Source organism: Pyrus communis, chromosome 10, assembly GCF_963583255.1.
Source record: "Pyrus communis chromosome 10, drPyrComm1.1, whole genome shotgun sequence".
NCBI lineage: Eukaryota > Viridiplantae > Streptophyta > Magnoliopsida > Rosales > Rosaceae > Pyrus > Pyrus communis.
The window spans coordinates 25,426,085-25,487,432 of NC_084812.1; the positions used below are offsets into that span (position 1 = coordinate 25,426,085).

The 61,348-nt window shown below is 40.4% G+C and overlaps 5 protein-coding genes across 8 annotated transcripts; 4 read left to right on the forward strand and 1 right to left on the reverse strand.

Moving 5' to 3' along the window:
• The first annotated feature begins 31,510 nt into the window (after nucleotides 1–31,510).
• On the forward strand, nucleotides 31,511–34,567 carry LOC137746512 (cytokinin dehydrogenase 6-like). Its single transcript, XM_068486536.1, has 5 exons — nucleotides 31,511–32,588; nucleotides 32,825–32,952; nucleotides 33,053–33,313; nucleotides 33,438–33,700; nucleotides 33,788–34,567. Exons 1-5 carry the CDS (start codon nucleotides 31,973–31,975, stop codon nucleotides 34,107–34,109), a joined length of 1,590 nt encoding a protein of 529 aa, XP_068342637.1. The 5' UTR covers nucleotides 31,511–31,972; the 3' UTR covers nucleotides 34,110–34,567.
• Nucleotides 34,568–41,682: 7,115 nt separating this feature from the next.
• Nucleotides 41,683–42,801, forward strand: LOC137748078 (agamous-like MADS-box protein AGL3). Its single transcript, XM_068488172.1, has one exon. The coding sequence runs from the start codon at nucleotides 41,683–41,685 to the stop codon at nucleotides 42,799–42,801; it is 1,119 nt and encodes a 372-aa protein (XP_068344273.1).
• A 1,203-nt stretch (nucleotides 42,802–44,004) lies between these two features.
• Nucleotides 44,005–49,448, forward strand: LOC137747305 (probable glycerol-3-phosphate dehydrogenase [NAD(+)] 1, cytosolic). The gene is made up of 5 exons (XM_068487396.1): nucleotides 44,005–45,764; nucleotides 46,177–46,398; nucleotides 47,491–47,738; nucleotides 48,860–48,999; nucleotides 49,123–49,448. The coding sequence occupies exons 1-5, from the start codon at nucleotides 45,104–45,106 to the stop codon at nucleotides 49,247–49,249; spliced, it is 1,398 nt and encodes a 465-aa protein (XP_068343497.1). The 5' UTR covers nucleotides 44,005–45,103; the 3' UTR covers nucleotides 49,250–49,448.
• Nucleotides 49,449–50,153: 705 nt separating this feature from the next.
• LOC137748170 (uncharacterized) lies at nucleotides 50,154–52,770 on the forward strand. Of its 2 annotated transcripts, none has more exons than XM_068488275.1 (3): nucleotides 50,154–50,357; nucleotides 51,033–51,349; nucleotides 52,464–52,770. In XM_068488275.1, coding segments are annotated over exons 1-3 (438 nt in total). In that variant the 5' UTR covers nucleotides 50,154–50,238; the 3' UTR covers nucleotides 52,466–52,770. The 2 variants fall into 2 exon arrangements, with proteins under 2 accessions (XP_068344376.1, XP_068344375.1); XM_068488274.1 differs by having other exon boundaries at nucleotides 51,033–51,335.
• An 890-nt stretch (nucleotides 52,771–53,660) lies between these two features.
• Nucleotides 53,661–59,225, reverse strand: LOC137748168 (calcium-transporting ATPase 4, plasma membrane-type-like). 3 transcript variants are annotated; one of them, XM_068488273.1, is made up of 8 exons: nucleotides 59,052–59,225; nucleotides 57,544–57,598; nucleotides 55,778–57,451; nucleotides 55,512–55,573; nucleotides 55,237–55,395; nucleotides 54,965–55,136; nucleotides 54,572–54,870; nucleotides 53,661–54,198 (listed from the first exon to the last, which is right to left on the reverse strand). In XM_068488273.1, the coding sequence occupies exons 1-8, from the start codon at nucleotides 59,223–59,225 to the stop codon at nucleotides 53,884–53,886; spliced, it is 2,910 nt and encodes a 969-aa protein (XP_068344374.1). In that variant the 3' UTR covers nucleotides 53,661–53,883. The 3 variants fall into 3 exon arrangements, with proteins under 3 accessions (XP_068344374.1, XP_068344373.1, XP_068344372.1); XM_068488272.1 differs by having other exon boundaries at nucleotides 55,512–57,451; XM_068488271.1 differs by having other exon boundaries at nucleotides 55,512–57,448; nucleotides 57,538–57,598.
• Between the last annotated feature and the right edge of the window lie 2,123 nt (nucleotides 59,226–61,348).

Here is a 61,348-nt window from a genome sequence, read left to right on the forward strand (position 1 = left end):
AGGATCAAAACAAGTTTTTCTTCTCATGTTGGGCAATGACAAGGTAAGCACACTTCAATCCATTACGGATCAAAGAAAGTTTTTCTCATTTGGGCAATGACAAAGCATACACATTTCAAGTTTAAAATGGTATTAAGTGGGAAATTAGGCCATAAGTTACACCACTTCAATTTCAATATTGCATTAAGTGGGAAATTAGGCCATAAGTTACACCACTTCAATTTCAATATTGCATTAAGTGGGAAATTAGGCCATAAGTTAGACCACTTCAATTTCAATATTGCATTAAGTGGGAAAATTAGGCAATGGTGCTTGGAAAGGAAAAAAATATTTTGTGGTGGTGATTCATTCTCAAAGCCTATAAATAGGCTTCTCCATCAAGGTATCAAACATCAACCAATTCACAAATACATTTCTCTACTCCCAAATTGGAAGAGAATTCCCCAAATCCTTGAAGCTTTGAAACTCCAAAGCTTCCAACCATCCAAATTCCCAAGAAAAGCCAACACACACCAAAACCAATTCACAAATACATTTCTCTACACACCAAAACCTTGAAGCCTTAAAGTTCTAAAGCTCTCAAGAAAATCCCGAAGGATCAAGAAAGCACTCTTCGTTTCTTCGTTAAATCCTCTTTCAAGATCAAGCCCCGACGGCCCTTGAAGAAAGTGTTCATCCGTTCATCCTAAGCATAAGCCCCCAACGGCCCTTTGGATCAACAACCTCAACAAATCCACACATCCAATCGTTCTTCAAGATTAAGCCCAAAAGCCCTTGAAGATCCGCTCATCCATCAACCTTCAAGATCAAGCCCAAAAGCCCTTGAAGAAATCCACACAACCATTATTCAAGATCAAGCCCCGACGGCCCTTGAAGAAAGTGTTCATCGTTCATCCTAAGATCAAGCCCCAACGGCCCCTTGGATCAACAGCACAAACAAATCCACACATCCAATCGTTCTTCAAGACTAAGCCCAAAAGCCCTTGAAGATCTGCTCATCCATCAACCTTCAAGATCAAGCCCAAAAGCCCCTTGAAGAAATCCATACACCCATTCTTCAAGATCAAGCCCAACGCCCCTTGAAGATCCGTTCATCAACTGTTCATCCTTAGATCAAGCCCCGACGGCCCTTTGGATCAACAACTCATCCACAAACCTACACCCTACGAAGATAGAATCAGAGGACCAAATTTGAGAGAGATCGTAACCCCAAAATCATAAACACAAAAATATTATTTTGTACACGTTATTTTGGTTTCTTGTTTCAAAGGAATCTTTCGTGTTCACAAATTTGGCACGCCCAGTGGGACCATCTCTACCTCTCATCTCTATCTCCGTTCAAGATATTTAAGCACAGTCCATGGCTTCAAACAAAGAACAAGTCATGACTATCGGCACTACCTCCATTGAAAAACAGTTGGTTCAGATGAAGGAAACAATTGCAAGGCTGCTAAAGACTGCAGAGGAGAAAAACTTGCAAACCGCCGGACTCATCAACCGTCTGGAGGCGCAACATGGCGTCAAAGTGAAACCAAGCTCTCTTCCAACTAAGAAGACCGAAGAAGGCTTTAACCCAAATGCCTACGAACTCATGTCAAAGGCTAGGCATGACTTTGCTTCCTCTTCAAATCTTGGAAAGAAGGTTTCAAACACCGTCAACGACAAAGATCGTGACCTCACCAAAACTCAAAAGAAGTTGAAGGAGCATGGTTACGGAGTTGACAACAACCAAAGCACACCTCCAAAATCAATGGCATCAAGCAAGGGACAAGCCGTTCTTGCAACCACCAAGGGAAGAAGCATAAGCACTTCCGCCGCAAATGGAGCATCCATTGGTGCCACAACCACTTCTCAACATGCCGCTGCAAAGTTGGTACTGCTAAGCAAGCAAGAGCAGCATCAAAGGCGCGAGTCGGTCATCCACCTGACCTTGATGGGGGCACCAAAGCATGCTATTGAGGCACACAAGATGACACCCCAAAATGGCCAATGGGGTTCTTCATCAGCACTATGGATGTCTGAAGGAAAGTCATGTCTATTGGTTGCACAAGTCATGACCATCGGCGTCACCTCTGTTGAAGAACAACTGGCTCAAATGAGCGAAGCAATTGCAAAGCTTACACAGACTGTGGAAGAGAAGGACTTGCAGATTGCCGCACTTGTCAACCAACTAGATGCGCTACCCGACGTGAAAGTCGACCCAAATGTTGGCCTATTAAAGAAAGAAGTCGACGAAGAAGAGGAGCCTCCAGTGGAGAAAGTCGAAGAGAAGCTGAAGCTAGACCAAGCAACGGCGTTCATGGAATCTCTCTCTATCCAGCAGCTACAGGAGATGATCGCAAGTACTGTCAAGACACAGTACGAAGGAAGCTCGCATGACTCCGTACTGTACTCAAAGCCTTACTCCAAGAAGATTGATGCTTTGAAGATGCCAAGGGGTTATCAGCCCCCAAAATTCATGCAGTTCGATGGAAAAGGCAACCCGAAGCAACATGTCGCCCATTTCATTGAAACTTGCAACAATGCTGGGACAGAGGGAGACTACCTTGTCAAACAGTTCGTACGTTCGCTGAAAAGTAACGCTTTTGACTGGTACACCGACCTCGAACCCGAGTCTATCAACAGTTGGGACCAGCTAGAAAGGGAATTCCTCAACCGTTTCTACAGCACTCGTCGTACTGTAAGCATGCTAGAGCTGACCAATACGAAACAGTGGAGAGATGAACCTGTCATCAACTACATAAATAGATGGCGCTCCTTAAGTCTGGATTGTAAAGATCGGCTTTCTGAAATCTCTGCCATTGAGATGTGCGTTCAAGGTATGCAGTGGGGACTACACTACATCCTTCAAGGCATTAAACCACGAACATTTGAGGAGTTAGCCACCCGCGCCCATGATATGGAGTTAAGCATCACCCGTCATGAGAAGAAAGAACAGATCGCCGACTATAAGAATGACAAAGTTTTGGGGCCCAAGGTGGATAAGGCTGCGTGGAAACCCACCAAGGAAGCAATGACGGTCAACACAACTCCAGTCAAAACCCATACACGAGGCAAGGCGATTCAAACCGAAGCTTTTCGTGATCAAGAGATACGTAGACGCACTTTGAAGGAGCTTGAGGAGAAGACATATCCATTCCCCGACTCTGACGTGGTTGCCATGTTGAAAGACTTGCTTGACAAAAAGGTGATCGACCTACCTGAGTGCAAACGGCCAGAAGAGATGAACCGTACTGACAGTCCAAGGTACTGTAAATTCCACCGCTTCATTGGTCATCCGACGGAAAAGTGCTTTGTGCTAAAAGATTTCATCATGAAGTTAGCTCAGAAAGGGATCATCGAGCTAGATCTTAATGATGTGGTGAAGTCAAACTATACCACCGTCACTTCTGGCTCTTTGAACTCAAAATCTTCACCTCAACCGCTGGGGGCATGCTCCAAAACCATGTCAGTCACGTCAAGTGAAGTTGAAGGATGGACTTATGTCACTCCAAAGAAAATGCACAAGAAACATAGGTCTCCTCCACAAGTTCACCAATCGGAAAGGGGGCAAAGCAGCTACCGTCAACCTTCAAAGCTACATGAAAGTGTTGAGGATGAGGAAGTTATGACACAAAGATCGTCCGTTGCCATCACAATGCGCGATTTCTTCCCCAAAGACTTCTTCAATCACTCAGTCAAGACTCCTTGCTATGAAGATTGCAAGGAATGCCTCTCTAAGATCGTTTGACAAATTCAAAAACGCTCCTCGTTCGCACGAGCCTAAAAGGCGACAACCGACGCTCCTCGTTCGCACGAGCCTAAAAGGCGACAACCAAAGCTCCTTGTCCGCACGAGCATAAAAGGCGACAACAAATGCTCCTTGCCTGCATGAGCTGAAACTGCAAACGGCACCAAAAGCTCCTTGTCTGCACGAGTTGAAACTGCAAACAACAACCAAAGCTCCTCGTTCGCACGAGCCTAAAAGGTGACAACAAACGCTCCTGGCCCGCAAGAGCATAAACTGTGTACGGCAAAATCATCAAAAAAAAAAAAAAAACCATCACTCATTTGAACTACGTCATGACTTGATCCCTCCTCAACCAAGGGTACGTAGGCAACTTGAAACTTCAAAACTTCAAGTACAGTCACATCATCAAAAAAAAAAAAAAAAAAAAAAAGGGAAATAACACTTCTTGGTGATGTATATGTTTTATCTGTATTTAGCATAATACACTGAATAAAATAAAACATGTTCATTGATCTCCGAGAAATTACAAGTGCGTACAAAAAAAAAAAAAAAAAAAAAAAAAAAAAAAAAAAAAAAAGAGATGGAGCTTTCATAAAGGTTGTTCACGTGAAGCCCCACTACTTGGGAAAACTACAGAAGCGGGAGGCATCAAAGAAGAGGCCTCAATACTTGGTGGAACGCTAGATGAGCCAGGAAAAAGGTGCCTCTGGAAGAAAGCAGCAAGCCTTTGACGGTCACTTTGACGGTCACTTTGAATTCGACCACTGGATTCTTGCAGCTCATCAAGCTTCCTCTTCATGCCCGTCGAATAGTTATTTGCAAGCACATGCAAACTTCTATTCTCGTGCTTAAGCTGTTTGATCTCTTGCTTAAGAGTTTCCACCTCCGCCATCAATGATTCCACTTGGCGGGATCGAGCAAGTAGGCGTTGGCCCATGTTGGACACAGAGCCTGCGCACTGAACACTGAGAGTTAGGGACTCTTGAACGGCCAACTCATCGGACCGTTCTGAAAGCAGCCTGCTATCTTTTGGAGTGAGGAAGTTCCTAGCTACTATCGTAGCTGTTGTTGCGTCCTTCATCACAGAATCTTCACCTGTCAAAGGGCCATTAGAAGATAAGAAAGAAGGGCACCATACATTTACCTGACGCGGCGCACTCGGATCACTGCTGAGACTCAAATCTAAGCAAATGTTAGACGGGTTAGCCATTGTCAAAAGGTTAAAAGAGAAAGGTAGATGGAGTAAAATCAGAAAGGGCCGAAGACGATTTTCACAAACGGGCGATCTTCAAAGTGTGCATGTTGGAGGTGATCGATACCTCTATAAAAAGCCAAGGCGACGCGACCACCGATTCAAAAAATCGGATTTTCCTGCGTGAAGTTCGGCGACGCTTTCGCGGCTTTTCAGATAACGCGTTCAACTTTGTCAAAAGATCTCTGACAAAGTTGAAAACACGTGAAGGTTATCATCCCAACTACGCGCCTTTGCCAACAAGCGTGGTGACAGAGCCGCACCCGTGACTACTTTTTCGAAGAGGCGCTCGCTCAGAAATCGAAGAGACGCTTGTTAAAAAATCGAAGAGACGTTTGTCGACAAGGGTAAAAGAACATAACCACCACTTGCTATTGGGAAATCCCTATATATGTCGACCTTCATCTTTTATGGCAAGGCAGACCTAAAAAAAAATGCCCAACTCTTCCTTACCTCTGAGGGCGCACTCCCAGCAAAGCCTCTCGAAATACTCAATTTTTTCTTCTTCCCCAAAGAAGATACCAGATGCCTGGAGTACAGATGACCCAGGAGGAAACGGTAGATTGAAGTATGTGGAGACAAGCACAACAAATACATGTGCTGATCCATTCGCCGCTTCTTCAAAAGCAAAGGTATCTCATATCATCAAGGTCGAAAGCAAAGGTATCTCATATCATGCTTTTTCCTTGTCTTTTCCTTTGTCCTTGTTCTTACTCGCATGGCAAAGTGAAAGAAGCAATCAGCCGGCACTTGGAGTCAGTCTTCCGATCTGGAACCGACTGCCTGGAATCTATTCCCTGGTTGCTTACCTAGCGTTGCTCTCGAGTAGTCATCTTCAACGGTTGATACACTTCCAGAGAAGGGACCACTTCTGCAAAGGGGAGCAAGTAAGGCAAGTGAAAATGATACATTAAAGCATGTGGAGACAAGCAACAACTGCATATGCTGAGCTATCCTCTAACCCTCTTTAATACGAATTGGAGAGATTGAACAAAGAAACAGAAAAAAAGAGTAAAGCTCAGACCTTCGGGGGAGACCAAAAGAATCCTGCTGCCCAGTTCAAGAGTAGCACAAAGGAAAATCAACTATTGGAGGAAACCAGAAAATCTTCCAGTCGAACTCAAGATCAAGCCTCGATGGCCCTTGAAGAAATTTCCAGCCCAGTTCAAGACTAAGCCTGTGGAAAATCAACGATTGGAGGAAACCAGAAAATCTTCCAGTCGAACTCAAGATCAAGCCTCAATGGCCCTTGAAGAAATTTCCAGCCTAATTCAAGATCAAGCCTCGACGGCCCTTGGGTTGACATCTACATTAAGGGACTTCAAAACGCATCTTCTACACGTGACAAGCACATGTCTACGACGCGCCTTGAAGTGGGGGCATTTGTAGACATCGAAATTTCAGTAAAACAAATGTTCACCAATGCATTAAAGTTTTGACGTGTCAAGGCATACATGGCATACGCCACGTGTTGTACAAATTGTACACATGGCGTGTGACTCAACAAAATAGGAAGAAATACCCTTGAAGGATTAAACAAGTTTTTCTTCTCATTTTGGGCAATGACAAGGCAAGTACATTTCAATCCATTGAGGATCAAAACAAGTTTTTCTTCTCATGTTGGGCAATGACAAGGTAAGCACACTTCAATCCATTACGGATCAAAGAAAGTTTTTCTCATTTGGGCAATGACAAAGCATACACATTTCAAGTTTAAAATGGTATTAAGTGGGAAATTAGGCCATAAGTTACACCACTTCAATTTCAATATTGCATTAAGTGGGAAATTAGGCCATAAGTTACACCACTTCAATTTCAATATTGCATGAAGTTCAATTTCAATATTGCATTAAGTGGGAAATTAGGCCATAAGTTAGACCACTTCAATTTCAATATTGCATTAAGTGGGAAAATTAGGCAATGGTGCTTGGAAAGGAAAAAAATATTTTGTGGTGGTGATTCATTCTCAAAGCCTATAAATAGGCTTCTCCATCAAGGTATCAAGCATCAAGGAATTCACAAATACATTTCTCTACTCCAAAATTAGAAGAGAATTCCCCAAATCCTTGAAGCTTTGAAACTCCAAAGCTTCCAACCATCCAAATTCCCAAGAATTCCGAAGGATCAAGAAAGCTCTCTTCGTTCTTCGTTAAACCATTATTCAAGATCAAGCCCCGACGGCCCTTGAAGAAAGTGTTCATCCGTTCATCCTAAGCATAAGCCCCCAACGGCCCTTTGGATCAACAACCTCAACAAATCCACACATCCAATCGTTCTTCAAGATTAAGCCCAAAAGCCCTTGAAGATCCGCTCATCCATCAACCTTCAAGATCAAGCCCAAAAGCCCTTGAAGAAATCCACACAACCATTATTCAAGATCAAGCCCCGACGGCCCTTGAAGAAAGTGTTCATCGTTCATCCTAAGATCAAGCCCCAACGGCCCCTTGGATCAACAGCACAAACAAATCCACACATCCAATCGTTCTTTAAGACTAAGCCCAAAAGCCCTTGAAGATCTGCTCATCCATCATTCTTCAAGATCAAGCCCAAAAGCCCTTGAAGAAATCCACACAACCATTATTCAAGATCAAGCCCCGACGGCCCTTGAAGAAAGTGTTCATCGTTCATCCTAAGATCAAGCCCCAACGGCCCCTTGGATCAACAGCACAAACAAATCCACACATCCAATCGTTCTTTAAGACTAAGCCCAAAAGCCCTTGAAGATCTGCTCATCCATCATTCTTCAAGATCAAGCCCAAAAGCCCTTGAAGAAATCCACACAACCATTATTCAAGATCAAGCCCCGACGGCCCTTGAAGAAAGTGTTCATCGTTCATCCTAAGATCAAGCCCCAACGGCCCCTTGGATCAACAGCACAAACAAATCCACACATCCAATCGTTCTTCAAGACTAAGCCCAAAAGCCCTTGAAGATCTGCTCATCCATCAACCTTCAAGATCAAACCCAAAAGCCCCTTGAAGAAATCCATACACCCATTCTTCAAGATCAAGCCCAACGCCCCTTGACGATCCGTTCATCAACTGTTCATCCTTAGATCAAGCCCCGACGGCCCTTTGGATTAACAACTCATCCACAAACCTACACCCTACGAAGATAGAATCAGAGGACCAAATTTGAGAGAGATCGTAACCCCAAAATCATAAACACAAAAATATTATTTTGTACACGTTTTTCTTGTTTCTTGTTTCAAGGAATCTTCCGTGTTCACAAATTTGGCACGCTCGGTGGGACAATCTCTACCTCTCATCTCTGTCTCCGTTCAAGATATTCAAGCACAGTCCATGGCTTCAAACAAAGAACAAGTCATGACTATCGGCACTACCTCCATTGAAAGACAGCTGGTTCAGATGAAGGAAACAATTGCAAGGCTGATAAAGACTGCAGAGGAGAAAAACTTGCAAACCGCCGGACTCATCAACCGTTTGGAGGCACAGCATGGCGTCAAAGTGAAACCAAGCTCTCTTCCAACTAAGAAGACCGAAGAAGGCTTTAACCCAAATGCCTACGAACTCATGTCAAAGGCTAGGCATGACTTTGCTTCCTCTTCAAATCTTGGAAAGAAGGTTTCAAACACCGTCAACGACAAAGATCGTGACCTCACCAAAACTCAAAAGAAGTTGAAGGAGCAGGGTTACGGAGTTGACAACAACCAAAGCACACCTCCAAAATCAATGGCATCAAGTAAGGGACAAGCCGTTCTTGCAACCACCAAGGGAAGAAGCATAAGCACTTCCGCCATAAATGGAGCATCCATTGGTGCCACAACCACTCCTCAACATGCTGCTGCAAAGTTGATACCGCCAAGCAAGCAAGAGCAGCACCAAAGGCGCGAGTCGGTCATCAACCTAACCATGCTGGCGGCACCAAAACATGCTATTGAGGCGCACAAGATGACACCCGAAAACGGCCAATGGGGTTCTTCATCAGCACTATGGATGTCTGAAGGAAAGTCGTGTCTATTGGTTGCACAAGTCATGACCATCGGCGTCACCTCTGTTGAAGAACAACTGGCTCAAATGAGCGAAGCAATTGCAAAGCTTACACAGACTGTGGAAGAGAAGGATTTGCAGATCGCCGCACTCATCAACCAACTAGATGCGCAGCTCGACATGAAAGTCGACCCAAATGTTGGTCCATTAAAGAAAGAAGTCGACGAAGAAGAGGAGCCTCCAGTGGAGAAAGTCGAAGAGAAGCTGAAGCTAGACCAAGCAACGGCGTTCATGGAATCTCTCTCTATCCAGCAGCTACAGGAGATGATCGCAAGCACTGTCAAGACACAGTACGAAGGAAGCTCGCATGACTCCGTACTGTACTCAAAGCCTTACTCCAAGAAGATTGATGCTTTGAAGATGCCAAGGGGTTATCAGCCCCCAAAATTCATGCAGTTCGATGGAAAAGGCAACCCGAAGCAACATGTCGCCCATTTCATTGAAACTTGCAACAATGCTGGGACAGAGGGAGACTACCTTGTCAAACAGTTTGTACGTTCGCTGAAAAGTAACGCTTTTGACTGGTACACCGACCTCGAACCCGAGTCTATCAACAGTTGGGACCAGCTAGAAAGGGAATTCCTCAACCGTTTCTACAGCACTCGTCGTACTGTAAGCATGCTAGAGCTGACCAGTACGAAACAATGGAGAGATGAACCTGTCATCAACTACATAAATAGATGGCGCTCCTTAAGTCTGGATTGTAAAGATCGGCTTTCTGAAACCTCTGCCATTGAGATGTGCGTTCAAGGCATGCAGTGGGGACTACACTACATCCTTCAAGGCATTAAACCACGAACATTTGAGGAGTTAGCCACCCGCGCCCATGATATGGAGTTAAGCATCACCCGTCATGGGAAGAAAGAACAGATCGCCGACTACAAGAATGACAAAGTTTTGGGGCCAAAGGTGGATAAGGCTGCGTGGAAACCCACCAAGGAAGCAATGACGGTCAACACAACTCCAGTCAAAACCCATACACGAGGCAAGGCGATTCAAACCGAAGCTTTTCGTGATCAAGAGATACGTAGACGCACTTTGAAGGAGCTTGAGGAGAAGACTTATCCATTCCCCGACTCTGACGTGGTTGCCATGTTGAAAGACTTGCTTGACAAAAAGGTGATCGACCTACCTGAGTGCAAACGGCCGGAAGAGATGAACCGTACTGACAGTCTAAGGTACTGTAAATTCCACCGCTTCATTGGTCATCCGACAGAAAAGTGCTTTGTGCTAAAAGATGTCATCATGAAGTTGGCTCAGAAAGGGATCATCGAGCTAGATCTTAATGATGTGGTGAAGTCAAACTATACCACCGTCACTTCTGGCTCTTTGAACTCAAAATCTTCACCTCAACCGCTGGGGGCATGCTCCAAAACCATGTCAGTCACGTCAAGTGAAGTTGAAGGATGGACTTATGTCACTCCAAAGAAAATGCACAAGAAACATAGGTCTCCTCCACAAGTTCACCAATCGGAAAGGGGGCAAAGCAGCTACCGCCAACCTTCAAAGCTACATGAAAATGTTGAGGATGATGAAATTATGACACAAAGATCGTCCGTTGCCATCACGATGCGCGATTTCTTCCCAAAAGACTTCTTCAATCAATCAGTCAAGACTCCTTGCTATGAAGATTGCAAGGAATGCCTCTCTAAGATCGTTTGACAAATTCAAAAAAACGCTCCTCGTTCGCACGAGCCTAAAAGGCGACAACCAACGCTCCTCGTTCGCACGAGCCTAAAAGGCGACAACCAAAGCTCCTCGTTCGCACGAGCCTAAAAGGTGACAACAAACGCTCCTTGCCTGCACGAGCTGAAACTGCAAACGGCACCAAAACGCTCCTGGCCCGCAAGAGCATAAACTGCGTACGGCAAAATCATCATCAAAACCATCACTCATTTGAACTACGTTATGACTTGATCTCTTCTTTGGAAGAGTACGTAGGCAACTTGAAACTTCAAAACTTCAAGTACAGTCACATCAAAATAAATAAATAAATGTTTCATTAAAAGAAAGTCAATTTTATTACAAAAGGAGAAAAAAAAAAAAAAAAAAAAAAAAAAAAAAAAAAAAGATGGAGCTTTCACAAAGGATGTTCACGTGAAGCCCCATTACTTGGCAAAACTCTAGAAACGGAAGGCATCGGAGCAGAAGGCATCGGAGCGGGAGGCATTGAAGCTAGAGCATTCCAGGCCTCAATACTGGGTAGAACGCTGGATGACCCAGGAAAAATGTGCCTCTGGAGGAAAGCCGCAAACCTTTGACGGTCACTTTGGATTCGACCTTCAGATTCTTGCAGCTCATCAAGTTTCCTCTTCATGCCCGTCGAATAGTTGTTTGCAAGCACGTGCAAACTTCTATTCTCATACTTAAGCAGTTTGATCTCCTGCTTAAGATTTTCAACCTCTGCCATCAACGATTCAACCTGACGGGAGCAAGCAAGCAGGCGTTGGCCCATGTTGGACACAGAGCCTGCACACTGAACACTAAGAGCGAGGGACTCTTGAACGGCCAACAAATCGGACCGTCCTGAAAGCAGCCTACTATCTTTAAGAGTGAGGAGATTCCTAGCTACTATCGTAGCTGTTGTCGCATCCGTCATCATGGAGTCTTCACATGTAAGAGGGCCATTAGAAGATAAAAAAGAAGGGTGCCATACGTTACCTTGACGCGGCGCGCCCGTATCACTGCTGAGACTCAAGTCTAAGCTAAGGTTCGATGGGTTTGCCATTTTTTTTCAAAAGTGTTCAAAGAGAAGGGGTGGATGGAGTTAAATTTCAAAAGGCCGGAGACGATTTTCACAAACGGGCGATCTTCAAAGTGTGCATGTTGGAGGTGATCGATACCTCTATTAAAAGGAAAGGCGACACGACCACCGATTCAAAAAAAAAAAAAAAAACCGGAATTTCCTGCGTAAATTTCGGCGACACTCTCTCGGTTTTTCAGAAAACGCGTTCAACTTTGTCAAAAAGATATCTGACAAAGTTGAAAACACGTGGAGGCCATCATCGCAACTACACATCTTTTGCCGACAAGCGCAAAGTTCGGCCACGCTTTCTCTGCTTTTCAGAAAACGCGTGCAATTTTGCCAAAAGTGGCGCTCGTTCAGAAATCGAAGAGGCGTCGTTCAGAAATCGAAGAGGTGTCGTTCAGAAATCAAAGAGGCGTCGTTCAGATATCGAAGAGACGTTTGTCGACAAGGGTAAAAGAACAGTACCACCACTTGCTATTGAGAAATCCCTATATGTCGACCTTCATCTTTTATGGCAAGGCAGACCTGCAAAAAATGCCCAATTCTTCCTCACCTCTGAGGGCGCACTCCCAGCAAAGCCTCTCGAAATACTCAATTTTTTTCTTCTTCCCCAAAGATGATACCAGATGCCTGGAGTACAGATGACCCATGAGGAAACGATAAATCGAAGCATGTGGAGACAAGCACAACAAATATATGTGCTGATTCATTCGCTGCTTCTTCAAAAGCAAAAGTATCTCATATCATCAAGGGCGAAAGCAAAGGTATCTCATATCATGCTTTTTCCCTGTCTTTTCCTTTGCCCTTGTTCTCACCTGCCAAGACAAGGACAGAGAAAGCAATATGTCGGAACCTCCACTCAAACTTGCGCTGCCACCAAGAAGTGAGGGTCCATTCAAATGCAAGGTTTGCATTCAACTCCTGCATCAGAGGACAAATACTACAAGAGAAGATGCTAAACCTGCATAAGTAAATACCACTTCTGCAAATGGAGCAAGTAAGGCAAGTGAAAATGATACATCGAAGCATGTGGAGACAAGCAACAACTGCATATGCTGAGCTATCCTCTAACCCTCTTCAATACGAATTGGAGAGATTGAACAAAGAAACAGAAAAAAAGGAGTAAAGCTCAGACCTTCGGGGGAGACCAAAAGAATCCTGCTGCCCAATTCAAGAGTAGCACAAAGGAAAATCAACGATTGGAGGAAACCAGAAAATCTTCTAGTCGAACTCAAGATCAAGCCTCGATGGCCCTTGAAGAAATTTCCGACTACCTGGAATCTATTCCCTGGTTGCTTACCTAGCGTTGCTCTCGAGTAGTCATCTTCAACGGTTGATACACTTCCAGAGAAGGGACCACATCTGCTTGGAGAACAACTAAGATGAGTGACAATGAAACATCAATCTTGTGGATAGTCAGCAAACGCAACAACTGCACATGCTGAGTTATCCTCTAACCCTCTTCAATACGAATTGGAAAGATTGAACAAAGAAACAGGTCATCACCTCCACCTCGTGCTTGTCTGCCATGTGTCTGAATCCTGAAACCGCTCATGGTCCTATTTTCACTCAAGATCAAGCCTCGATGGCCCTTGAAGAAATCACAATCCCGATTCAAAATCAAGTGTTCTCCACCCTTGAATCAAATTCAACTCCAGATAAAAGGAGTAAGCTCAGACCTTCGGGGGAGACCAAAAGAATTTGCTGCCCAGTTCAAGAGTAGCACAAAGGAAAATCAACGATTGGAGGAAACCAGAAAATCTTCCAGTCGAACTCAAGATCAAGCCTCGATGGCCCTTGAAGAAATATCCTGCTGCCCAGTTCAAGAGTAGCACAAAGGAAAATCAACGATTGGAGGAAACCAGAAAATCTTCCAGTCGAACTCAAGATCAAGCCTCGATGGCCCTTGAAGAAATATCATGCTGCCCAGTTCAAGAGTAGCACAAAGGAAAATCAACGATTAGAGGAAACCAGAAAATCTTCCAGTCGAACTCAAGATCAAGCCTCGATGGCCCTTGAAGAAATCCTGCTGCCCAGTTCAAGAGTAGCACAAAGGAAAATCAACGATTGGAGGAAACCAGAAAATCTTCCAGTCGAACTCAAGATCAAGCCCCGACGGCCCTTGAAGAAATCCTGCTGCCCAGTTCAAGAGTAGCACAAAGGAAAATCAACGATTGGAGGAAACCAGAAAATCTTCCAGTCGAACTCAAGATCAAGCCTCGACGGCCCTTGAAGAAATCCTGCTGCCCAGTTCAAGAGTAGCAGAAAGGAAAATCAACGATTGGAGGAAACCAGAAAATCTTCCAGTCGAACTCAAGATCAAGCCTCGATGGCCCTTGAAGAAATTTCCTGCCCAGTTCAAGAGTAGCACAAAGGAAAATCAACGATTGGAGGAAACCAGAAAATCTTCCAGTCGAACTCAAGATCAAGCCTCGATGGCCCTTGAAGAAATTTCCAGCCCAGTTCAAGACTAAGCCTGTGGAAAATCAACGATTTGAGGAAACCAGAAAATCTTCCAGTCAAACTCAAGATCAAGCCTCAATGGCCCTTGAAGAAATTTCCAGCCTAATTCAAGATCAAGCCTCGACGGCCCTTGGGTTGACATCTACATTAAGGGACTTCAAAACGCATCTTCTACACGTGACAAGCACATGTCTACGACGCGCCTTGAAGTGGGGGCATTTGTAGACATCGAAATTTCAGTAAAACAAATGTTCACCAATGCATTAAAGTTTTGACGTGTCAAGGCATACATGGCATACGCCACGTGTTGTACAAATTGTACACATGGCGTGTGACTCAACAAAATAGGAAGAAATACCCTTGAAGGATTAAACAAGTTTTTCTTCTCATTTTGGGCAATGACAAGGCAAGTACATTTCAATCCATTGAGGATCAAAACAAGTTTTTCTTCTCATGTTGGGCAATGACAAGGCAAGCACACTTCAATCCATTACGGATCAAAGCAAGTTTTTCTCATTTGGGCAATGACAAAGCATACACATTTCAAGTTTAAAATGGTATTAAGTGGGAAATTAGGCCATAAGTTACACCACTTCAATTTCAATATTGCATTAAGTGGGAAATTAGGCCATAAGTTACACCACTTCAATTTCAATATTGCATTAACTTCAATTTCAATATTGCATTAAGTGGGAAATTAGGCCATAAGTTAGACCACTTCAATTTCAATATTGCATTAAGTGGGAAAATTAGGCAATGGTGCTTGGAAAGGAAAAAAATATTTTGTGGTGGTGATTCATTCTCAAAGCCTATAAATAGGCTTCTCCATCAAGGTATCAAGCATCAAGGAATTCACAAATACATTTCTCTACTCCAAAATTAGAAGAGAATTCCCCAAATCCTTGAAGCTTTGAAACTCCAAAGCTTCCAACCATCCAAATTCCCAAGAATTCCGAAGGATCAAGAAAGCTCTCTTCGTTCTTCGTTAAACCATTATTCAAGATCAAGCCCCGACGGCCCTTGAAGAAAGTGTTCATCCGTTCATCCTAAGCATAAGCCCCCAACGGCCCTTTGGATCAACAACCTCAACAAATCCACACATCCAATCGTTCTTCAAGATTAAGCCCAAAAGCCCTTGAAGATCCGCTCATCCATCAACCTTCAAGATCAAGCCCAAAAGCCCTTGAAGAAATCCACACAACCATTATTCAAGATCAAGCCCCGACGGCCCTTGAAGAAAGTGTTCATCGTTCATCCTAAGATCAAGCCCCAACGGCCCCTTGGATCAACAGCACAAACAAATCCACACATCCAATCGTTCTTTAAGACTAAGCCCAAAAGCCCTTGAAGATCTGCTCATCCATCATTCTTCAAGATCAAGCCCAAAAGCCCTTGAAGAAATCCACACAACCATTATTCAAGATCAAGCCCCGACGGCCCTTGAAGAAAGTGTTCATCGTTCATCCTAAGATCAAGCCCCAACGGCCCCTTGGATCAACAGCACAAACAAATCCACACATCCAATCGTTCTTCAAGACTAAGCCCAAAAGCCCTTGAAGATCTGCTCATCCATCAACCTTCAAGATCAAACCCAAAAGCCCCTTGAAGAAATCCATACACCCATTCTTCAAGATCAAGCCCAACGCCCCTTGACGATCCGTTCATCAACTGTTCATCCTTAGATCAAGCCCCGACGGCCCTTTGGATTAACAACTCATCCACAAACCTACACCCTACGAAGATAGAATCAGAGGACCAAATTTGAGAGAGATCGTAACCCCAAAATCATAAACACAAAAATATTATTTTGTACACGTTTTTCTTGTTTCTTGTTTCAAGGAATCTTCCGTGTTCACAAATTTGGCACGCTCGGTGGGACAATCTCTACCTCTCATCTCTGTCTCCGTTCAAGATATTCAAGCACAGTCCATGGCTTCAAACAAAGAACAAGTCATGACTATCGGCACTACCTCCATTGAAAGACAGCTGGTTCAGATGAAGGAAACAATTGCAAGGCTGATAAAGACTGCAGAGGAGAAAAACTTGCAAACCGCCGGACTCATCAACCGTTTGGAGGCACAGCATGGCGTCAAAGTGAAACCAAGCTCTCTTCCAACTAAGAAGACCGAAGAAGGCTTTAACCCAAATGCCTACGAACTCATGTCAAAGGCTAGGCATGACTTTGCTTCCTCTTCAAATCTTGGAAAGAAGGTTTCAAACACCGTCAACGACAAAGATCGTGACCTCACCAAAACTCAAAAGAAGTTGAAGGAGCAGGGTTACGGAGTTGACAACAACCAAAGCACACCTCCAAAATCAATGGCATCAAGTAAGGGACAAGCCGTTCTTGCAACCACCAAGGGAAGAAGCATAAGCACTTCCGCCATAAATGGAGCATCCATTGGTGCCACAACCACTCCTCAACATGCTGCTGCAAAGTTGATACCGCCAAGCAAGCAAGAGCAGCACCAAAGGCGCGAGTCGGTCATCAACCTAACCATGCTGGCGGCACCAAAACATGCTATTGAGGCGCACAAGATGACACCCGAAAACGGCCAATGGGGTTCTTCATCAGCACTATGGATGTCTGAAGGAAAGTCGTGTCTATTGGTTGCACAAGTCATGACCATCGGCGTCACCTCTGTTGAAGAACAACTGGCTCAAATGAGCGAAGCAATTGCAAAGCTTACACAGACTGTGGAAGAGAAGGATTTGCAGATCGCCGCACTCATCAACCAACTAGATGCGCAGCTCGACATGAAAGTCGACCCAAATGTTGGTCCATTAAAGAAAGAAGTCGACGAAGAAGAGGAGCCTCCAGTGGAGAAAGTCGAAGAGAAGCTGAAGCTAGACCAAGCAACGGCGTTCATGGAATCTCTCTCTATCCAGCAGCTACAGGAGATGATCGCAAGCACTGTCAAGACACAGTACGAAGGAAGCTCGCATGACTCCGTACTGTACTCAAAGCCTTACTCCAAGAAGATTGATGCTTTGAAGATGCCAAGGGGTTATCAGCCCCCAAAATTCATGCAGTTCGATGGAAAAGGCAACCCGAAGCAACATGTCGCCCATTTCATTGAAACTTGCAACAATGCTGGGACAGAGGGAGACTACCTTGTCAAACAGTTCGTACGTTCGCTGAAAAGTAACGCTTTTGACTGGTACACCGACCTCGAACCCGAGTCTATCAACAGTTGGGACCAGCTAGAAAGGGAATTCCTCAACCGTTTCTACAGCACTCGTCGTACTGTAAGCATGCTAGAGCTGACCAGTACGAAACAGTGGAGAGATGAACCTGTCATCAACTACATAAATAGATGGCGCTCCTTAAGTCTGGATTGTAAAGATCGGCTTTCTGAAACCTCTGCCATTGAGATGTGCGTTCAAGGCATGCAGTGGGGACTACACTACATCCTTCAAGGCATTAAACCACGAACATTTGAGGAGTTAGCCACCCGCGCCCATGATATGGAGTTAAGCATCACCCGTCATGAGAAGAAAGAACAGATCGCCGACTATAAGAATGACAAAGTTTTGGGGCCCAAGGTGGATAAGGCTGCGTGGAAACCCACCAAGGAAGCAATGACGGTCAACACAACTCCAGTCAAAACCCATACACGAGGCAAGGCGATTCAAACCGAAGCTTTTCGTGATCAAGAGATACGTAGACGCACTTTGAAGGAGCTTGAGGAGAAGACTTATCCATTCCCCGACTCTGACGTGGTTGCCATGTTGAAAGACTTGCTTGACAAAAAGGTGATCGACCTACCTGAGTGCAAACGACCAGAAGAGATGAACCGTACTGACAGTCCAAGGTACTGTAAATTCCACCGCTTCATTGGTCATCCGACGGAAAAGTGCTTTGTGCTAAAAGATCTCATCATGAAGTTAGCTCAGAAAGGGATCATCGAGCTAGATCTTAATGATGTGGTAAAGTCAAACTATACCACCGTCACTTCTGGCTCTTTGAACTCAAAATCTTCACCTCAACCGCTGGGGGCATGCTCCAAAACCATGTCAGTCACGTCAAGTGAAGTTGAAGGATGGACTTATGTCACTCCAAAGAAAATGCACAAGAAACATAGGTCTTCTCCACAAGTTCACCAATCGGAAAGGGGGCAAAGCAGCTACCGTCAACCTTCAAAGCTACATGAAAGTGTTGAGGATGAGGAAGTTATGACACAAAGATCTTCCGTTGCCATCACAATGCGCGATTTCTTCCCCAAAGACTTCTTCAATCACTCAGTCAAGACTCCTTGCTATGAAGATTGCAAGGAATGCCTCTCTAAGATCGTTTGACAAATTCAAAAACGCTCCTCGTTCGCACGAGCCTAAAAGGCGACAACCGACGCTCCTCGTTCGCACGAGCCTAAAAGGCGACAACCAAAGCTCCTTGTCCGCACGAGCATAAAAGGCGACAACAAATGCTCCTTGCCTGCATGAGCTGAAACTGCAAACGGCACCAAAAGCTCCTTGTCTGCACGAGTTGAAACTGCAAACAACAACCAAAGCTCCTCGTTCGCACGAGCCTAAAAGGTGACAACAAACGCTCCTGGCCCGCAAGAGCATAAACTGTGTACGGCAAAATCATCAAAAAAAAAAAAAAACCATCACTCATTTGAACTACGTCATGACTTGATCCCTCCTCAACCAAGGGTACGTAGGCAACTTGAAACTTCAAAACTTCAAGTACAGTCACATCATCAAAAAAAAAAAAAAAAAAAAAAAGGGAAATAACACTTCTTGGTGATGTATATGTTTTATCTGTATTTAGCATAATACACTGAATAAAATAAAACATGTTCATTGATCTCCGAGAAATTACAAGTGCGTACAAAAAAAAAAAAAAAAAAAAAAAAAAAAAAAAAAAAAAGAGATGGAGCTTTCATAAAGGTTGTTCACGTGAAGCCCCACTACTTGGGAAAACTACAGAAGCGGGAGGCATCAAAGAAGAGGCCTCAATACTTGGTGGAACGCTAGATGAGCCAGGAAAAAGGTGCCTCTGGAAGAAAGCAGCAAGCCTTTGACGGTCACTTTGACGGTCACTTTGAATTCGACTACCTGGAATCTATTCCCTGGTTGCTTACCTAGCGTTGCTCTCGAGTAGTCATCTTCAACGGTTGATACACTTCCAGAGAAGGGACCACATCTGCTTGGAGAACAACTAAGACGAGTGACAATGAAACATCAATCTTGTGGATAGTCAGCAAACGCAACAACTGCACATGCTGAGTTATCCTCTAACCCTCTTCAATACGAATTGGAAAGATTGAACAAAGAAACAGGTCATCACCTCCACCTCGTGCTTGTCTGCCATGTGTCTGAATCCTGAAACCGCTCATGGTCCTATTTTCACTCAAGATCAAGCCTCGATGGCCCTTGAAGAAATCACAATCCCGATTCAAAATCAAGTGTTCTCCACCCTTGAATCAAATTCAACTCCAGATAAAAGGAGTAAGCTCAGACCTTCGGGGGAGACCAAAAGAATTTGCTGCCTAGTTCAAGAGTAGCACAAAGGAAAATCAACAATTGGAGGAAACCAGAAAATCTTCCAGTCGAACTCAAGATCAAGCCTCGATGGCCCTTGAAGAAATATCCTGCTGCCCAGTTCAAGAGTAGCACAAAGGAAAATCAACGATTAGAGGAAACCAGAAAATCTTCCAGTCGAACTCAAGATCAAGCCTCGATGGCCCTTGAAGAAATCCTGCTGCCCAGTTCAAGAGTAGCACAAAGGAAAATCAACGATTGGAGGAAACCAGAAAATCTTCCAGTCGAACTCAAGATCAAGCCCCGACGGCCCTTGAAGAAATCCTGCTGCCCAGTTCAAGAGTAGCACAAAGGAAAATCAACGATTGGAGGAAACCAGAAAATCTTCCAGTCGAACTCAAGATCAAGCCTCGACGGCCCTTGAAGAAATCCTGCTGCCCAGTTCAAGAGTAGCAGAAAGGAAAATCAACGATTGGAGGAAACCAGAAAATCTTCCAGTCGAACTCAAGATCAAGCCTCGATGGCCCTTGAAGAAATTTCCTGCCCAGTTCAAGAGTAGCACAAAGGAAAATCAACGATTGGAGGAAACCAGAAAATCTTCCAGTCGAACTCAAGATCAAGCCTCGATGGCCCTTGAAGAAATTTCCAGCCCAGTTCAAGACTAAGCCTGTGGAAAATCAACGATTTGAGGAAACCAGAAAATCTTCCAGTCAAACTCAAGATCAAGCCTCAATGGCCCTTGAAGAAATTTCCAGCCTAATTCAAGATCAAGCCTCGACGGCCCTTGGGTTGACATCTACATTAAGGGACTTCAAAACGCATCTTCTACACGTGACAAGCACATGTCTACGACGCGCCTTGAAGTGGGGGCATTTGTAGACATCGAAATTTCAGTAAAACAAATGTTCACCAATGCATTAAAGTTTTGACGTGTCAAGGCATACATGGCATACGCCACGTGTTGTACAAATTGTACACATGGCGTGTGACTCAACAAAATAGGAAGAAATACCCTTGAAGGATTAAACAAGTTTTTCTTCTCATTTTGGGCAATGACAAGGCAAGCACACTTCAATCCATTACGGATCAAAGCAAGTTTTTCTCATTTGGGCAATGACAAAGCATACACATTTCAAGTTTAAAATGGTATTAAGTGGGAAATTAGGCCATAAGTTACACCACTTCAATTTCAATATTGCATTAAGTGGGAAATTAGGCCATAAGTTACACCACTTCAATTTCAATATTGCATTAAGTGGGAAATTAGGCCATAAGTTAGACCACTTCAATTTCAATATTGCATTAAGTGGGAAAATTAGGCAATGGTGCTTGGAAAGGAAAAAAATATTTTGTGGTGGTGATTCATTCTCAAAGCCTATAAATAGGCTTCTCCATCAAGGTATCAAACATCAACCAATTCACAAATACATTTCTCTACTCCCAAATTGGAAGAGAACTCCCCAAATCCTTGAAGCTTTGAAACTCTAAAGCTTTCAAGCAAATCCCGAAGGTTCAAGAAAGCTCTCTTCGTTCTTCGTTAAATCTTCTTTCAAGATCAAGCCCCAACGGCCCTTGAAGAAAGTGTTCATCCGTTCATCCTAAGCATAAGCCCCCAACGGCCCTTTGGATCAACAACCTCAACAAATCCACATATCCAATCGTTCTTCAAGATTAAGCCCAAAAGCCCTTGAAGATCCGATCATCCATCAACCTTCAAGATCAAGCCCAAAAACCCCTTGAAGAAATCCACACAACCATTATTCAAGATCAAGCCCCGACGGCCCTTGAAGAAAGTGTTCATCGTTCATCCTAAGATCAAGCCCCAACGGCCCCTTGGATCAACAGCACAAACAAATCCACACATCCAATCGTTCTTCAAGACTAAGCCCAAAAGCCCTTGAAGATCTGCTCATCCATCAACCTTCAAGATCAAGCCCAAAAGCCCTTGAAGAAATCCACACATCCAATCGTTCTTCAAGATTAAGCCCAAAAGCCCTTGAAGATCCGCTCATCCATCAACCTTCAAGATCAAACCCAAAAGCCCTTGAAGAAATCCACACAACCATTATTCAAGATCAAGCCCCGACGGCCCTTGAAGAAAGTGTTCATCCGTTCATCCTAAGCATAAGCCCCCAACGGCCCTTTGGATCAACAACCTCAACAAATCCACACATCCAATCGTTCTTCAAGATTAAGCCCAAAAGCCCTTAAAGATCCGCTCATCCATCAACCTTCAAGATCAAGCCCAAAAGCCCTTGGAGAAATCCACACAACCATTATTCAAGATCAAGCCCCGACGGCCCTTGAAGAAAGTGTTCATCGTTCATCCTAAGATCAAGCCCCAACGGCCCCTTGGATCAACAGCACAAACAAATCCACACATCCAATCGTTCTTCAAGACTAAGCCCAAAAGCCCTTGAAGATCTGCTCATCCATCAACCTTCAAGATCAAGCCCAAAAGCCCCTTGAAGAAATCCATACACCCATTCTTCAAGATCAAGCCCAACGCCCCTTGAAGATCCGTTCATCAACTGTTCATCCTTAGATCAAGCCCCGACGGCCCTTTGGATCAACAACTCATCCACAAACCTACACCCTACGAAGATAGAATCAGAGGACCAAATTTGAGAGAGATCGTAACCCCAAAATCATAAACACAAAAATATTATTTTGTACACGTTATTCTGGTTTCTTGTTTCAAGGAATCTTCCGTGTTCACAAATTTGGCACGCCCAGTGGGACCATCTCTACCTCTCATCTCTATCTCCGTTCAAGATATTTAAGCACAGTCCATGGCTTCAAACAAAGAACAAGTCATGACTATCGGCACTACCTCCATTGAAAAACAGTTGGTTCAGATGAAGGAAACAATTGCAAGGCTGCTAAAGACTGCAGAGGAGAAAAACTTGCAAACCGCCGGACTCATCAACCGTCTGGAGGCGCAACATGGCGTCAAAGTGAAACCAAGCTCTCTTCCAACTAAGAAGACCGAAGAAGGCTTTAACCCAAATGCCTACGAACTCATGTCAAAGGCTAGGCATGACTTTGCTTCCTCTTCAAATCTTGGAAAGAAGGTTTCAAACACCGTCAACGACAAAGATCGTGACCTCACCAAAACTCAAAAGAAGTTGAAGGAGCATGGTTACGGAGTTGACAACAACCAAAGCACACCTCCAAAATCAATGGCATCAAGCAAGGGACAAGCCGTTCTTGCAACCACCAAGGGAAGAAGCATAAGCACTTCCGCCGCAAATGGAGCATCCATTGGTGCCACAACCACTTCTCAACATGCCGCTGCAAAGTTGGTACTGCTAAGCAAGCAAGAGCAGCATCAAAGGCGCGAGTCGGTCATCCACCTGACCTTGATGGGGGCACCAAAGCATGCTATTGAGGCACACAAGATGACACCCCAAAATGGCCAATGGGGTTCTTCATCAGCACTATGGATGTCTGAAGGAAAGTCATGTCTATTGGTTGCACAAGTCATGACCATCGGCGTCACCTCTGTTGAAGAACAACTGGCTCAAATGAGCGAAGCAATTGCAAAGCTTACACAGACTGTGGAAGAGAAGGACTTGCAGATTGCCGCACTTGTCAACCAACTAGATGCGCTACCCGACGTGAAAGTCGACCCAAATGTTGGCCTATTAAAGAAAGAAGTCGACGAAGAAGAGGAGCCTCCAGTGGAGAAAGTCGAAGAGAAGCTGAAGCTAGACCAAGCAACGGCGTTCATGGAATCTCTCTCTATCCAGCAGCTACAGGAGATGATCGCAAGTACTGTCAAGACACAGTACGAAGGAAGCTCGCATGACTCCGTACTGTACTCAAAGCCTTACTCCAAGAAGATTGATGCTTTGAAGATGCCAAGGGGTTATCAGCCCCCAAAATTCATGCAGTTCGATGGAAAAGGCAACCCGAAGCAACATGTCGCCCATTTCATTGAAACTTGCAACAATGCTGGGACAGAGGGAGACTACCTTGTCAAACAGTTCGTACGTTCGCTGAAAAGTAACGCTTTTGACTGGTACACCGACCTCGAACCCGAGTCTATCAACAGTTGGGACCAGCTAGAAAGGGAATTCCTCAACCGTTTCTACAGCACTCGTCGTACTGTAAGCATGCTAGAGCTGACCAATACGAAACAGTGGAGAGATGAACCTGTCATCAACTACATAAATAGATGGCGCTCCTTAAGTCTGGATTGTAAAGATCGGCTTTCTGAAATCTCTGCCATTGAGATGTGCGTTCAAGGTATGCAGTGGGGACTACACTACATCCTTCAAGGCATTAAACCACGAACATTTGAGGAGTTAGCCACCCGCGCCCATGATATGGAGTTAAGCATCACCCGTCATGAGAAGAAAGAACAGATCGCCGACTATAAGAATGACAAAGTTTTGGGGCCCAAGGTGGATAAGGCTGCGTGGAAACCCACCAAGGAAGCAATGACGGTCAACACAACTCCAGTCAAAACCCATACACGAGGCAAGGCGATTCAAACCGAAGCTTTTCGTGATCAAGAGATACGTAGACGCACTTTGAAGGAGCTTGAGGAGAAGACATATCCATTCCCCGACTCTGACGTGGTTGCCATGTTGAAAGACTTGCTTGACAAAAAGGTGATCGACCTACCTGAGTGCAAACGGCCAGAAGAGATGAACCGTACTGACAGTCCAAGGTACTGTAAATTCCACCGCTTCATTGGTCATCCGACGGAAAAGTGCTTTGTGCTAAAAGATTTCATCATGAAGTTAGCTCAGAAAGGGATCATCGAGCTAGATCTTAATGATGTGGTGAAGTCAAACTATACCACCGTCACTTCTGGCTCTTTGAACTCAAAATCTTCACCTCAACCGCTGGGGGCATGCTCCAAAACCATGTCAGTCACGTCAAGTGAAGTTGAAGGATGGACTTATGTCACTCCAAAGAAAATGCACAAGAAACATAGGTCTCCTCCACAAGTTCACCAATCGGAAAGGGGGCAAAGCAGCTACCGTCAACCTTCAAAGCTACATGAAAGTGTTGAGGATGAGGAAGTTATGACACAAAGATCGTCCGTTGCCATCACAATGCGCGATTTCTTCCCCAAAGACTTCTTCAATCACTCAGTCAAGACTCCTTGCTATGAAGATTGCAAGGAATGCCTCTCTAAGATCGTTTGACAAATTCAAAAACGCTCCTCGTTCGCACGAGCCTAAAAGGCGACAACCGACGCTCCTCGTTCGCACGAGCCTAAAAGGCGACAACCAAAGCTCCTTGTCCGCACGAGCATAAAAGGCGACAACAAATGCTCCTTGCCTGCATGAGCTGAAACTGCAAACGGCACCAAAAGCTCCTTGTCTGCACGAGTTGAAACTGCAAACAACAACCAAAGCTCCTCGTTCGCACGAGCCTAAAAGGTGACAACAAACGCTCCTGGCCCGCAAGAGCATAAACTGTGTACGGCAAAATCATCAAAAAAAAAAAAAAAACCATCACTCATTTGAACTACGTCATGACTTGATCCCTCCTCAACCAAGGGTACGTAGGCAACTTGAAACTTCAAAACTTCAAGTACAGTCACATCATCAAAAAAAAAAAAAAAAAAAAAAGGGAAATAACACTTCTTGGTGATGTATATGTTTTATCTGTATTTAGCATAATACACTGAATAAAATAAAACATGTTCATTGATCTCCGAGAAATTACAAGTGCGTACAAAAAAAAAAAAAAAAAAAAAAAAAAAAAAAAAAAAAAAGAGATGGAGCTTTCATAAAGGTTGTTCACGTGAAGCCCCACTACTTGGGAAAACTACAGAAGCGGGAGGCATCAAAGAAGAGGCCTCAATACTTGGTGGAACGCTAGATGAGCCAGGAAAAAGGTGCCTCTGGAAGAAAGCAGCAAGCCTTTGACGGTCACTTTGACGGTCACTTTGAATTCGACCACTGGATTCTTGCAGCTCATCAAGCTTCCTCTTCATGCCCGTCGAATAGTTATTTGCAAGCACATGCAAACTTCTATTCTCGTGCTTAAGCTGTTTGATCTCTTGCTTAAGAGTTTCCACCTCCGCCATCAATGATTCCACTTGGCGGGATCGAGCAAGTAGGCGTTGGCCCATGTTGGACACAGAGCCTGCGCACTGAACACTGAGAGTTAGGGACTCTTGAACGGCCAACTCATCGGACCGTTCTGAAAGCAGCCTGCTATCTTTTGGAGTGAGGAAGTTCCTAGCTACTATCGTAGCTGTTGTTGCGTCCTTCATCACAGAATCTTCACCTGTCAAAGGGCCATTAGAAGATAAGAAAGAAGGGCACCATACATTTACCTGACGCGGCGCACTCGGATCACTGCTGAGACTCAAATCTAAGCAAATGTTAGACGGGTTAGCCATTGTCAAAAGGTTAAAAGAGAAAGGTAGATGGAGTAAAATCAGAAAGGGCCGAAGACGATTTTCACAAACGGGCGATCTTCAAAGTGTGCATGTTGGAGGTGATCGATACCTCTATAAAAAGCCAAGGCGACGCGACCACCGATTCAAAAAATCGGATTTTCCTGCGTGAAGTTCGGCGACGCTTTCGCGGCTTTTCAGATAACGCGTTCAACTTTGTCAAAAGATCTCTGACAAAGTTGAAAACACGTGAAGGTTATCATCCCAACTACGCGCCTTTGCCAACAAGCGTGGTGACAGAGCCGCACCCGTGACTACTTTTTCGAAGAGGCGCTCGCTCAGAAATCGAAGAGACGCTTGTTAAAAAATCGAAGAGACGTTTGTCGACAAGGGTAAAAGAACATAACCACCACTTGCTATTGGGAAATCCCTATATATGTCGACCTTCATCTTTTATGGCAAGGCAGACCTAAAAAAAAATGCCCAACTCTTCCTTACCTCTGAGGGCGCACTCCCAGCAAAGCCTCTCGAAATACTCAATTTTTTCTTCTTCCCCAAAGAAGATACCAGATGCCTGGAGTACAGATGACCCAGGAGGAAACGGTAGATTGAAGTATGTGGAGACAAGCACAACAAATACATGTGCTGATCCATTCGCCGCTTCTTCAAAAGCAAAGGTATCTCATATCATCAAGGTCGAAAGCAAAGGTATCTCATATCATGCTTTTTCCTTGTCTTTTCCTTTGTCCTTGTTCTTACTCGCATGGCAAAGTGAAAGAAGCAATCAGCCGGCACTTGGAGTCAGTCTTCCGATCTGGAACCGACTGCCTGGAATCTATTCCCTGGTTGCTTACCTAGCGTTGCTCTCGAGTAGTCATCTTCAACGGTTGATACACTTCCAGAGAAGGGACCACTTCTGCAAAGGGGAGCAAGTAAGGCAAGTGAAAATGATACATTAAAGCATGTGGAGACAAGCAACAACTGCATATGCTGAGCTATCCTCTAACCCTCTTTAATACGAATTGGAGAGATTGAACAAAGAAACAGAAAAAAAGAGTAAAGCTCAGACCTTCGGGGGAGACCAAAAGAATCCTGCTGCCCAGTTCAAGAGTAGCACAAAGGAAAATCAACTATTGGAGGAAACCAGAAAATCTTCCAGTCGAACTCAAGATCAAGCCTCGATGGCCCTTGAAGAAATTTCCAGCCCAGTTCAAGACTAAGCCTGTGGAAAATCAACGATTGGAGGAAACCAGAAAATCTTCCAGTCGAACTCAAGATCAAGCCTCAATGGCCCTTGAAGAAATTTCCAGCCTAATTCAAGATCAAGCCTCGACGGCCCTTGGGTTGACATCTACATTAAGGGACTTCAAAACGCATCTTCTACACGTGACAAGCACATGTCTACGACGCGCCTTGAAGTGGGGGCATTTGTAGACATCGAAATTTCAGTAAAACAAATGTTCACCAATGCATTAAAGTTTTGACGTGTCAAGGCATACATGGCATACACCACGTGTTGTACAAATTGTACACATGGCGTGTGACTCAACAAAATAGGAAGAAATACCCTTGAAGGATTAAACAAGTTTTTCTTCTCATTTTGGGCAATGACAAGGCAAGTACATTTCAATCCATTGAGGATCAAAACAAGTTTTTCTTCTCATGTTGGGCAATGACAAGGTAAGCACACTTCAATCCATTACGGATCAAAGAAAGTTTTTCTCATTTGGGCAATGACAAAGCATACACATTTCAAGTTTAAAATGGTATTAAGTGGGAAATTAGGCCATAAGTTACACCACTTCAATTTCAATATTGCATTAAGTGGGAAATTAGGCCATAAGTTACACCACTTCAATTTCAATATTGCATTAAGTGGGAAATTAGGCCATAAGTTAGACCACTTCAATTTCAATATTGCATTAAGTGGGAAAATTAGGCAATGGTGCTTGGAAAGGAAAAAAATATTTTGTGGTGGTGATTCATTCTCAAAGCCTATAAATAGGCTTCTCCATCAAGGTATCAAACATCAAGGAATTCACAAATACATTTCTCTACTCCAAAATTAGAAGAGAATTCCCCAAATCCTTGAAGCTTTGAAACTCCAAAGCTTCTAACCATCCAAATTCCCAAGAATTCCGAAGGATCAAGAAAGCTCTCTTCGTTCTTCGTTAAATCCTCTTTCAAGATCAAGCCCCGACGGCCCTTGAAGAAAGTGTTCATCCGTTCATCCTAAGCATAAGCCCCCAACGGCCCTTTGGATCAACAACCTCAACAAATCCACACATCCAATCGTTCTTCAAGATTAAGCCCAAAAGCCCTTAAAGATCCGCTCATCCATCAACCTTCAAGATCAAGCCCAAAAGCCCTTGAAGAAATCCACACAACCATTATTCAAGATCAAGCCCCGACGGCCCTTGAAGAAAGTGTTCATCGTTCATCCTAAGATCAAGCCCCAACGGCCCCTTGGATCAACAGCACAAACAAATCCACACATCCAATCGTTCTTCAAGACTAAGCCCAAAAGCCCTTGAAGATCTGCTCATCCATCAACCTTCAAGATCAAGCCCAAAAGCCCCTTGAAGAAATCCATACACCCATTCTTCAAGATCAAGCCCAACGCCCCTTGAAGATCCGTTCATCAACTGTTCATCCTTAGATCAAGCCCCGACGGCCCTTTGGATCAACAACTCATCCACAAACCTACACCCTACGAAGATAGAATCAGAGGACCAAATTTGAGAGAGATCGTAACCCCAAAATCATAAACACAAAAATATTATTTTGTACACGTTATTCTGGTTTCTTGTTTCAAGGAATCTTCCGTGTTCACAGTTAGATTTAGCAACTTGTACATATTATGCAATGCAACTTCACAGTCCATGTATGGTAGCTTTAGGGTTTGGTAATTTTTATTTTGAAAAATACTCTTTTGTGTCAGACTCCCACAAGAAAATATTAATACTAAAACTTCTAAGGAAAAAAATAATTCTAATGGCATACATAAATTAATAACAAAATGGCAGCTGCCAATGAACTTGTCAAAAGCAAACCTTAACTTTAAAAAACCCTAAATATTTAATGATAAAAGATCGATAGAGAGAAACCCTTTTAGTAGCTAGAAGAAGATACCAACAGAGATTCTTTAAAGGGTTTTGTAATGTACTAATCAAAACGACATAATCATGACCTAAACGCACAAACGTCGATAAAACCACATTTCGGATGACATGGTCACTTAGATTGATCTCATTTAATGTAGATTATTGTAGAATATTACTTTCAGCAAAATAAAACTATTAAAAAAAATTCTTCTTTAGGGTCTGGTATTTTGTTTTTGGAGAACATTTAGGTTTGACACACTATGTCAAACTCTTACAACCGTGGATGCAAGATTTTAATATTGCAAACAATCAAATCTTCTTTAGAGTTTTGTATTTTGTTTTTGAAAAAATTATTCTGTGTCTGGCAAACTGTCAAAACTCTCACAAGAGCAGATGAAAAATTCTAGGCTTAATCATAGCAATGGTTCATGAACTTTACATCTAGTTTAATTTAGACCTTGAATTCATAGTAATTTTTTTAGTCCTCGAACTTAACACTGTATTGTACCATGGTTCTTTTCACTAACACCATGAGGAACATCAACCCACATCACTAAAAATGTGTTTAAAAATGAGAAATGAGAAAGGAAAAAAAAAAAAAAAAAAAAACTAAAAAAAATCAGATTTTTTTTTTTTTTTTTTTTTTTTTGTGTGTAAGAATATTGAATACATAGGAATATTTTCGTAGTTCAACATGTTATTTATTAGTTGTTTAAGTCTAGCCATAGTTCGATCTCCAACCACAGTTAATCTTTGTATCTCTGTGCCTTGTTGTATTTCCTTGTGGTCATACAATAATTGTTCTTGTTAATTTGAAATATTATCGTGTCGTCTCCTCATGTCCGTGTCCATGCATTGTAGCCCTAAAAAAGACTTGGTTCCTTGTGATGTTAGAATTTTTCATCTGCTCTTGTGAGAGTTATGACAGTGTGCCGGACACAGAAAATAATTTTTTTCGAAAATAACATACAAAACCCTAAAAAAGATTTGATTGTTTGCGATATCAGAATCTTGCATCCACTCTTGTAAGAGTTTGACATCGTGTCTTAGACCTAAAAAAGTTCTCCAAAAACAATGTACCCTATAGAAGATTTGTTTTTTAATTTTTTTTTTTTTTTTTTACTACAAGCGATATTTTACAGTACACTAAGGGAAAGGGGAATGATCGAAACCCGAAGTGCGGGTTTGAGAGAAATGTCCTAACCACTGGGGCAATCCAACACTTGCAAAACAAATGATAGCCCCCTCAGGAAGATTTGGTTGTTTGCAATGTTAGAATCTTCCAAGCCAAAGAAGTGAAACCTTGTGATTTAGCATGGATCATCATGTTCAGTGCACTCAATATCTGACATTCATCTATTTCACTGGTTGATGTTAGATTCCACTTTCCCAATTCATTATTAGGTTATTAAAATCACTGTTATTGTCCTCTTATGGAACAAAATCATGATGCCACCCATAATGTACAAGATCTTCTCTTATATATGGAGACAGCTTAAAGCCTAAAAGACTACTGATTTTGTTTAGTACAGAGAATTAGAGACAATTCCCCAAAAAAATAAAATTAATTAAGGCACAAACTTTCATGAAGGGATACAATGTAACCTATCAATCTGTACAAGTGGGACTAATATGCCCGTAAAATAGGGAAAGGGGAGATGGAATATTGCTTGCTCCCCATAGAGATGCAAATTTCCAATTGGTGCCCAAAAACACAAGTTGCAGAGAAAAAGCTGAAAAAGGAAAATAATTTCCACATGCCGCTTTTATCCCATGCACATCCCTGTCTATTTTTGGCATGTGGACCGAATAAATTAATGAGAAAGAAGAAATAAACAAGAATGTACAGAACGAGAAAAGAGATTTGCGGAAATTATTTTCTGAATAAAACATATAAACAAGAGAATCATTCAAAGTTGTCCATTTGCTGGGAGGCTTGATATTAGCAGTAGCAGTTGATGGGCAGAAGAGTAGTGTTCCTTCGCCCGTTCAAAGTGAGCCAGAAGGGTCCCAATACAGACACAAATCATAGCATTTCAACCCCACAAAACGCACAAACCATTTCAACTTCACGTGCCACATGGACCCATCACTTTCCTCCCTCCCAATCTCAAATGAACACCACCACGGCCAGAAGGCAGGCTTCGGTCTCCGTCATCTGATATGCAACTAGATATGGCGACGTTAACATTACGATAACAATATGGATTCAACGACACAAACCCTGAATCTGTACCGGAATACATACCTGTCATCCGATGCATCCAGGTAGAAGCAATAATTTTTACTGTAAAATGCAAGAAAATCATTAACATTAAATCAAAAAAGTTTAGAGAATGGAAAAAGGTGGGATTGTGGTTGCTACTGTTAAAAAAAGTGCAAAGATTTGCGAAATCTTACTTTCTCTGTGACTTTTTCTCCCTTCAACTTGGCATATGTGTTGTGTGTGATGACGACTTCTCTCCTATAAACAAAGGACCCCAAAAAGAAGAACTAAAAAAGAAAAACCTAAAACTCCTCTCTTATATAGAAAGACCCCAAAAAGAACTAAAAAAAAAATCCTAAAACTCTTCCACTCAAAGTAGGCAGTCTTCATACGGATTCTAACAACTGATGAAGACGCCAGGTTGACTCAGCCACTGCCACCCAAACCCTTTTTTCCCTTTAAATTCCCTCCTCAACCAGTTGTTTCCTTGGCATTTGTACACCTCTCCTTTGCCTTTTACTCTTTTCTCACTAAGAAACAACTCAAACATTAAACTCCTTTCACCTTCACCTTCCTCCAGCGTTTCTAACTGGAAAAAAAAAAAATGAGGTACCCACCAGTTTACTTCCTCAAACAAATGAACGTGTTTATCATCGAATGCATCATGGTCTTGTTCATGAGCTGTGTAACCATTAGAACTAACCTTTGTTCTCCAAACACCCCTTCGTTGAAAACACTTCCTCTAGACGGGCATTTCAACTTCCATGAAGTTCACCATGCAGCCAGAGATTTTGGCAACAGATATCAGTTCCTTCCTGTGGCAGTGCTGCATCCAAAGACGGTTTCAGACATAGCCACTATTGTTAAGCATGTTTGGGACTTGGGTCCTCGTTCGGAGCTCACAGTTGCAGCTAGAGGCCATGGTCACTCACTCCAGGGCCAGTCACAAGCCCACCAAGGAGTTGTTATCAATATGGAATCACTCAAGGTTCCACAAATCCAGATTCACACCGGAAGTTCTCCATACGTGGATGCCTCTGGAGGTGAATTGTGGATAAATATCCTGCGTGAAAGCTTGAAATATGGGTTAGCGCCAAAATCATGGACAGACTACTTGCATCTAACTATCGGTGGTACTCTGTCTAATGCTGGGATAAGCGGGCAGGCATTCCGGCATGGCCCGCAGATCAGCAATGTCCACCAGCTGGAAGTTGTTACAGGTTTGTTTAAACTAAACCCGCGCGGGGGAGGGAAGCTTCCATGGTGATGGTGACATATCAACATGGAAGACAAGACCAACGTCAAAGGTCTGACTTGCTCATGAAGCATGTCATTACTTTGACCCTGGTCTCATGAAAGATACCCTGGCTACAACTTTAAAAGAATATCTACGAAATTTGTTTATTAAGCACATAACATCAATTCTTACTAACAGATGAACTAAAAATGAGTGCAGGAAAAGGGGAGGTTGTAAATTGTTCAGAGGAGCAGAACGAAGACCTATTTCATAGTGTTCTTGGGGGGCTCGGTCAGTTTGGCATCATAACCCGGGCAAGAATATCGCTGGAAGCAGCACCTGCAAGGGTAAAAACTATATATCATTGAGGTTAATGTGTCACAAGTTAAGCTTCCAGTTGGAGTACAAAGTGCCAGTTGTTAACCAAAATCTACATTTTGTGTACAGGTAAAATGGATTAGAGTCCTGTATTCAGATTTCACAGCATTTACTCAAGATCAGGAGCATCTAATGTCTGCAGAAAATACATTTGACTACATTGAAGGATTCGTGATAATAAACAGGACCGGTCTGCTAAACAACTGGCGGTCATCCTTCAATTCAAAGGACCCAGTTCAGGCCAGCCAGTTTAAGTCAGATGGAAAAACTCTCTTCTGCCTAGAATTGGCCAAATATTTCAACCTGGACAAGACCAAAATAATAGATGAGGTGAGTCATGCGATGGCCCACCAGCAGCCTGTTAATTTTGAAATTCTGAATGATTTGGTCGAATTCAGTTGTAATTTGACTGTATAACTAACATCGCAATCATATATCTCTTTCTGGCATGCAGGAGATTGAGAACTCATTGTCTCAATTAAGCTATATCCGTTCAACGCTATTCTTGTCAGAAGTTGCATACATAGATTTCTTGGACAGGGTACATGTGTCCGAGATCAAATTACGCTCAAAGGATTTGTGGGACGTTCCGCACCCATGGCTCAATCTTCTTATACCAAAAGGAAAAATTCACACTTTTGCTAAAGAAGTTTTTGGCAATATCCTTACAGAAACAAGCAACGGCCCTGTCCTCATATACCCAGCTAACAGATCAAAGTATGCAGCAGTTACATCAAATATGTCGTTATCACCAAAATTCCCTACAGCTTGTCTTAACGATTAATTTCTTAAATCTATTTTCAGGTGGGACAACAGAACTTCCGTAGTTATACCGGAGGAAGATATTTTCTACTTAGTGGCATTCCTAACCTCGGCAGTGCCCTCGTCAACTGTAACTGATGGATTAGAACACATCTTAACTCAAAACCAAAGAATTTTAGAATTCTGCGAAACAGCCCAGCTTGGGGTCAAGCAATATCTACCCCATTACGCTACACAGGAAGAATGGAAGGCCCACTTCGGCCCACGCTGGGAAGACTTTGTGCAGAGAAAATCTGCTTACGACCCTTTGGCAATACTTGCTCCTGGACAAAGAATATTTCAAAAGGCAATACCCTTCTCATGACAGCTGCTACGTGTTACTGTTAATATATAAGAGAAGAGGCCCTAAAGGCATGCGGGAAAGTTCCTTAACCAAAAAGGTTCTGAGCTACTTTTATATTCACGAGCCTTATATGTGTTGCAGGGAGACTGCAAGTGTTTTAAGACAACGGTTAAAATACTTTTATACCAACTATAAGTCATAGTTGTAAAGGGACTGGAGAAACGCCAGCTCCGTAGAGGATGTAAATAATAATTCTAAATATGGCTGAATAATTTAGATCATGAATCCAGTTGCATAAACAAAATCTAATATCATATCTCTGATGTCTTATCAATAATTTATATTTCCTCCAATGAAAAGAAATAAAATCCTCAGAACAAAGCAGGGGTAACTTGTACAACACCAGCAAAGATCAGGACAAAGAAAAAAAAACATAGAGATATATAAGGAGATAGGGAACCCAAAAGAAAAATTAACCTGTAGTTACAATCTTCACCTTCTTTCCTCTGTCACCTTGCAATATATATTATTACCATATCTTGCTACCATACATCCACTAATCTAGCACAGCACTAATTTGTACCAAATTGGGAAAGAGCTGGCAACTGCAACTTGTGGGAAGGGGCTTAGACCTACAAAGTATTCATTTAGCTTATAAAATGATCATGTACAACATAAAATGACATTAAAGCAATTCCTTTGGCTATGTTCCATTTGATAACTATTAAACATAGTTACAGAATAATTCCTTTCCAGAACAGATTCCAACTTTTACATCAGCAATCGTAGGAACTTAGAAATTCAACATCATATTCATGTCTCTGTGTGTGTGTAAAATATATATAAATATATTGCAAAATTGAACAGAAGATATGTTTCATTGTGAAGGGCATAAGCAAAAACATGATCTCTGAAAACAAGGACTTGGACAATATTGATATTATTTGCATAGTCATTCACTTCACTAAAATTCACAGGCAGGAAACATGACATACAGTTTGTGTGTGTGTGCGCGCGCGCAGTGTGTGTGTGTGTGTGCAGTGTGCGTGCGTGTGTGTGTGTAGCAAAAAAGAAACTGATAAAGGTTACTCTTAGACTAGTAATGAACCGCGATAAACCTGAAATATAACAGAATATCCTAATGACTGTATTGAAGTATTGGACACATTGAACAAATAAATTTAGTGGCATTCACCCGACTAATTTGAAACAAAGATGCTTAATCTTATCCTTTGTTTACTTTTACTGTTTTTGGTTTTCTTGTTCTTCTCTTAACTTAGAAGCTGCACACAGTGTAGCAGGCTGGCATAGATCTCAAACTAAAATAACTTTACAAGGGACATTTTTCTCTACAAAGGGAGGTTTCCAGTTTAATGGTCTGGCTAATCATATAATACAACAACAACAAAGCCTTATCCCACTAAGTGGGGTCGTCTGTATGAATCCTAGAACACCACTGCACTCAGTTTGGCTAACTAATCATATATTATTCATGATTTTTCATACCTGTTATTTCAACCATCCAATATCAAAGTTAATGAAATTCTACAATGTCATCCACCTTCATGCTCATTCAACATCGGCAGAAAGAATGATCTATAAAGAAAGTGAACTCAAAAAGGAGAAAACTTTTTCTGTTTAAGAGATTCTTCCATCTTGGTCTCAGAAAGTTAGAATAGGTATTCAGTTATCCAAACAATTCATGTACTTGTTTAATCACTGTTGACTGTACAACATAGTGATTGTAAAGTTCTTTGACACCAAGGCCACCTTCATAATTACAAATGCATTGGCTCAGAATGGTTTCCTCTGTTTCACAAAACACTCAAAACACCAGTGACTCTCAGAAGACTAAAATCACCACAACATAAAGCAAAGCTTCAGCTTTATTAATGTCGTTGGACGCTAAGGACCCTAGCTTGAGAATATTCACAAGACGGGGTCCAGACAAAATTTTCATGAGGTGATAGGGGTTGATATTTGGAAGATGAATTTAAGTACTTTTGACAACGTTAGTTTGTTAGCTAAAGAGAAGAATTCAGTTTAGCTAACACAGGTACTCTTTCCTCTAAAGGTACTCAAATATTTACAAAATCCACTGTTCAGTTGGTGCAAACCACAGAATATCAAGAACAATATGGCTAAGTACCTCACTTACCTTAAATATAATATGGATGTCTCACTTAAAATCATTGATAACTCTAATGTTGCTTCTCCAGTGACTACAGAAAAAGCTGTTGGAAAATCTGACACAACAAAAAGGTCCAAGTTATGTCAAAGGCACAAATTTCAAGGATTTCATCAGTGCCAGTTGACCAGATATACCAGCAAGTGTAGAAACAATTAGATATGAAAAGAATCTAACATATAAAAGAAACACTTACATATGCATTTCAGAGCCAAAAGTTTGTGGTCAAGGAGCAATAATTGCCCCATGAAGGGCACATAATAAGTCAATGGAATGTGAGTGGGTAGGTTGCCCAGTGCACCAAATAGTAGTTGTACTACACAAGGTTCTGTCCTGATTTCCATGATGGTTGGATTGGAGTTACCTTGACATAAGTCAACATACTTAACAGTACTGAGGGACAGTTCAGTATTGTTGAGCTTTAAAAAAAAAATTGTTTCTGCTGTGTTGTGGAATACACAACTACGTGTTTGGTAAAGTATTATAATAACGCTTTGAGAAAAACAAGGTGTTTGGTAAATTTTTTTGTAAAAGTGTCGTAACTGTATTCAGTAACCAAAAAGGACATGTTGGGAAATGCTAGTTATTTGTCTGTTTGCCGAAAAGAGCTAAGCTTTGACCGAAAAAGAACAAGTTATTGTGAACAAATTACTGTAATGTTAAATATGTTTCACAGATGCCTACAATACCATCAGCCAAATAATTGCTCCAACATAAACATCAGTAACATGAAATTATACAACACATTAGGTCCGAGTATCAAACCAATTCACAAGGACTCAAATAGCATAACAATATCAGTTCACAAATATGACTTGTGTGTACACTTTAACTACTCATGTTTGAGTTTACAAAATCACCACAAGCATTTGGGACCTCTAAAGTCTTTCTTTGCTGCTTCCGAATGATTAGAGATTTATGTTGCTGCTTCCGAATGAGAGGCTTACAAGCATTTGGGACCTCCAAAGTCTTTCTTACCACTTTTAGTGACAGAACTTTAATACGTTTGGAATGGATTATTTACACCACTGTACTGCAAGATTTCTTCTTCTATTATTTCCGTAGGTTAGTTCTTTAATAACCAAGTGTCGCTTTTTATATCTAGGATTGTTATGATCACTGACCTCCTTGAATGTAACAAATTGGGACGCTGCGATGATCTGTGGTTCACGATCCCCCCTTGCACATGTTCAGCTATCCGCATCCCCAAAGAAAAGGACTGAAAACACAATACTTGTACGCAGAGAAAATTCAATGAGTTCATGACCATATATATATTTACGATGCCTAGATAGAGAAACATGTCAAGAAAAACAAATCAACTAGTGACATTGTTAACCAATATATCATGATGTCAAGAACGAGACATGGCAACTCCAATGGTTGACACAAATGTTGAGTTGAGCTGTATTGGTTCGAACTCAAAGCTCTCCAAGAACAACCTCAAAAACACCAGCGCTGGCTATACACTATATATCGACATACAATCTAAAATTTGAATGATCACGATGCAACCGATTGAACAATAATAGCTCATCATCACACACAAGGAATAAAATTAATAAGAAATTAAGATGCCTAGGAGTGAATCTTTTTTTGCAAATTAGATCAATTTCAAGGCCTGGAGTTAGGAAAAAGCATTTAGAGCAGTGCAATTCAACAAACATAATCATACGTATATTCAATTGGTAACAAAGAAAACCAATGTCCTAATCAATAATTGGATACAACCCTAGTCCAAATCCACTGCACCCAAATTAAATTAAACAAACAATAAAATCACAAAAACTAAACTGAAATATGTGTGTATATATATATATATATAAAGAGAGAGAAAGAGAGAGAGAGAGAGAGAGAGAGAGAGAGAGAGAGAGAGAGGAAGTTACCTTGTTCCCAAGGACAACTTGAGTGAGAGAGCAACGGGAGGAGATGGGAGAGACGACCGACGGAACGAGAGCAAGGATAAACGCTGTCATTTTCTATAAATAATGGGGGTACTATAGGTATTCCGAATGATTCAGATCCTAAAAATGACTTGGCATCCTAAAGGGTAGGGGACGTAAATCACGGCAAGTGACCCGTGGTAATTGGGTGGAATTTTAAGTTACGTTTGCCTTTTTGTTTTGGCTTCGAGGCACCAAGTGGTAAAAATACGGGTGGCTTTCTCGTTGAAGGCTTTGCGAAGACATGTGTTATTTAACTGTGCCAAGTAGATTGAAATGTTTTTAGCTTTTTTGAATCCCACTAAAGATTAGTCTAATTCTTTTGGAGCGTGTAATACATCAGGTTTTAAAATAATAATAATAATAATGAAAATAAGAAAACGGCAAAATAAAGGGTAAAGTGAATAGTATCAGGATTAACTGTTTAGTGTAAAAATATGATTTTCCGTTAAAGTAAACAGTATCAGGAGCTTTTCATTAAAGTTCTTTTAGAAGAAAAAAAAAAGGTGGGAGATGTACCCCGCACTTTCTGTTTTTGGTCACAAGGATATGTAGTCCAGTATTTATCACTGCTTAGTTATATTTTCCGAGCTCAAACTATGTAATTTAATAAATCCTCCCCTTCTCTTTCTTCGAACTCATGAAATTTTTTTTGAATGTACGCGAAACGTAAGTCAGACTTAAACTGAATAGGAACAATGCCATTTGTATACCCAGCTAAATCTTTCATCATATGTGCCCCAAGCTGCCCATCAGCCCATGCATGATGACTGGATAAAAATGTTTATAGTTCTCCGGAATTTCTCTCTCTGAAAATTGCATCTGATGACAGAGAAAAAAAATAGAAGCTTCACACAGACATGAGAGTTTTGAACTCGAAATGTAGTGATGAAATATATAATTGTCGGAAAAATGGATGAAATTTAAAGGTCCAACTCATTGTACTCAACATTTTATAACTATGGCATGGTGGGTCTACAATTTAGAAAGAAAAATGCTAGGGAGTGTCACACACATAAAGTAAACTCATTAAACAAGCATTTAATAATTCATTGATCCACATGTCATATCATGTGGTTTATAAAATATTATTTAAATAAATGAGAGATCATCAGACACTCAAAAAAATAAATTTCTCCTCATTTATATTATAATACTTAGTGGACCAAGTTGTTTAAAAAAAAAAAAAAAAAATCTCTCCTTAGCACACCTCTAGCCCCAATACAATCAAATTAAAAGGGCCTACATCAAAGCAACTCAGGAGATAGTGTAACCCAAGAGAGAGTGTTGAATCATACACTGATTTGTCGAATGTCTTCAATCACAATCTCTGGCCTCCAAGCAAAAGAGCAATTCACGAGACTTAATCTTAAGATCTCTTTCAACTGAATGAGGATCGTCTTCGGATTCTTTTCGTGAGGATCTCAGAAATTCTCACATTGTGTTCGTTCATTATACATCGTGCGGTCATATTTTAAATATTTTTATTTAAAATTAAACACAAATAGTACCGGACGAAAACTGACTGCACAATGTACAATGAACATATACAATATAAGGATCCCCAAGATCCTCACAAAGGGAATTCGAAGAGAACCCTCATTCCTTTCAACTAAATGGAGACAATTATCACTTGACCAAATGCAATATGGTGCTCTAGGCAGTTTTCAAAATTGATTTCTTCTCTTATAAAAAAAATAATAATAGTATTTAGTTACAGTATAATATAGTATTTCGTCAAAAGGTTGTGTAACTAATTAATGTGCAAATGAAATTGCTTGCAGCAATATAATATCATAAGTTAAAAAAGCCGACAAATGGAATTGAAATAATGCGTAATTGATTCTATTTTCTTTTCAAACAGTTAATTGAGGAATTTTTTTTTTTCCAGTGTGCCACAAACACATCCGATTGCATTATAATTGGTTGAAAATTTGAAAATAAAAATTCAACCAATTATATTGGTGTACCAAGTCTCGTTTCCGACACATTGAATAATCTCTCCTAATTGATATATGCATTCGCTGAATTTGGCATGTAGAATTTATTTTCTGATTACCTTAATTAACCAAAAAATCAGGAATTAATTATGATTGAGTTTTTTAAATTGTGCAGTAAACGGCAAGGCAAGCCATCGCTCTTCCATAATCCATATATAGATGAAGGTAAGAATAGTGTTAGATCTCACAAAAAGGAGAAGCCATTTTCTGTTCTCCAAACGGCAAAAACTTGTTGGAAGCCATTAAAGGTACGTACTGTTCAATTACTGTATCGATCATCTTCTGTTTATTCATGGCTGTTTCATACGTTTCATTTTCCACCTCTAATTTTGAATATGCCTTTAAATTGGTTTTTTCCTATGTGGGAATAAAACGCTTTAATTTGTTACTGCTATAGCAGAAGCCATTTTTATTGTGAACTGGTAGATTGATTACTTCAGAAAGTATATGTGAAATATTGTTGTATGAGACTTCTACGCATGTATTTTGTACAATTACATTTTTTCTTGTAATTACTTTCCTCCTCTTCTTTTCATGTTTGGATCGGCTAATTTTCATTGAGTTTGTTTCTAGGGCTGGAGTGGAAGTGTTTTTAAAATGACTAAAAACATTTGTAGAGAAAATATTTTGTGTTCCAAAAGCACTTGGCAATCCTTTCTGCTATAAGCACAATATAAATGCTTCTTACTAAGCACTTCAAGTGGATTACAAGGATTCACTTCCATTTTTACTAAAAATTAGCTCCAAAAACTTTTTCATCAAAAACGATTTCAGCCATTTTAAAAGCATTTACAAACGAGCCTTTAAATAATTTTTTTCTTTGTAAATACCTACGTTTTTGTTAATTAATATCCCGTTTGGTTATCAATTTGTTCTCTGTATGTGTTCCCCATACCATTTGTAGTACTGGGTTTATTTTTTATTTTATTTTATTTTTATTAATTATTAATAGGAAATTATTCATTCATATCACGACATATATATATATATATATATATATATATATATATATATATTCTGCTAATTTACTTTCGTCAATTTCAAAACATTGAGAAATTTTATTGTGTTTTGGGTTCGTGATATTGCGTGTAAATTGATTAAAAATTGGAGTTCCCTGTGTGCGACTGGAATGGTAATTAGGGTTTCTTCTTCTTATTTTTTTATTTTTTTATTTTTTTTCTCCTTTCACATTTGTAAGTAAACCCTTTAAATAAAATGAAAAATATGCATAAATAGACACTAAATTGTTGTTCATATAAGGATTTTATCTATTGGGTGCTTTCGCAATTTTATTTTTGGTTAAACTTTGTAACTGCTTTTATTTGTGCCTATTTTCTAAGAAAAAAATATTGAGTACTAGTCAAACAAAAGCTTACTAATGAAAAATATGCAACTCTTTGGACAAATTTCAAATTCTATTCAAAAGAATGTAAGTTTCTTTTTTCTTGGAGCAGTAGAGGAAAATGGGTCGCGGGAGGCTGAATATGGAACTCATAACGAACGAAAGAGCTCGAAAAACAACGTTTCAGAAGAGAACAAAGGGAATTCTGAAGAAGGCCGGCGAGATTTCCACTCTTTGTGACCTAGATGTGTGCATGATCATCTATGGCCCGAAACAATCTGGTCGTAGTCCCGAACTCCACACGTGGCCAAGAAACCCGAGTGAGGTCAATCGCATAATCAACAAGTACAAGGCAAGCACCACGTGCAAACCAGCCAAGAAAACCTTCAATTTGTCCGACCTGTTGATGGATCGAAAGACAAAGGTGCATGTCGATACCTACAGAGCGCGCAAGGAGATGTACGAGGCCAAGTACCCAACATGGGATGAACGTATTGAAAATTTCTCCGAAAATGAACTGGAGCTGCTTCTGAATGCATTGGATGCTAAGCTCGAGGCTGGCAAGAGAACATTGCTTCATAAGAGGAACCGGCCGGCTGAACACCAGTATATTTGTTCATCAACCCAAAAGCAGCCTTGTAATTATTACAAACCGGATCAAAATAATAACAATGTGGAGGACAAAAATCCCATGACGAGCTGCTCTTGGAATCGTAGTAATATGGATATGGTGGAGACCCTCCAGCCCTTTCCAGTCTCATCATTTGACCATCATCATCAGCAGCAGCACCCTTCCGATCAAATGCTTCGATTCGATAATTCAAATGAGTATACGAATAGCGTTTTGGCTCCTAACAATAATCTGGGTCCGCTGGCGATGTGGATGCTGATGGAGAGCAAATACAACCATAGTAGTCTCCAGTTAACCGGAGGGGCTTCCGGCTGTAATTCTCAATTGCCATTTGAAGGGCGGCATCACAGTAACTTCGATAACCCGATGATGATTCAGTCGACGGTGGAGAATATGAATATGAATATGAATATGATGAGGCAGGAGTACTATTCAGCTCGACTCATGCAGCAGCCAGCTGTGCCCTACTTGCAGTATCCAGTGCTGCCGGCTAGCGTTTCATCATCGCATCAAGTTCATCAAGTGCAGGCTTCTCATCAGGTAGTGAGAGACGATGATCAGTACGAAGATATCAGCCAGTATCTAGTCATGAATAACAAGATGGCTTAACTTAATTATATCTTGTTGGGAGTTTAAAATAATTAGTTAGTTAATTAGTGATGCTTTGAATTCTATATAACTGATTTAATTCTATATATTTTAGGTTTAATTTAGGCTCGTATTGGGATTTTACAGTGGACTTTGATAATTTACACGCCGTGATCACCTGCATGCATCCCAGAATTTTAGGATCCAAGGTAGTAGTTGTTTTCTGGTTCTTCTCTGGTTGAGTATCGATCGATCTGTATTAAGTTTTTGCAGTTAATTAGATGAATTTAGGTGCGTGCTACAAAGATAAACTTATTGCTGGAAATATGAGTTAGCTACTGTAGAGCTCTTGTATTTGATGTTATTTCTTATAAAAAAAACAAGTAACAAAATACAAATGACATCCGAATTCATACTGCAAGTTCATATAGCTGATAAAAAACCACAAATCCAAAATTTTGAAATTTAAATCAAACAATTTGCAACGGAGTTCAGTATCTATGTGGTGCAAGTACTTAATAATTTCTATTTACAAGTCTCTGCTAACAGCGTCAAGGCCTGCAATGCAATCTATACCATTTCAAGGGATCACTTAGCTTCTCTGTGTGCTTACGTGCAATATCTAAGCTTAAATATTCCAAACTTTGCAAGGGGCATTTGTGTTCACCAACCGACGTAGCACGAAGCTTAGGATTATAAGCGTAAATCTTTGAAGAACTAAAAGTTTGGAATCTACTTGTTTTTAAAAGAAATGTCAAAGGTTGTATTTTATTAAAAATTTTAATTGATGATTAATATGGAAACAACCATTGGCTTAAATAATCTGATTACAACTCTATGGGACACTCAAAGTTCTTAGGTAATTAAAACGATGGTAAATAACATTAATTGAATGACAAATAAAAAGTACTATTTTTAGTGCAGAACTTAATAATGCTGTTTTGGAAGCATAAACGACTTTAGATAATTGAAATCAATCATATATCACATCAAAGCTGTAAATTTGAAATGAGATGTCGTTATCTTTTCCAAAAGTATCATAGACCTAAATCAGAGCTTAGATGACAAATGTGCAAATTCCCATTATGTTTTTTTGTCTTACGTCAATCTATTTTTTTTTCAATCCAGTCGATCATTTGTTATACGTCAGAAAGAATCACAAGGAATATATTACAAGTGTCATGTGACACGTAACGAGTGAATTTGTTCTTATGCTTAACAGCAAAGGAGCACAATTAGTCGAAAGATAAACAGAGTAGGTTGCTCTCTTTGGGAGGTGTGACAAAATCTGACCAACAGCAACAGCCAACAGCCTCCATTTCTCGACAACGTGAACGCCTAAGCTGCTGTCGCGTAGAAGGCAATCACGAGCTCTGCACACTTGTTCTTCTTCCAGACAAAACGTAACCATTAGAGCAGAAGAGTAGAGAGAGGAGGCCAAGCAATTTCATTTCCAGCCACTTTCCCATTTCACACTCCAAAACCCACATCACCAAACAAATTTTCGACCTCAAAGTTCCTCTTTTGAAATCCGCTGACGACAACCCTTTTGCGTTCGTCGGCAAAAGGTGTCAAATCTGACAGCTTTTTTTGCTACACATTTTGATTTGCAGGCTTGCAGCGTATGAATTAGAAGAAGACAATGTTAAGTCCGTCGGTCAATATAACCGCGTTGGCAAACGCAAAGTAGAGTTTGTCACTTCTTCTTTTTTCTTCCCTTCAAAGTTTTACATTTGCTTTGTTTGTGTTGACTGGTTTTGGTGGGTGGATAGGCGAACCTTCTGGCTGAGAGTTTTAAATGTTTTTGCTTTGCGTGTTTGAATTGCAAATCTTGTGTGGGGGTGATCTAAAACCCAATGATATAAAACCCTCTTGGGTATTTGTTGAAATTTTGTAGAATCTGAAGTGTCTTAGGGGAAAAAGGTTTCTGGAAGTTTGACAAAGGGGTTGTTTAGATTTTGGTGAAAACCCCACCAAGAAAATCTAAAGTTTTTTCCGAATCGATTTTGTTGTGGTGATTTGTTGATCTGAGCTGTGCAGTTGAGGGTGGTGTGAATCTATGATACAAAATCAGATGTGAGTTGTTTCAAACTTTGTATGTTTGTTTGAATTTAGGAATTAGGAAGTTAGGTTTTGCAGCTTCAAGGAGCGAAGAGATCTTCTTGCGATTGATCGTTGCCAGTTTGATCGTGATTTCGCTTCTCAGTGAGTATAATATTGGAAACATTTGTAGTGTCTGTGAGCATTTGTTGTTGTAATTGGCTGTGCATATCTTAAGTTGCTTGGAGACGAGTTTAATTGGACGAAGAAAAAGAAGAAGAAAATGGTTGGGAGTACTGATGGAGTGACCGATAAGGTCTACTCAAATGGGTTGCTTCACCAATCAAGTGATTCTGTTGAGCAGAAGCTTGATGATCTTCGGCGTTTAATGGGCAAAGCAGAAGGTGATCCACTTAGGATAGTTGGTGTAGGTGCAGGTGCTTGGGGAAGTGTCTTTGTTGCTATGTTGCAAGATAGTTATGGTCATTTAAGAGATAAGGTCCTAATAAGAATATGGAGAAGACCAGGAAGATCGGTTGATAGAGCAACAGCAGAACATTTATTTGAAGTGATCAATTCAAGGGAGGATGTGCTGAGGAGACTGATTAGGCGGTGTGCGTATTTAAAATATGTTGAGGCAAGATTAGGTGATCGGACGCTTTTTGCAGATGAGTTACTGAAAGATGGGTTTTGTGTGAATATGATTGATACCCCTCTTTGCCCTATGAAGGTTGTCACAAATTTGCAGGAGGCTGTTTGGGATGCTGATATTGTGGTGAATGGGCTGCCATCAACAGAAACTCATGTGGTCTTTGAAGAAATTAGTAGGTACTGGAAAGAGAGAGTAACAATGCCAGTCATTATCTCTCTTTCAAAAGGTGTTGAGGCTGAATTGGAGCCTGAACCACGCATAATTACGCCCACTCAAATTATCAATCGAGCAAGTAAGACTGATTCCATACTTTTCATGGATTGTTAACAATGTTTTTAGGGTCAATGCACTGGTAGCTAAGGTTCTGATACCTATTTTTCTCCTTGAGTATTTCTTCTTGGTTGTTTTCTGCTATCTGTTTCATCATTTCGGGTGCTCTTTGATGCTGAGTTATTTACTTAGTGTGTTTTATAATTGTTTGATAATCCCTCCATTGAGTTGACGGCCTTGAGATTCTTAGTGCGGTTTTCTTTCTGATTATAAAAGTAATCTTTAGTTATTTATTTATTTATTTTATGCTATTAGAGTGGTTCATACTTCATAACATGGTTGTATGGTTATGATAGATATTCAGTCAATTATTGCCTCGTACGTTTTTTACCCTGGCTATTCTGTTCTCTTAATATGTACTCTTTTTTTTTCAGCTGGTGTTCCCAATGAGAACATTCTCTACCTTGGAGGACCCAATATTGCCTCTGAGATTTACAACAACGAATATGCCAATGCTCGGATATGCGGAGCTGACAAGTGGAGAAAGCCCTTGGCTAAGTTTTTAAGGCAACCCCACTTTATAGTATGGGACAATGGGGACCTTGTTACTCATGAAGTTATGGGTGGCTTAAAGAACGTCTATGCCATTGGAGCTGGTAAGATTCTGTTCATTACATCTCCTATTTGATAAACGTTAAGAGAGTCAGACCTTTTCTTGAATTTAACCCTAAATGGTCGGACTGCACTGCAAATTAACACATACTAGAGTGACTAAAGAGTCTTAGGTGGTGTAGCTTCATGAACTTAATAAAATAAATGAGTGAGTGTGAGAGAGAGAGAGAGATGACTTGTGAGCAAAGAATTGCAAGATTATGCCAAATCATATTTTCCTTTGGTTTTTGGCAAAGCTGAAATATGAGTAGGCTTTGATAATTAACCAAAAGATGCTGCATTTGTGTGGATAATTGTTTCATTCCACAAAATGATACGCATGCAAAGCATATATATTGTTGGGATTTTGAATTATCTACTTCGTCGACCGAAGTAGATAACTGAGGCATGCTTAAGACTCCAAAATTTCATTGAGGGCCTCACCTCAACTTGGAAACATGGTTTATGACGATTCAATGTCTATAGACCTAAGTATGCATGTTAGATAAGGAATTGCTAATGGACCTCAAATATCATTCTCATTTCCATAATGTTTTGGAAAGCTATTTGGCCATACTCTTAAATTTATACAGTTTTGCTACAAGCCTACAACAAACCTTACATTCTCTTAAACTTGAGCATTATTATTTTAGGATCTCTCCCATATTCCATTCGAAGGATACTGGCCACTCAAACATAATTCTATTTAGTTAACTGTTCTGGTTACTGTCTGGCAACAGAAGTTCCCTATATGTGTGTGGGCACATGTGTGCGTCACAATTGAAGTTGTCTAAAGAAAGATTCATGTGTTGCAATCCTGTCTTTGGGCGACTGACTGAATTTTCTTGCAAAACATCCATTGCCGCATTTGGATTTCCATGTCAATTACCTTTATTAGATCTCGTGTCAATTGGAGGTTGATATATATGATTTTTGCCTTATATTGGCCTGATATATATGTTATCTTGGAATTTGCTTTGTTGTACAAGTGCTATCCTTAAACATTGTAGCAATTATAATCGATCGATTTAAGCTCATTTCTAAGAGTATGTATTTGAAGGCTAAAATACTTTCAACTTTGAATCATGACCCAACAGGAATGGTAGCAGCGTTAACCAATGAGAGCGCCACAAGCAAATCAGTATACTTCGCACATTGTACATCAGAGATGATTTTTATCACTCATCTGTTGGCAGAAGAACCAGAGAAGCTGGCAGGGCCTTTGTTGGCTGACACGTATGTTACCCTGTTGAAAGGTCGTAATGCATGGTATGGACAAAAGCTGGCGAAAGGGGAGTTAAACCTTGAAATGGGTGATAGCATAAAGGGCAAGGGTATGATTCAGGTACAGATCTCAATCGACTTCATATCCATGAAGTAACAAGCAAAGCTTTGCCTTGCATCATTATTATTGTTTAATGAAATCTGGGCTTTGACCTTATGACATAGATTTGACTAATAAGTTCAGTGGGAAACCTTCCAGATCTTTGCAATGATTAAAAAGACAAGTGCTTGCGATCACGAATCATAAAATTTATAATCGCATTCCAAAGAGTTATTAACAATATTCTGGTGGCTGCTTGGAGCTTTCTTGTCTGAACATACTGGACCTTGCTGATTCTGTACTTTAATGCCACATACAGTTGTAGAAAGAAGGATCATATCGAATATATGATTCTATGATGCTTGAATCTCATATTTTGGTTGTAAATATACCAAGTCCTCTACTAATATGCTTTAAAAATAGGCTTTTTAGCCAAAATGGTCCCTGAGATTTACATACCACATCACTTTGGTCCCTGAGATTTGAAATCAATAGAAGTGGTCCTAAGATTGTCCACCATCAATCATTTTGGTCTTTCCGTGCAAAATTATGTTAAATAAGGATCCAAATGACAAATATACCCTCAATTTAATAAATAATGAGTCAAAATGATTTGACAAAAATTAAGGGTATTTTGGTCATTATATTCTTATTTAATGGAGATTTTTCAAGGAATGACCAAAATGATTGATGGTGGACAAACTCAGGGACCAATTATATTTATTTAAAATCTCGGGGACCAAAATGAGGAGTTATGCAAATCGCAGGACCATTTTGGCTAAAAAGCCTTAAAAATATTTTGTTTCGAGTTATCTGTGTCATAATTACCTCTTATATTCTACTTCATTATGGTGGAAAAGTATAGCACATGCAGTTTCACTTTGGTGTTTGATTTCACTGGCTGTTTAAAGTTTAAATTGGATTCATTACAGCTAGTTCTGCGCGAGTGATGCATGCATGTACTACTCTTAGAGTAAGGATCTGTATGTTTGTTCTGTCATGTGACTGCTTTCTGTTGCTGTAAAAAATATGTGTGGATTATCTTGTCTCAATAAAATGAGATTGGTTCCTTGAAAGAGTGCAAAAGACGGCGCTTTCATTTATTGGAACTCTGTAATGATGAGACCGTTTGTATCTTGCAGGGGGTCTCTGCTGTGAAAGCATTTTTTGAGCTGCTAAGTCAGCCCTCTTTAAGTATCCTGCATCCCGATGAGAAGAAGCCCGTTGCTCCCGTTGAGCTTTGCCCTATCTTGAAGATGCTATATAGAATACTCATAACTAGGTATTACTTCTCTGTTTTTTTCCAAATGAAACTAAGCCAATATCATTTTGATCAAGCTAGTTCAAATTAATGTGAATCATACTAGAAGTGAATTTGATGTCATCTCGTTATGTGAATCTTTAGGGAGTTTCCGTCGCAGGCTATTCTTCAAGCGTTGCGGGACGAGACCATGAACGATCCTCGGGACCGTATTGCAATCGCACAAACCCATGCATTTTACAGGCCATCCCTTCTTGGTCAGCGGCATTGATGTGGAACCTCTCTCTTTTGCATGTAATTTTATCAGTTCTAAACTATGTCGTAAGAAGCACTGTTGTCGTAGTTTCGTATAGCATTCTGCCGGGGGATAATGTATCGGGAGAACGCTTGGTTATCGGATTGTTTTTCCGATGGTGAATTTTTTGGTTGAGAACCCGGAATTGCACTTGTTTAAAATTCTGGCAGTTTTCTATCGAAGATTTTTTTTTTCTTTTTTGGAGAACTAGATAATGCATTATCCGGACAGATATGCCAAAGAAAACAAGAAGGCCTATCCTGAGGCAAACAAGCCAGCTATGGCAAATAGAAAAGAGTAGTGCAAGGAGGTGCTTATGATGGTCTCCCTCAAAGATTTTTATCATAATAATTTGATATCAAACTCGTCTGAAGACTTTTCACTAATTGTAGTATTAAGTAGTGTTCCACATTGGGACTAAGTTACAATGTTAAGTCTAACCCAGATTAGAACATCTGGATTTAAAACTTTGTATACCCATTTTCGTAATTTAAAACTTAATATTAGATTAGAACATCGAAATCCGGCACAATATTACGTCTCAGGAAGATATATATTTTATCCATATAATTTTTTGCAAGATCTAAAGTTGATTTTCGGAACCACTACAGTGACACATACCATAAAAGAAAAATTAAAGAATATTGTTCGAGTCAGTCCCAAAATATAAAAATTTATGCCAAGAAATAATTAAAAAAAAAAAAAGCGATGTGATATTTACACAACTTGTTTTACTTCTTATACATATTTTTAATTTTCGACTGTCGGATTAGATAAATTGAAGAAGATTAACAAATAGAAATTATCAGGATATCTGAGAATAAAATGAGATGTGGATAACACACCCAAAAAAAAGAGTTACAAAGGAGGAGCGTTTTACGTTTCATTCCTTGGGTTGCGCAGACCGAAGAAACAGCGGAGACGGCAGCGGCAAAAAGTGAAGAGTGAAGTAGAAAAGCCGAAAGATGTCGTTGGTGGACTACCCATCTTCAGACGACGACGTATCGGAGGAGGAGGTTAGGGAAAACAAGGAAAACGAGCCCCAGCAACAATTACCCAGCGACGATCCACGTCCTCGCACCCAGTAATTGACGCCCCCCCTCAGTTTATTCAATTTCATCGATAAAGTTGAAATCTTTTACTTCTTTCGAATTTATCACTATTTTTGTTATGGTTTTTTAATTTATGATATTCTGAGTAATTTCTATTATTTTTGTTTTGTTTAATTTGTAGAAAACTACGTGTTGGGATGCTGTGTGGGTTGTAAATAAGAAAGGAAAATTCAAGGACTTTTAGGAAGAAGCATATTGTAATTAGCTTAATCAGAATGAGGGTTATTTCCCATGTTTAGGGAAGTTATAAACTTGTTTTTGATACAAGCGATATTCTACACTAAATACCTTTAAGCTCGTCCCCGCGCACGCGGGGGTGTGTGGGGTGGGTTTGGAATTCGAACTTGAGTGCAGAAGGGGCCAACTTGGCTAAGCTCAGGTCTGACGGAAATTAAAACTTAGAGAAAGGCATAGTATTAAAGAAAATTTCATTTTATTTTCTGTCTTGTTTTATTTTATTATTTTAAATATTTCTAGGGTTTCATATTATTTCACATGATAGTGTTGCATAATGTTGTACTAAAAGAGGGTTTTTCATAGCAGTCCTAAATTTTTCACAGCTGGAAAAGTAGTTACAGTGTCCTGTATAAGCTTACCCTTACTTCGGTTGTATTTTAATTTGGTTTTGTTTGTTTTCTGTGTAATAGATTGGTTGTTTCATCATACCAGCAGCCGGAAAGTTCTGCCCCTTCATCAGCTCCTTCAATCCAGCAACTTCCTGATGCTTCAATGCTCTTGAATTCTCCTGTTTCCTCATCCAATATGTTGAGTGGCGGCGATCACTCTTCTCGTGTTGCAGCTGCAATGGTGGAGAGTTCATCACGCAAGAGGGAGAATGCATTTGCTTCCTCTGTTCCTCGCAATAAAGTTCCTAGAGGTAACTTGCCTCATTCCAAGAATGTTCCAGATACAGTTGGTGGTCTGCTGGTTCCGCCTCAGCTTCGTGGAAGGTCAGTTTCAATATGTATGTTTTTCCATTTCCCACAGCTTATTTGGCATTTAAAAATTTTCCCTTAGATTCTGGTTTTGTTTAACTGTTTAGCGATATAGAGATTTAGAGATACACTTTTGCATGCATATGTCTGCTCATGACTTGCACTAAGTTTGTATGGTTGTGATTTGAGGTTTAAATACTAACTTGCCAATTTGTTTTTGGAATTTTAACTAAACTTGCGTTACAGGTAGATCATGCTATTATGATAACAAAAAAGATTAGTAGATTTGTATATGCGATGAGTTGTAGTGAAAATTATACCATTACAGTGGGTGGATTTTCTGACTTTGGCCTTCACACTAAAAGGATTAAAAATTACCTGTTCAATTAAATTATGAGTTGAATAGGGGTTAAAGTGAAGGTTTAACCAAAAGAAATTATCCCTTAAAACCATCCCCTATTCTTTGCAAATCGTTGTAGAATTAACACATGAGAGAGAACCATATTCTGTACAGCATGTTGCAGATACAAAATGTTTATCAATTTTAATGGGATGGACTCTCCTAAGTGGGGGAGAAGTTGCACTCATGGAGTGTGTGATATTGGCCTGTTTAACCGTTGTGATGACTTAATGGAGTGGACTCTTTTTAAGTTGGTCCTTGATAAGAATTCTGTTGCGCTACTCTATATTCATAGGGTTCCTGAATACTTATAATGGTTCATCCTTTCGCCTTTGCTTTTACATGAAACGATGGATTTGGGTTGTTTACTACTGCATCATATTTGATTCTATGATTGGACTTCATGGGATAGGATACTCATCGGAAAACTTTTGTCAAGTCTGTCTTCTACTGTACAGGGTCAGGTTTGTGTATTTCTAGGTCACTGCATGAATCTTGCTAAAACTAAAGCTATGGGAAATTTTTTTAGGAATAGAACAAATACAATTTTTTTTGTGTTTGGTGAAGTTTTAGAAATCGATTCATTGGGAATGAATTCTAAACTGATGGTCCTTTTTTCTTCCGGATGGTGGCAATCCCTGAACTTGGCATATTGTGTCTGTTGAGCAACGTTAAATATGCCAACTTTGTTCTACGTTAAGAGTTTTTCAATCTCACATCATTATTTTCATTTTTGGGTCCAGGAGCAACATTGTTACAGAAGATGTAGGAAAGCTATTTGTCAAAAAGCAGGCTGACCCTTCACCAAAGTAGACGATATCTAAACAGGTGATGACATAGTCGGAGTCTTAGATACTGTGTTTTTGTAACGAGAGTCTGGATAATGTCTTTCAGAATCACATCAACTACTGAGGACTTTGGTTGTGTAAAATGTAAAGAATGTTAGAGAAGCCATGTATTGAATTTTTGTTCTAGTTATCCTAAGTTGTGTCACAACAGTTAACTAGGTCTGGACGAAGTTTTCCAAAGGTAGGTTTTTTCTGCTTCTGATGGGTTTTGTTGCATTTATGAGGTGAAGTTGACTGTAATGCATTCGCGTTGTAGCTCGTGTGTTTTCTTGGACACTGACTCAAAATCTAAAGTGAGTCACTTGTCATTGAACTCTTTTGACCATTGTCGGAAGCTGTTGAAGAATGCCGCAAAGTGGTTGGATGAAATGCGGAAGCTCAAGATAGAACCATCAAATAGAGGAAAAGGTACGAGTTTCGCGCCTGAATTCTCTTCTTCTACTTCAGAGAGTTTGATAGATCTTGTAGAGGACTTTTTCTCTTCAATTGTTCCTCGAAAGAGTGCACCGTCTGTCTCTAATGCGAATTTAGAGTGCACCGTCTGTCTCTAATGCGAATTTAGAAAACGAGATAACAGATGTCCCAAAATACTGAATCTGGGAACACACAGAGGAAGAATGTCCCAAATACTGAATTTGGGAAAGAGGAGAGACTGCCAATAAAGAAGGATGCTCCATATACTGATTCTGGGAACATGGAGAGACGACCTATTGGGAATGATGTCCGGAATAGGGATTTTCGGAACACGGAGACACCGTCGAAGAGAACGAACATCTCGATTACTGGGAACACGGAGACACCGTTGAAGAGGACGAACATCTCAATTACTGGTAATGGGGACTTGGCTCAAAACGGAGCGCGGTAATGAGGCTTTGTTGTTGTTGTTGATAGTCAAAACTAGCGTTATATATTTAGCCTCAAACGTTCATCTCGCTCACTACTCTCATTGCAACCCAATCTTGTTTACCTAGGAAAATTTGCAATCGACCCAGCACGCACAGTCACTGCCGTCTCTACAGCATATACCACCGAAGCTCACGCATTCAACTCGACTTACAACCACTGAAGCCCTGCCAATCAACTCTACTGCAACGCCAGAACGCAAGCAATTTGAAGTTGAGTTCGTATAAATACAACCGAAATGGCGAAAAGAAGACTGATTTCTAGCTGACCTCAATGAACACTGAAATGTACAACCAAAAATGACGAGAAATGGTGTCGAAAAAATGTTGGCGCAAACATACAACAAAAAAACCGAAGAGATTCCTCCATAGTTCTGCACAAAAATCTTTCTCGAACAAGCAGTTTCGATCTTTCATGCAAGGTCAGGGCCACGGAGGAGAGGTTCGTAGACATCCTCGTGATCCCGGGAAACTTCTTGTTTCCTGACTGAAACAGGAATGAACTTGAGGACGACAGCAACGAGCAAACTTACAGCGCCGATCAAGACGCTTGTTAACCACAACTCCCAACTCAGTGGCACAGTTTGTGCAAACTTGCCCAAGAATTCAACTATGATGATCTGGAAAACAACGGTGGAGATCATCACCATCATGAAGGTGTAACTGCTGAACATGCCACTGAACACATTGATCTTCTCCATATCACGGCTGTTTATCTCGTTGAATACCTGAAAGACATGCAAAATTAGATCACCTTTGAACAAAGAAACTAAAATATCAGGTTTAAACAAAAACTTGTGTTGATTTCCCCATGAACTTTTATTTTGATCAGTTTCTCCCGCCTTTAAACTATTGTAAATGACCAATTTACCCACTGCGTTCTTGTTACCCACATTTTATAGAGATGTCACATTTCTAGAAAAGAAAAATAACAAATATCATTTAACGACAGCATGTGACGTTTTTAGACAAAAATTTGAATGCAATTTAAGTAAATATGACATTATGAGCTAAATTGGCCGTTCCTGGGTGTAAAATTGCCCAAAATAAATGTTTAGACAGGTATGAACAAAGAGAAAACAATGTATAAGAAGATAGTACCTGGCAGAACACAAAAGAGTTGAAGATAACGGTATTGAGAACGGAATTTGCATCTGAACCGGTGAGCTTCAAAAGCCGGATTCCACAAAACTTGAGAGCCAAAAGGACAGCAATCTGGTAGATACTCTGGCCAATAATGTTCCTCCACATGATCCCGGTGATGAACTTGATGTTCCTTCCGACCGGTGGCCTTTTCATTAGACCCTCGTTTGGTGGCTCTGTAGCCAGCGCCAAAGCACCAAGAGTGTCCATGATCAAGTTCACCCAAAGCATCTGCACAGCCGTGAGAGGAGCGGCTCCTGAAAGTTATTTCGCACATTCATTAGCGCCTGCAATGCATTTGGTAAATATGTATGTCGAAAGGTTTTGAAGCAGTTCCGCTGATGAACAAACCTGAGACGCATGCTGAAATGAAACTGAGCATCAGAGCGACGATGTTAACTGTTAGCTGGAACTGTACAAACTTTTGAATGTTGACATAAACCGCCCGACCCCATCTTGCAACATTCACTATGCTTGTGAAGTTGTCATCCATTACTATAACATCAGCACTTTCTTTCGCAACCTGTAGACCGGCAGATGTTTAGCCGACTATTAGTATTTAAGAAGAAATAAAACAGTGATATAATAAAAATTGTGTAGGACGACGTCTGTAAGTAACAAACCTCCGTTCCTGCAATACCCATAGCAAGTCCGATGTCTGCCTCGTGCAGTGCAGGAGCGTCATTCGCCCCATCACCAGTTACTGCCACAACTTCTCTAAGCTCATTCCTCAACTGTTTCACCAAGGTGTGCTTGTCCAAAGGCAACGATCGAGCCATTACCTGTGCAAGATTTTTTCACTAAATTCCCGACAGAAAATTGATCCAGAAACTACTTCCCGTCAACACAAATGAGCATTTATACTAAGAGGTTATTAAAGCAATAGAACAACTAAAACCTGCAGTTTCGGAATTATTTCTGCCATCTCCTGCGAGCTCTTATTTTGGAAATCTTGCCCTTCTATAGCCAAACCATCTTCTGTCAAAATGCCACACTCTTTAGCTATGGCTTTAGCCGTATTAATATGATCGCCAGTGATCATCCTTACAGTAATCCCAGCATCTAAACAAGTCTTCACGGCTTCCCTCACCCCCGGACGCACAGGATCCTTGATTCCAACAACAGCGATTAACGTATATTTATCGTCAGGAATACTGTCTTCACTAGAGGAGTCATATACATTCTTGAAAGCTAAGCATAGAGTTCTTAAAGCTTCACAAGCAAAACCATTTATGACATCTGAGATATTTGTTCTTTGCTCGTCCGATAGAGGCACAGCTTCACCATGAGTGGCAACAATATTATCACACTTTTTTAAGATAATTTCTGATGCTCCTTTGCAGTATGCTCGTTTCTTTCCTCCATCAGGCAGAGCCACTAGCACCGACATCTTTTTTCTGACTGAATTGAATGGTTCAACCATCAGTATATTATAATCCTCACTGTAAGATTTAAAATCACCTCCCAGAAGCATTCCAAATTCAATTACCGCCGTCTCTGTTGGAGTCCCCATAATGCTATTCTTCCCATCTTCCCCCTTGACTACCTCCGCGCTTGTATTCAGAAAGATGGACTGTAAAAGGAGGTCATGTACTCCTTCAGAAGCTGACTTCAACACATCATTGTTATCATTACTCGTTATAGTCTCGGTTTCATTACAGATCCATATCTTGTTCACAACCATATGATTTGTTGTCAAAGTTCCAGTTTTATCTGTGCAAATACAAGTAGCAGAACCCATTGTCTCACATGCAGAGAGATGCCTCACGAGTGCTTTATCAAACATGAGTTTTTTCATTGCAAAGGCGAGACTTAGCGTCACTGCCAGAGGTAGCCCTTCCGGAACTGCAACAACAATTATAATGACGGCAGTCGAGAAGTAATTCAAAAGCTTTAATGCATCTTTGGAAGACCAGTCTGTCATGTGACGGTGAACCGCCTTGTTTATTAAAAACCTTGAAGTCAGAACTATAAATGTTAGCACAGCGAAAGTCAAACCGATTTTTCCGATAATGGTTGCAACTCCATTAAGTTTTACCTGCAGTGGTGTCTCATTGTTTCCCCCTTCACTCAGAGCAACCATTAGTCGTCCCCATTCAGTTCTCATACCAACTGATGTCACCAACATTTTCCCAGAACCATCTTGCACTTTGGTTCCTGCAAGAAGAAAGGGTCTCTCTTGATTTATGTCCGCTGGCTCACTCTCACCTGACAAGCTTGATTCGTCGACTTGTAAGCTGTGGCCTGATATGAAAATACCATCAGCTGGAACTTGATCGCCGATGGAAAGATGAACTATGTCTCCAACCACCAAATCGTAGATAGAGACCTTCTGTCTGCGTCCGTCTCTAGTCACCTGAACAATTATGTTTTTCTCCTCTTTGTCCAGTTCTTTAAATTTCAACGACTGCTTGTAGTCACTGATTGCAGTCACCAACACTACTAGCAATATGCTAAGTATTATTCCCAAGCCATCATATATACCTTTCGGCATTCCTTCAGTTGTGATTCCAACACCTATAGAGACCGCAGCAGCAACCATGAGGATGATTAGAGTTAAATCTTGTAAGGCTTCCCAGAGAAACATCCCAAAACCTTTAGCAGGTTTCTCTGCATATCGGTTGAAGCCATATATATCATGCCTAATAGGTATCTTGCTTGAAACAACACCATCTTCCAGCGATACAGAAACCACTCCTGCTAATCCTGGTACTCCTCCATGTCTTTCCAACCCTTTGGTATCGTGAGATCGAGCAAAGGATGCAATTTCCTCAGGATCAATGCCAAAACCAGCATCTTTAACTTCTTTGGGAAGATTACAATCCCGGCGATTGCCAGCTGAATTGTATAAAAAAATTAACATGACTTAGAAAGGAATCACAAGTTTAAATGAAGGAGATGTTACTATAATAAGAAGAAGAATATAATACCATCAATGAATTGTAATGCTGCTTTTTGTACGTATATAGCAACACGTATCTTCTCCTGACAAGAATCAACAGAAGCATAGCGAAAATGTTAGAATTAGAAAATATTTAAACCAGCATTTGGGAGTTAATTAAACAGGCTTTTCATGCTTAGCAGATGTCTAATACCATCAAACCTGATGCAAAACACTCATGATGCTGAGGTAATCATACATTAGATATTTAATTAACATTAACAAGCCTTAATTTCCTGGCATCGAAACCTAGTTCGATTGAAATACTGGTCAGATGTGCTGACAATGCACGCCATCCTCACACAAGCATATAAAAAATTTCCTTTTGCAAATACAACATCCTGACTTTACCAGGAAACCTTCATTCCTTTGTTTTTCATCATTTTTATCACACTATGAAATCGCAACGCTTTAAAATGGAGGTAATACAAAAGCAACGAAACCGACACCAGGAAACGCCATTTTCTGGACATCTAAACAATTTGCAGCTTCATAGCATCAGTGGTAAGTTTTTACCTCGATACACATGGTGGGAATTTGAGTCTCGTACTCCCGATTTCTCCCCAGGCCTTAGACCTCCATTGAACTATTTACTTGTCATTGGTATATTCTACTACATCAAACCCTCTTCTATATGTACCACTTCCATATACTTTTTTTGGGTGAAACAACGGGGCTAAACAGCACAAAACAAAAGCACATAAAGAACTTAGCCCTGAGAGTCTATACAAATGACTATATCTCGAAACCCCACAAAGATCATCTATCATGTTTATATTTTCGTAGAGAACGAAAAAAATATATTTCCTTAATGGTTTAATTGTTTCATTAAGCTGAGATTAGTAACCCCCGTGAGCTTGAAAAACCATAGCTACAATTCAATAATTAAGTTTAATGCACAGTAATAAAGAGATTCAACACCCTGAAGCGAAGACATTTAGAAATAATTAAGTTTATGAAGATAAAACATAACTGCTAAATTAAATGCATCAAACTGTAGCGACACTACTTATTCCACTGCTTAATGCAACCTACTGCGTTTCAAGTTCAAACTCGTTATATACCAAATCAAGAAATTTAACTACTAAAACACTCGTAGTTATGTAGCATTGAAGCCACACGTAGTTTGTGGAGTAATCATCCACCTCAATATTTTACAAATCATGAAACTTGATCAATCATGAATAATGATTGATTATGTCACTGCTCCCTCACAAGTATAATTATGTAAGAATTGGCAAAGGCCTGTTTAGTTTCCAAGGAAATCTTAGGCTCCTAACGAGAAAACAAACACAAAAAATAGAAAAGTAACACACGCATCTCATCTATTCCTCTGATTTCTCCAAAAAATTTCAAAGCCAAAACAGAACGTGACATGAAATTTAAAGTAACGAGCTATCGTTCATTCGTTTGAATGTGACAAACACAATGGCGAGAATCGCAACACTTAATTGAAGAAATTATAAGAACGATGACGATGGAGAGGTTGAAAGGAACCTGGAGGTTCTTGCGCTTCCGCTTGTCCTCAGCGCGCTTAGCGAGATCAGCGACCATGCGGAACCTTCGGGTGGGGTTCTTGATGACGGAGACGGCGGATCTCCACCGCTTCAGGGCTTCCTCGGACGGGCGTTTAGGTTCGACGTCGAAGTTCCTCCGCAAGTACTCCTCCATTTTCTCTCTCATGATTTCCCTCTCTTCTTCTGAATACGATGACTGTGATCAGTCTGACTGACTCGCTATGGGTGATTCAGCGACTCAGTTCGTTTGGATCTGTGAATTAATTCGCAGTGTGTGGATTGAATGATTGAGAGAGAAAAGGAGATGGAGTTTCATTTCGTGTTATGGAAATGTTCAAAACCAAGCCGAGAATGGCGGGAATGTTTTTGCGTGTATTAAAAGGGAAGAAGAGTTAATTGTTACTTAGTACTACAGTGCTATTTTTTTTCACTTGTAAGTAAGAGATTAGGTTTGATTCTTGCTAAAGACAAATTTAAATCATATTATTGCTAGCACATTATGAGCCTAAGCCAACCCCCTCAATTTAGTGTAGATAATATCGTTTGTTAAAAAAACTATTACTCATTAGCATGGATGGCATACTTATGTTCATAATTACGTTGTACATGTTTTTATATTTTGTAGTCGTATGCATGCCGGACAAGAATATAAATGTTGTATCTTATTCAGTTTATTACATATAATCTGTCTTTTGGACGTCTCTTATCCTAAATAAAAAAAAACAAAGTGCGCTATTTATAATCTAAGAAGAAACGCACCATAAATTAGTATTTCCGATGCTCTTGAATCTTTCACAATTCAATTGTTTTATCGATACTTTTCATATGTCAAAGTGATATTTTCCTTGGTTTTGAGGGTAAATTGTGAGTCTCTACGGATTTTTGTGTCCGAAGCTCAAAGACTTAGAGATTTGAATTATTCATTTTAAATCATGTGGCTCCTATTAACTCATCTCATTATGCCACCTCACACAAAGCAAGAGTCTCAAACTTTCTCTCTTCAACAAGCTAGATCTCCTGATCCATGGACTTCAGACACAAGAATCTGGAGATGATCTCAAATTTTTATGGATTTCTTTTCTTATTAAAGCTCGAAAATGGCAATCCAAATATGTTAAAGAATAGTATTCGTTTTTTTGTTGTTGCTGTTGTTGAGAATAGTACCCCCTATATCCTAAAAAAAAAAAATGAATTGACCCATTGTTTTACGTATTTGCGCTTTATAAGAAATTAGTTGGCCTAGATTAAAACATGTTTGCCAAGAGAAATAGTAAGTAAACTTCAAGAATGGGAATATTAACGAAACAAACTGTAACTACTATGCGACGTGGTTAGGGTTTTCTTTTTATTCACTACGTCCTAAGTTTAACAATTTGTTTTACTAAATCAAATGAGTGAAAAAATTCTTGTGCAATTGTGTGTCGGTTATTACAACTTTTAATGACGACAATTCTATGCCAAAAACAAAAGTAATAAAAATAAAAAAGATGAAAAGACCGAGAATGATTGTCAAGAAAAAATTGTCGCCAACCCTAAAACGAATGGGGTCGGGGCTGTTGACAAAAGATTGTCTTTGTTTCTCTCTAATTTCTTTCAACGGTTACTTTAGGCCTGTTTAAGGAAAGCCCAATCAAACAACCACTTCGGTCTCCAAATTTTCTTGGACTCCAGATTCCAACGGCACTCGTTCTGTTGGTTACCAGCTTAAACCCAAATAATATTCATGTTTTTATAGACAAACTCAAAATGCTTAGCAATTTGTTTGGGAAATGATAGATATGTTAGAATATGAGCATAAGTGTAAGTATATTTTAGCCGGATGTTTGAGTTCAAATTGGTTTAGAATATTTTTATTGGAAGGGGTTTGAATGTCTTAGTTTATATACAATTGAAACTGAGAACTTATCATAAATTACTCATTTATATTAAAATTGGGAGAAAATATCGGTTTCCTACAAGGATTCTAATAGGAGTATCGTAAGGATTGTTTATGTATATAAATAGTCATCACTGCTCTCACAAAAATTAATCCGGCTCATTATTAGACTTAAACCTATTATAAGCGGAACATATTGTTTCTGCAAGAGAGAAAAAACTTACCATTGAAGTCAGCTATAACTTCGTCTTCTTCGACTTCTTTTAGATCAGAAATTAACTAGCAAACGATACGTTCGAAATTTAATATTGAACGATATAAAAGATTATTAAAATACAATCCTAAAAGTTGGTTATATAGTCTTAATGAACCCTAGCTCCAAAATGAAAATATTATTAAAA

Coding starts and splice junctions, on each gene's coding strand:
- LOC137746512 (XM_068486536.1), top strand. CDS start 31,973: ATGAGGTACCCACCAGTTTACTTCCTCAAACAAATGAACGTGTTTATC. Junction 32,589..32,824: donor CCAGCTGGAAGTTGTTACAG/GTTTGTTTAAAC, acceptor AAATGAGTGCAG/GAAAAGGGGAGGTTGTAAAT. Junction 33,701..33,787: donor TACCCAGCTAACAGATCAAA/GTATGCAGCAGT, acceptor ATCTATTTTCAG/GTGGGACAACAGAACTTCCG.
- LOC137748078 (XM_068488172.1), top strand. CDS start 41,683: ATGGGTCGCGGGAGGCTGAATATGGAACTCATAACGAACGAAAGAGCT.
- LOC137747305 (XM_068487396.1), top strand. CDS start 45,104: ATGGTTGGGAGTACTGATGGAGTGACCGATAAGGTCTACTCAAATGGG. Junction 46,399..47,490: donor CGTCTATGCCATTGGAGCTG/GTAAGATTCTGT, acceptor ATGACCCAACAG/GAATGGTAGCAGCGTTAACC. Junction 47,739..48,859: donor AGGGCAAGGGTATGATTCAG/GTACAGATCTCA, acceptor TGTATCTTGCAG/GGGGTCTCTGCTGTGAAAGC.
- LOC137748170 (XM_068488274.1), top strand. CDS start 50,239: ATGTCGTTGGTGGACTACCCATCTTCAGACGACGACGTATCGGAGGAG. Junction 50,358..51,032: donor GATCCACGTCCTCGCACCCA/GTAATTGACGCC, acceptor TCTGTGTAATAG/ATTGGTTGTTTCATCATACC. Junction 51,336..52,463: donor CCGCCTCAGCTTCGTGGAAG/GTCAGTTTCAAT, acceptor TTTTGGGTCCAG/GAGCAACATTGTTACAGAAG.
- LOC137748168 (XM_068488271.1), bottom strand. CDS start 59,225: ATGGAGGAGTACTTGCGGAGGAACTTCGACGTCGAACCTAAACGCCCG. Junction 57,449..57,537: donor ACAATTCATTGATGGTATTA/TATTCTTCTTCT, acceptor ACAATTCAGCTG/GCAATCGCCGGGATTGTAAT. Junction 54,871..54,964: donor CATTTCAGCATGCGTCTCAG/GTTTGTTCATCA, acceptor AATAACTTTCAG/GAGCCGCTCCTCTCACGGCT.